Genomic DNA, 72,089 nt, shown 5'->3' on the forward strand with positions numbered 1-72,089 from the left:
CAGTGAATGTTACAAAAGCACCAATTTCTGCCTTTTCTGAACACATTTAAAACAGTCCCAAAATAGCTTAATACAAATAATCATAGTTTATCTTCGTCCTAACCCCCAATTTCCCACTAACTAGAAAAGGGATAACATGTAGACGAGGATGTTTTAATCACAGAAAAAATCCACCACCTCTGTAGGGCTTGTATTTTCTGATTGCACTTCAGGACACTGTACAGCCCTACACCCCACCATGGTTATGGTGCTGTTGCTAGAATTAAACCAAGCTGGATAAAATTTAAGTATTGCCTTGGAAAGTTGAACACTTTGACTTAACCACTTCTACTGAGACAATTATTTGTGGTGCTTTTACCCGACCCTCAGTGCTGGGAACCAAACCCAGGATGCCTTCATGAATGCAGGGAACACCCTACCAAGGAGCTAACCCTCAGGCCTACTGACTTTGTGTGCTACCCTCAAAAGGAAAATCTACTGCTTAGCTTTAAAATCTCTATGAATCTCCAGTGCAGCCATCCTGGGCTTGGTTTTTATGCTAATTTTGGCTAGAAACACTGCATCTGCTACTCCGGCTCCTTCATTCTCACAGCTCACTGTCTATTGGTTAGCTGAATGCCATCACGTGCAGGGACCTGCCCTGTCTTGTCCACTCTTAGGTCTATTAACCCATCAGGTCCTTGGAGCCCCTCACATTAACACGCACGCACGCACGCACGCACGCACGCACGCACGCACGCACCAGGTATAGACTATGTATCTACTTCCCTCCCAACACACCATCTAGCTTCTTGCTCAGTCTCCTCCACGGTTTAATAAACACACACGAACAACTGTACTAGATGACTATTCCAGTGCCTAAGATGAACTGTACCATCAAAAGGCAACACATAGAAATACCATGTATGTAATGATTCTGGAAATTAAAGGAGCAGGGTTGATACAGAAGAAAAGACAGCTACTTTGAGAGAACTCAAACACTTCAATCACTTAAAGCAAGAGGCCACTACACAGTCGAGGCCTGTACTGCCTGTGACCAGGAAACTGGCCCTTACGTAGAGGGATTTCCACAGCAGCCATGGAAACTGGTTGAGCGGATGCAAACAAAGCAATCTTGCCTTGGGTCAAGCATAAGGGAAAAGGGGCTTTAGGAATCTGGAGGAAGAGGCACAAAGGACACCTCAGCCACAAAGAAAGAAGTTTCTGTAGTTCTGTCCCTGTCTTTCCTTTGAACTGGTCAGTAACAGAGGCTTAGAGGGTTACAAGGCAGCCCACAGTAATGGAGTCCTCTTGGAGTCAAATTCCATTCTGCTGACTGCAGGGCAGCAGCTTGTTAGTTTTGACTCATAGTCATATAAAGTTCCTTTAAAAATACACTTCATTTTTAATTATGTGTTTCTGAGGTGGGTATGTGCACATGAGTGCAGATACCCTGAGACCAGAGGTGTTGGATCCCCTGGAGCGTGAGTTACAAGCTGTGAACTACATGATGTGCGTGCTGGGATCTGAACTCGGGTCGTATGGAAGAACAGTTACGAGTACCCACCTATCTTACCTGCTGGAGCCATCCCTCCAGTACCTCATAGAAACTTTTTAAGGAAATGATAGAGCTTTTTAAAACAACAACAAACCCATGGCGGTAAGATCGAATGTTTCACGTTTCCAAAAGAATTATTTAAAAAGTTAAAAAAATAAAGAAAAGAAAAAAGGCCTGGATGTGGCTTGTTGGTAAAGGACAACCTAGCACATATGTTCAAAGCTCTGGACTAAAGGGAAGGGGCAGTTAGACATGCTAGGAGCACTCGACACTCACCTGTGCAGAGCTGTGTCCTCCTCTACCACATTCCTGGCTTCACCTCAGCTAGTCCTCCTGTCCCTTACATTCTGTCAGGCAGACTTCGATGTCTACAAATCTGAGCTCTAGCACTAAGTGACCATGAACTTACATAATGGCTCCTCTTTATACACCTCAATTCTCATCGAAAGACCAGAACTGGCTTTATAAGTTAAATGAGGTACACGAATGTTGCAGGCTGACATAGGATAAGTCAATAAGTATGCTGTTCCTCTTTCAGAACGTGCCAAGATCAAATCTGACAACAAGCGAAGCAGCAAGGGAACCCTGCCACATGGGAGGTGGCTGTGCGGTGACGACCAGGACTGGAGAGACAGCTCAGCAGTTAGGAGCACTGGCTCCCTTCAGAGGACCTGGGTTGGGTTCCCAGCACCCATCATCTGTAATTCCAGTTCCGGGGGGATCTGATGACCTCTTCTGGTCTCCACTGAGCATCAGGCATACACATGGTGAACAAAAAGAAAAGAACGTAAATACGGACACAGGTTAAATAAACTAAACTCCTCTCAGAGGATGTATTATCCAAATTTAAGATTGGAATATCCCGAAAGTCAATGCACCTGAGTACACAAGAAGGGCCAGCGGTCAGTCACAGCTGCTCCCTAGACAGTTGGAAACCAACCCTGTCAAGACCTCCCCTGCTTTAACAGAGAGTACGCTGGATGCACATACTGACTGGGGGATACATCTCTGCCCTGTGAGGAGGCAGACACGGAGCAATTCAGAGCAGTGCTCACACCAGGGGAGACATGAGACGCACTTTGCCGTACAAAACTAGTTTGACAATGGGAAGAAGTATTTTTTTTCTGGTGGCTCTCTACAGACAGAACAATCACTTTTAAGTGAACAAGTTTGACATGCTAGTGGTAATTAAATTTTCAAAAATTATACAAATTTATAATTTTTGAATCTTTAGCAAAAATGACTGAATACTAATCTTCAAGAAATTATTCATATGTAACGATGCCAAGATTTCGGTGTAAATATTTATTTATAAAAACATTTTTTTATTAACATCTTTGGGGTTTCTGTGTCTTACATGCTTTTGAGAGTGTCTTGTCACCCAGGCTAGCCTCAAACTCAGCTGCTGATCTTGAGTTCCTAATCATCCTTCCTCTGCCTCCCAAATTCTAGAATCAAAGCTACATGCCCTACACCTGGATAAAAACATCTTTCAGTTAGTTAAACTTTGCCCTCCACTAATTTACTTCTCTATACTTGTAAAAAACAACTTAAGCTGGGCACAGAAGCACACACCTTTAATCCTAGAACTCAGGAGGAAGAGGCAGGACCTGTCCGTGTGAGGCCAGCCTGATCTACAGAAGTGAGTTCAAGGTTAGCCAGGACTACATGCTGAAACCCTGTCTCAAAAAGCAAAACAGAACATCAAGCAAACAAATATACAATAGTAAGGGACTGTTTTAAGAGTACATCTGTGTAATAGAATATTATACAGTCACCAAAAGTCATGCTGTCAAATTAATTTTTATTAAAATGGAATATTCTCAATACATGAATTGAAAAGAATGGGTTATAACATAGCAATGTGCATTGTAGCCAGCCTTGAAAGAAATTAACTTTGGCAGAATTACAGATGATTTTTCCTTTGTTTCCCAATCTCTTCTATCTTTAGAAATTATTAAATGTTTTAAATTTCCTAAAGTGATTATATAATTAGGAAAACTACTATTAAAATATATGCTTATAGCTAACTCTGACTTTATTGCCTGGATATTAATGTAATCATGATACTCATTACTTTGGTAAAAATCCAAGAAATAATTCAACACATTTGGAAATGGTTTAAATGATATAAAAGTCATCATTTCCCAGAAAACTTAATAAAATTTTAAAGACACTACTTTGTTTAGCAAAAGAATGTATTAGGATCTATTGCAGACCACAACCTGGCTGGTTAGTGTTGTCCCGGCAGACAGTTCTGCAGCTCACACCGCCCGTCTCCAGACTCAGGGCCCCACTGTGCTGATGCCTGTGAACAGTCTGACTGGGTGAACAGTCTGACTGGGTGAACAGTCTGACTGGGTGAACAGTCAGACTGGGTAACCAGTCAGCAGTGCACACCATGGCCATGTAAAGGCAGATTGTGGAGATGTGGTGGTCGTTACCAGAAGAGCAACAAACAAATACAAAACTTTTGGAATGTTAAAATAACGAGTAACTACTACTGGGCCTTTCTACAGCCCGAAACATGGATCAATGTGAACAGCAAGTTGAAGGGCCCGAGGCTCCAAAGGTCAAGTCAATACTGAGTCATGATCAAGAGGAACCTGCAACTCCATAAACTGTGTTAAATTCATATACATGCAAAACTAATGTGAATTTAAGAAAAAAAGAAAAGAAAAAACAAGAATGTAAAAACAATGCTATTTCTTAACGCAAAGCATGCATTTTCTAACTCATTCTTTAAAAGTTTATATTTTAATCCAGTTAGAATATATTCTAGTATTAGAATATATTAGAATAGTTAACATTCAGTAACTATTCTGAAGCACTCTAATCAGTGCCCTACCAGATATGAAACACGCCCATCTGCTAATTTCAAGAATAGTGGAGTTCTCCCAAAGACATAAGACACCTACTTTTTCTTCTAAATTTTAAAACTTGTTTGTGGGGGCTAAACTGTATAAAACAATGTTAAATGTCATTTACTTTCCAGGTGTCAGTGAAAACAATGCAGGGAGAGGACAGGATGCATTAACTCATCAGCACAGAAAGCAATCTGCCACAAAATGTCAGAGGAGCAGAATTTCACACCCCTGTTCGTGGGATCCTCAACTGAGATGAATCTGGTGTGCTACTGGTATCTGAAACTATCTCCAAACTTCCTCTGCCATCAAAATCGAACACAAGCTTTAATTAAAAATACCTGTAAAATATTGCATCAGGAATGCAGAACTGAAGATCAACACTGTCTGGAGATATTTTAGGACTATAATCATAACCTAACAAAGCTTAGTACCTCCCTAGTGCGATCACTAGGGGACCAAGCTCTCAGCACTCTCCTGCCCATCAAAACTCTGCAGAACTGAGAGCCGGGGAGCCTGCACTCAGAGCGACACCCCCGTTAGGGTGAGTGGGAGGACTCACCTGGATCATCACCACGCTACTGGACATCTTTTCAGCTATTTCATGTCCTGAAAACTCTAACTGGGATCAAAGTTTAAAATGGAATTAATTTTTCCTTCTAGATGCCAATGAAAATAGCAGTGCCAGAAGCACTCTGAACTTACCTTTCATAAACACTAACATCTCAATGCTCTAAAAAACAAAAAACAAAAAACAAAACTCTAGTCCCTGATAACCTAACAAACTATCCTGCCTTAAGCTTTCTCTCCTCAGTCAGACACAAGTTATACCACCGGGAATTAATTCTGCAGCATGGCTACCCATCACCAAAGTAACACTGCCTTCACGGTAAGCATTAGGGAAATTCTGAAGTGTGACAAGAACGTCATTAGGACTGGACAGTTGACAACTTGAAGCCAGAGAAGTAGGTCATGTATTCTTAATCCCAGAAAAGAAAGGTCACTACCTAGCAGCAACTCTCCAGCTGACATCAATAACTGACCATCACAGATAGACAGAAGGTATATGAAGAAACATAGTTTTTAAAAAGCTAGCTTTCTCCCAAATTGGTCTTCTAAACTCAACAAAGCTTTGATCTGGCAAAGCTGTAATCTAGCAAATCCAACTGCTATTGTTTTTCTAGGTGGGGAGAGAAGAGCGCAGAAGCCACACACACAGTGGCCAGCTCTGGTGACAGCAGGCGAGGGGCACCTGCAGGCTTGCGGCTAAGTCTCACTTGTGATGATCTGCTTTCTATCTAAGCAATGGACTCAGACATGTGCTTCAAAAATACATTAGGGACCTGTAATTGGTATGTTAATCTATTCATATCAGAAATATTAGTGGCAATACATTGTTTAAATTTCTACAGTTAGATGGGGTCATAAAGATCAGACTTCACTTTTCAGCTTGACAGAATAAATGTATTATACATAGATATATAGATATGTCTTCCCAAACCAGCGCCTCTACAAGTTTCTGATTCACGTACTCCACTTAAAAAGCTGTACATCTTTCAGTATCCACATTAGAACACATTCCTGATAAAAACGCACATTCCATTACACCCTTGATTTTCCCTTGAATTTGTTTTATTGGGGTTGGGGGTTAGATATAGAAGTTGCAGTGCACAGCTATATTTAGAACAAAACATTATATCCTACAATAAAAAAAATAATTTTATCAAAACCAGATTTCGATCACAGTTGCGTACACGTTGAATTGCACTTGGCAGATAATCGACAGTGTCCTTTACAGCGCTCCCCATGTCAGCCTATGTTTTTCTCGGTAGACATGGGTTCTTCCAGAGCTTTCTTCTGGCTCCCCTTCCGTGAGTATTTGTACTTGTCTACATAGGCTTTAACCAGATTTGCCACTTTAGTAGAATTGACTTCTCCACTCTTACTATGGCAAACCTAAAAGAAAGGGGAAATTTTCACACTCAATCCAAATGGACAGCACTGTGAGAACACACGAGAGAGCACCCTATCTCCATGTGCACACCCATGTGACCCTTCAAAGGGAAGGAGCTGAGGAGAACTCTCGGGCTCCAGCATTTATTAACTAGACCTGAGCGTTCTTTACTACAGCAGGAGGTTAACACAGTCCACGCTGCAGCCGCACTTACTTTGTCCACGGCTTTCCGCACGATCTCCTTGTACTCTTCCTTGGTGATGTCTTTATTTTGGTAAAACGGCTTAATAGCCAATTTCACCTCCTGTGCCGCTTTCTCTTGAATTTGCAATTTCTGATGAAAAGAAAATGTGTAATTATTACCTGCCAACTTACTCTGAAAAACTGTCTAGAAATTTATGAAATTGAAAACAGTACATACACTTTAACATTGTAACTTTTCAAATGTAAGTATGACATAAAATACATATTTACTAACATATATGAAACATCTCTAAAAATGACTATGCAGTTATTACCAGTAACCCACCAAGCATCAACATCATCTAGACACATCCTTCAGATAATATAAGAATTTGTAACTCCCAATATAAATCCCCTCCCTCTAATGAAATCATCTTTATTATATACAGAATTGCGTACAGGTTGCTCTCAACCTTGAACTTGCCTTGTCTGTCTTCGAGCTATCTGCGCTGGCTTCCACTGGAACACTTACTTTGCTTTCTGCCAATTTTACAGCAGCATTAGAGGCTTGGACGTGACTTGATGATGAAGTATTACCAGAACTTGGTCCCTGAACTGATCCTGTGTTTCCTGGAGCTGCTGATGGAGCAGGCAAGACTTGTGTAGCCATGTTATTACTTACATGAGAAGCACTGGGAAGGCCCTGTTTTAAAGAGTTAGCATCTGTCAACGGAGTACTGTACTCAAAAGAAATATTTATGCCACATATCAGGAACATTAAAAAACAAAGTAGCTAGGCGTAGTGGCACCCCCCACCCCTCCAATCCCAGCACTCGGGAGGCAGAGGGATCTCTGTGAGTTCAAGGCCAGCCTGGTCTACAGAGTGAGTTCCAAGACAGCCAGAGCTATACAAAGAAACCTTGTCTCGAAGAAACAAAAGCAAAACCTGACAAAGTGATTCAACCTTATTCTTCTTTTTTTTTTGTTTTGTTTTGTTTTGTTTTTCGAGACAGGGCTTCTCTGTGGAGCTTTGCGCTTTTCCTGGATCTCTCTCTGTAGACCAGGCTGGCCTCGAACTCACAAAGATCTGCCTGCCTCTGCCTCCCAAGTGCTGGGATTAAAGGCATGCGCCACCACCGCCCAGCTCAACCTTATTCTTAAGAGAAGTACTTATTTTAGGAAATGTATACATAAAGGGCCAGCTGAAGAAAGTGAATATATTCTTACACAGAGCTTTTATTTAAGCATGTCAAATGTCTTTTAAATGATGTCCGTGGGGATGGCTCAGCAAGTGACAGTGCTTGCCACCCAAATCTGATGACCAGAGTCCAACCCCGGGAGCCCTGGGACAGGATCCTGACACCCACAGACTGCGCTGGCAGGATCCTACCTACACTCACACACACAACAGTAAGATAGAGTCAGTAAGAACAGGGGCAACAAGCACCACGTCTGCATGGATCTGTGCCTTTGTCTCTTAGCGCGGTAACCTCAAAATCAAAGGGAAGCACATAGCAACAGATAACGTCTTGGTCCAAGGTTTACCCAGCAGGACGGCAAGCACAAGCCTTACCACAAGTGTTCACTAGGTCCCAACTACCTTGCTCCCAAAAGTCTTTAAAATTTTAGGGGATTTTTTTTTAAGTGAATTCAAACCTGATCCTAATTTGAATTCACTAATTTGACCAAGTCAAACAACAAAAAGAAATGTTTGGATGTAAATAATGGCATGCATATAGCTTGCACTTTATAATGTATGTTCCTGGCCAAGTTTCCCATCTGGGAATAGGAATGGGAATTAACAAAGGATACTGAAAAGAAATTAGGATGAATAATTAAAAAATAAATTAAAAATATAACCAAATATAGCACTGTTCCTAACTGCCAGGAAGCCTTTCTTACCCGATTTGCTAAGTGTTTGAATGTTGATTTAACTCAAGCTACTAAGAACATACCTGTACTTGTTTTCCATCTGGTTGTGAAGCCACATAGCTGACCTGCTGGGATGGTGGAGGAGGGGGTGGTGGTGGCGGTCCCTGAGGTACACTGGCAGGGGCAGCTACCTGCATGAGAGGCACTCCTGTGTGGAGATGCAGGGGCAGCTGAGGGTGCATGGTGAATGGGTTACGCTGCATATTCATTAAAGGGGCATGAACACCCACTGGGTACGGGAAGATATTCATAGGCTGATGCTGTGCATTCATTGGGGGTGGAATTACGTTCATGTGTGGCTGCATCATATTTACAGGTAGCTGAGAACCATCAACTTGGTTTGTTTGGTCTTTTAAGTTAGCATCTGTCAAAAGAAAAAAGGCTTTGTAAAAAAAAAAAAAATGTTACACTTATAAACACAGAAGCAAACAGGAATAGGCTCGGTACAACAAAACCACAAGGTACGTAATTTATCCTGTCATTTCTAAATAATATACGATCACTTTCTAACAAAAGAAAATGCTCACAATTACTAGTCAAAGTGCACATAACATGTATCAAAGTTAGTAAAGAAAGCCAGGGGTGGTAGCTCACACTTTTCAATGTCAGCATGCAAGCTCTCTGAGTTTTGAGATCACCCTGTGATACTTACCAAATTTTAGCCAGGGATACATAAAAAGACACTATCTTTAAAAAAAGGAATAACTAATTCAAACAAATAGTTTAAAAAAAAAATCACATAAATTATAGAAGTTACAACAACTGAATATCTACTTTTTATTTTTGGAAATAAATGAAATACCAGTTAAATTTTGTATAGTAACATTCCAAACTCCTCTAATGTAGCCAACAACACATACAACATTTCAAAAGAGAAATAAATAAAATATTTCAGCCTTTGGTGAAATTTGGTGCTAAAGAAATACTGATTTAGCCAGGCATGGTGGCACATGGCTTTTTGTTTTGTTTTTTTTTGTTTTGTTTTTCGAGACAGGGTTTCTCTGTGTAGCTTTGCGCCTTTTCCTGGAACTCACTTGGTAGCCCAGGCTGGCCTCGAACTCACAGAGATCCGCCTGCCTCTGCCTCCCGAGTGCTGGGATTAAAGGCGTGCGCCACCACCGCCACCACCACCCGGCTGGCACATGGCTTTAATTCCAGCACAGGAGGCAGAGGCAGGTGGATCTCTGTGAAACCAGCCTGATCTCTTCCAGTCAGTTCCAGGTCAGCCAAGGCTACACAGTGAAACCCTGTCTTTAAAAATAATAATAAAATAAAAAATGTTGATTTGCTATGTATTTATATAATTAAAAGTAACTTATAATAACTTTGGCTTAACAATATAATTTAGTATTTACTGTGTTAAGGATCATTTCAACTCAAGCTAGTATTCTCATAGCCTCTTTCTTCAAGTTAAACATTAAGAACAAGCAGAGAATGTTACCCGGTTCAGGTGTTTCCTCCTCTTGTCTCATCCACCCAGACTGTGGACCTGCAGAATTCCTCCCACGCCGAGAGTAATAGTTCTGTACATCTGCTGGCAGAGTCTTTCTTACTGCCCAACTGGACGCAGATGTCCACCCCGACCTGTCTGCAGGCGTACCAAAAGAGACATCTTGCTCATTTTTCCGCTTAGATGGCTGCTGCTCCACAGACTTGAAGGAGTCACTCCCTGAGAGGGGTGTACGGCTTTGCCACCTGTTCTCATTCTGGTCACTGTAGGCAAAATTACCTCTGTAATTACCTTTCCCTCGGCCACCTCGACCACGGCTGGACATCCAGCCTGGGCCAAAGTTTTTACTCCAAGAATTCCCTGAATTTTCGTTCCTATTTTCTTCCCAGTGGGAATCTTTTAACTTTTCAGGATTTCTGGTCCTTGGATCTGGCCCAGAGTTTATTTTTTCCGTTACCCAACTGGGACAGTCATTTCTATGCTTATCTGTGGAATTTGGATCATTAGCATCTGCAATGATGTCATTTTTTTCTTTTCTTGTGTTTTCACTCTGTTTCTCTGAGTCATTCCTTCGGTAGCGGTCATTTCCTCGAGGACATCTCCAACCATCATTTGTCCATCTTTCCTTCCACCGAGGAGAGTAACTGTCTCTTTCATTTCGTCCAAATGATGAACTCTTACTTTTTGTTCTCAATCTTGATGGTGATCGAGAGCGAGATCTAGACCTTGACCATCTTCTGGCTCTCCTCTCTCTATCTCGATCTCTCCTCTGCCCATCTCTATCACTTTCTCTTTCTCTGCTCCGGGACCTAGATTTTTCTCTTGAGGAAGAATCTTTTGCTCTGGATTGGGATCTCTGGTTCTCTCTAGGAGCATCTCTTCTCGGGGACACTGACTCCGATCTTTTGGCTTCCCGAGCACTCTCTCTCTTTGGAGACCGAGACTGCCCCCGCTCTCTTGTCACGTCCTTTTTTGGTGAGAGAGAACGAGATTTTCTCCGTCCTCTGGCAGACTCTCTCTTGGGTGATGGTGACTGAGAAGTCTTGCTTTCTACTGCAGTCTCTCTTTTTGGAGATGGAGACTGAGCCCGCCTCTTTTCCTGTGCAGTGTCTTTGTTAGGAGACCAAGTTGTAGATGGAGAATGAAATCTAGATCTCCGAGTACGAGGCTTTGGGGCTGTATCCACTAGGCTTTCAGGTGGTTGAGCTACGGTTTCAACCTTCTCAATTGTAGGATCAGAAGACAGCTTATTTTCAGAACTGGGGGTCACAGAATTTTCATTCAATTGTTTAGAATCAGTATTTACAGTTGATTCCATTTCAGACTCATTCTGGTCACTACAAAATGAATCGCACTCCATAGGTACTGTTTCATTATTATCTTCACTAAAATGTTTCTCACTCTGTTCAACTTCTGTGTTAGGTAACTCTATAGGTAGGGGATGTTCAATCAGAGATTCTGTCTTTTCCTCTAAAGATTTGTCCAATTGGGTGTCATCAAGATTATGCTTCAATAAATTATCTTCACAATCTTGAATAGCACCAGAACTTTCATTTTCTGAACTGTCACGTATTGGAATTATTTCTGTATTTTCAGTTTGAACATGCTCAGGCAATTCGGTGTCTGAGCTGGCAACACAGTGTCTGTCCAGTGTGTGTGCAATTTCACCCTCAGAAGATTCCAATTTGGGGCTCTCTACAGATGCTTCTATGTTTACTGAAGGCTCTTTCAAATCGTTGCTTTCTACTACAAGACTCTCCTCTATTTTTTCATCATTAACCACTGACTCTGTATTTTCAGATATTTCACCCAGAGGACTGGACACTGGCTGAGGTCCTTCAATGTCAGAGGCTGGACACGTACAAACACCATCAGGAGGACTCTCTGTACACACAGGTGCCAGGACCTCTGACTCTGAACTTCCAGGCACCTGCTCTTGATGTTCTATCGGATCACTTCCTTGTACAGGAGTATCTGTAGCAATCTCATGGTCTACACACAACTCCTTAGCCTCTACACCTGTATCCTCTCCAACAAGCACAGGAGGATCCTGACTACAAGATTCAGAACATAAAAATTCTACTTCTTCCTCTAGCTCATGATTGGTGGTTTGTTCATTTTCTTCTGTTTCTTCACTGCAGCTTTTCAAGCAATTAACCAAATGATTTTCCCCATCTGTCAGAACAGAAGAAATGCTACTACTTTCTACTCCTGATTGCTGCTCTTTCTCCACCATGGGTGGTGTGTCAGAGTCCACTGTTTCTTCCTCTACAGAATCACTAGATGTTGTTTTTTCAGGGGGAGGGACAGACTTCCGAAGTTTCTTTTTCAATGGAGGTGGCTTTCGTCCTCTCCTTACGGCCTTCCGTTTTGGAGCCTGTCTTGTCTGCGTTTCTGATTCAGCTGGAGGGGAAAGACTTACAGAGGAATTACTGTTCCCTGGAGTATCCCACTCAGAATTATTTGACACTGGGGACTTCTGGGGCTGGCTGACTGTCTCTGCTCTTGTGTTTCGTGTGGACCTCCTTGTAGGAACAGATGTTGCAGGTTTTCGTCTTGATCCTCTGGTACTGGATGTGCCCGAAGTTTGCTTCTTTTCTCCTCCTCCTTGGGTGTGTGCTAATGCGCATCCCTTATGAGAAGTACCTGACAACGTGGAAAAATAAGAGGATTTTAATGTTTCAAGACAGAATTTGACAATAGTTTCAGATAATAATAATAAGTGCCTGTAATACAATAAAAATAGTATGTTTGTGAATCAAACTGTTCAGTGTATCTCTACTAACAAATGAGTAATAGTTGGTTTCATCAGTATTGGGTGAATACTGAGACAGTCTCTTGTATCCCAAGTTAGCCTTAAACTCACTATGTAGTCAAGGATTACCCTGAACTCCTGAATCCTCCAACCTCTAACTCCCAAGAGCTGGCATGTGCCACATCACATCCAGCTGGTCATCAGTACTTTCTTAATGCTACTAAAATAAGGGTACAGCCAGATTTGAGGTAGAAAACTTTATAGAGGAAAGGAAGGTGTGTTCTAGGTACAAACCATTTATGAACTGACTTTCTAGGCAAGGAAATGCTACCCATGAATGAATATGAAGACTACTTGTTCATAATGAATTCACAGATGTTATTTCTAAAGAGCCATGATTTAGACACTAGAACCCTAAACAAAGAGTTTCTCCATGTCTTAAAAATGTAGAACAGATTTTCTAGTTCAAAAATTAAATTAATTCATGTAGCTGTATGTATTTGCCAGTACATGATAAAGTACGTACTGTGAAATGATAAAATCCAGCTAATTAACATAACACACCATCCCCATAGTTATCTTTGTGTGTGTAGTGTGGACATTTCACATTCACTCAGCATTTCCCAAGCTGATAATAGAATCACTGTTTATACACTAGACCCACTGCCCTTATTCCCTATTCAAATTTTATATTCTTTGACCACTGCCAATCCCACTCTCAACCTCAAGCCACTGCACTTCATGCTACTCTCAAATGCACAGGAGTATCATTACGTTTCTGTCATTTTGTGCCTGGATTCTATCACTCAGCATAATGCACTCCACCAGCAGGTTTACCCACTACACTAGATGGGATTCCTTCCTTCTGGATGGCTGCATGACAATCCGTTGTCCACTTGCACTCTCGTAATGATTTCAAACCAGACACTGCCCAAATATTTATCAAAATAGCCAAGAATTACTCTAATCAACTAATTATTCTAAATCATGAACACTCACATGTTTGTGGAGGCAAAAGAAGCTAATAACTACTTTTAAAACAAAAAATAAATTCACAAACTTTACCAAAATTTTCTAATGACATGGTACTTGCTGAGAAAATAGTCCTTGGCAACACAGAGGCAATCAAGGGAAGGACTTCTGTCTCAGGACTCCAAGGTACAAAACCAACTCTGAAAATTTAAGCAAAGACTTCTTTAGTTATGTGGTCTAAACACTGAGTGAGGAATTAAAAACTACTACATTCTTGCCGGGTGGTAGCACACGCCTTTAATCCCAGCACGCGGGAGGCAGAGGCAGGCGGATCTCTGTGAGTTTGAGGCCAGCCTGGTCTTCAAAGTGAGTTCCAGGAAAGGCGCAAAGCTACACAAAGAAACCCTGTCTCAAAAAAAAAAACAAAAAAAAAAAAACCAAACTACTACATTCTCTAAATTAGATTAGTAATAATAAATGCAGCGCTTATTGTTTTACCCAAATAACTAAACATATAAAGATTATTCACTACCCAAATATGGTCACAATTTGCAAAGGAAATACAACAAAAAAATCCAATTTTTAAGGGCATATTTTTGTGTTAAAAACAAACGGCCGGGCGTTGGTGGCGCACGCCTTTAATCCCAGCACTCGGGAGGCAGAGCCAGGCAGATCTCTGTGAGTTCGAGGCCAGCCTGGGCTACCAAGTGAGTCCCAGGAAAGGCGCAAAGCTACACAGAGAAACCCTGTCTTGAAAAACCAAAAAAAAAATAAATAGATAGATAGATAGATAGATACATACATACAAGATGAAGGTAATGTAAAATACAGTTGTTTCTTCTTTTAAGTGATCAGACATTTTACCAAGATGCTGCTTGGGGGTGTGGAGCAATGGCTTAATGGCTAAGAGCACTTGCTGCTCATTCAGGACTCTCATGCATGCTTCGTGGCTCACAAGATAACCTGTGACTCCAGCTCCAGGAGATCCAATCTCTCCCGACCTCCAAAGGCACCCACACAAGTACTCACTTGCTCATGGACAGACACACACACACACACACACACACACACACACACACACACACACACACAGACAGACATAATAATACATCTTCAAAAAGCAAAAGAATTTGGTCTTTAAAAAATATTTTAACTTTTATTCTCTTCTACTACTATAAAAAAATACCAACTATAAGGTGAACTCACATAAAATGCAAGCTCCTTTAAGTATATAAGCTGATGACTTTTAGCCAATATGTATGTTCATACATAAAAAGAACATTTCTATCTTCTCAATAAGCTCCTCCCACTCTTCTGAACCTTTCTCCCTCCCTCAGGTCACCTACTGAAGAAATTTTTATGCTACATTTACATTTTAAAATTCTAAAACTGAGAGTAATATCTTTTCAAAGTTCTCAGGAATGGTATAGACCAGTTAAGAGTCCCCAAGATTTTCTGCATTCAAGCCCAATCCACTTCTCAAGCATTTTCTAAATAAATTTAAGTCTCCTAACAAAAGACCATTTCAGTCAGTATCAGGTGAGATTCTCGAGAAATACATTGGGAAAAGAATATACAACTTGTTTAACTGTAAGGAAATTGTTCGAACTGTAAGTATCTGGACTTCATAATTTTATTTTTATTTATTTCCTATAATTTCTAGACAAGGCATTAGATACAGAACTTTATCATAGTGACAAATAAAATCTTATTACATGGATGTAGGTAGCAGCTTGAGTCAGTAGTGTGCATTTGGCACTGCACCAGCCTTAAGACTATTAAAAAGGACTGGATTTTAGAAAGTCGGAAGGCCAGGACACAAGAGGCACTTGATAAAACCATTATTTAGAAGAGTATGCTTGAAAATGAAAACACAGAAATAATGCTTCAGCAGCTAGCACATACATAATCTTCATTAGGCATTTCTAACACCAAGGTTTAATTCATACTTTTTATTTTATATACTTTTTTTTTTTAAAGATTTATTTATTTATTATGTATACAGCATGTAGGACTGCAGGCCAGAAGAGGATACCGGATCTAAATACAGACGGCTGTGAGCCACCATGTGGTTGCTGGGAATTGAACTCAGGACCTCTGGAAGAACAGCCAGTGCTCTTAACCTCTGAGACATCTCTCCAGCCCCAGATTTTATATACTTTTAATTTATACTAATTTATACCTGTATAAGAAACATCTTAAGAAGATACCTATCAAATATGGAATGTAATACTTAAGAATTTAATGACACTTTTGTATTTATATTAGCATATAAATTTTAGTGAACAATTTTTACCTTCCAATTCCAGGTAATGTATTAGGAAACCATGACAACTCCAATTCCTGTCGTTTTTGCCTAATCAATGCACTGATTTCACTGACTTCTACAGATTCTGTACTAAAAAAAAAAAAAAATTAAACTTTCATTAGAATTCCAACAATTAACAAGTGTAGAGTAAAAACTGAGTTATGAAATAGCAGTATTTTCTACACCCAGCATTATAAACACTTTCAAAATAAGCATCTCCCTACAATAAGCAGACTTTTTACATTACAAAACAAAATTGTATTTAAATGCTTATTACAAAGAATGATTAGAATTCTGTATTAAGTGGCAAGATGTTGTCTGCCTTGTAAAATGGTCTCAAACTTTCTACATAGCCCAAGGTGACCTGCTGCACTGCCAGACTACATCAGTGCTCCATTGTGGACAGTTGATCAAAGAGGTATTCAGATAACTTTCTATTCAGTCATTAACTCCAACTGGTGAGAGAAATTCTTACTCAAAACAATCATATCGGACTTTAGTACAAAATAAGAAAATAAGAAGGGGTGTGGTTATCTTAACCAAAATTAGATTTAGCTTAGCTTTTCTTGAGTACTCTGTCAAGCCCTAAAATATCACCATTCTGTTCTACTTTGTTGGTTCAGTTAAGTCTGTGTGATTTTAAAACCTCAATATGTAAATCACACAAGTATACAGTCAACATCTATCTGTAAATCACTATGTGTCCAAAGAGGAAAGAATCAGTTCTAAAATAGGTCTATTTTAATAGGTACTACTAGGTATTTAATAGGTACTACTCTTACAATTTCACAAATACCTTGTTTCTCCAGCATATATTAAAATTATACTCAGCATTTTACTAGTGATACAAAGCTCACTGCCATAGGCAGGCATTGTAGACCACAGACTGACTCACCAAATAACAAGTTTTCTCTTTGCTGAAACTCGTTTGTTTTCCAACAGAAACAACAACAAAAATTAGTTCTCATCACTAGAATCTCACCAGTAGAAATTTCTACCAAAAGTTTAATTATGATTAAAACACAAGTGTAAGGCTGAAAATACTAACCAGTAAGCTCTATAGGTTTGAGGTCCCGCATGGCTGCCGCATGAAAACAAACTGGACATGCAATGTCCGATACAAGGATCTGTACATTGATTTGATCTTCGAACCTAAAAATATAAAAAGTTGTTAGTGAAAGCAGAAACAAAACTGCTTTCAAGTATGGGTTTGCACTTCAAGCACTAAATAACTAAAAATGTTATTATCTAAGAAAAAAGTATTTCTTTATTTCAACAAACCTTATTTGTCTTTACTGTAGCGTTTTTCTTCTCACCCATTTTATTGTTTGAAAAGATTCCTATAAAATAAGCAAACAAACAAAACAGAACCTGGTTACTTGCCTCAAATTTTATTTCTGAAGTCTATACACCTTTGACATTGATAGAATGTCAGTGTTGCATTTCTAATATTATTTGCATTAAAAAAAAAACTTCCCAAATGTTAACTGCATCTTATCTTACTAAACCACAGATAAAGGGACAATACATAAGGTAAGAACAAACAGGACTGTCATGCTCAGAGCCTTACAGATGTGATTCTAATAGACGTTTTCTATCCCCTGATGCAAATGTTTAACTTGAAAAAAAAAAAGTTACAATCAAGTCTTTAAGCTTTAGGTACAATTTACACATTTAGGGTTTCTTATCCAGCTATGACTGGATAGTTACAAGCACATGTCAAGTAGAAGCTGCCCAAGGCAAAGTGAGAACACTGGCCTGGCTAGCCGTAAGTCCCTGAGCCACCGACCCTTCGGATCCAGGCCCCACTCTTGCTCACAGCTCAGCAGACATGGAGTGCTAAATGGCACTGCTTCTGCCGCAGCAATGCTGCCGCCACGCGCTTACCACTTTCTCTTTCCTGTTCTGTCTCACCTGGAAATTATTTCTGTGTGATTTCAAATAGGCAGTTTAAAGCACATATTCTTGTTTACAGACTTGATTTATTATTTTTAAACACATATGAGTGATGTGTCTGTGTATCAGCATGCACATGTAAGTGCTGGTGCCGAGTCCAGAGATGAATTACAGGCAGTTGTGAACTGAGTGCTGGGAACCAAACCTGGGTCCTCCACAAGAAGAGTACGTGATCTTAACTGCTAAGCCACCTCTTCAGCCCCTTACAATGGATAAACTCCCCTAGAACAATAAAGTCCATTAACACGCTTACTATTCCTAGTTTTCCTTCACTATTAAGCCTCATGTGTGCAAGTGCATGCGTGCATGTGCATGTGTATGTGTGCACACACACGTGGCGCAGAGACACTCCCTTGAGACTTGATTTCTCACCGAACCTGAAGCTCCCCCTCAGCTACGCTGAGTAGCGGTAACTTCCTAGGACCTGCCTATCTCCACCTGACAAAGCCAGGATACAAGCATGCTGCCCCGCCAGGCTCTACCTGAGTGCTGGGGATCCACTCAGGTTCCTACTTTGGCACAGTAAGTACTCTGACCCACTGAGCTCTCTCTCCAGTGCATAAGGCCTACAATATATTTATGGTTTACCATAAACTGTTGCTGATACAATCAGAGGTATTTCCTCAGAGTTCTAGAAAACATCTGCACTGCAAATGGCAACTATAGTTTCAGCTTTGCTTGCTTCACAAAAGGTCTACTGATCACCCCATCACCAAAACACCACAACAAACAAAGCCCACGGAGAAAGTAGGAGACCTCTTTCCTGCTACTCAAAACCATACTTCCTCAGTTTTCTTCTGTTAATACTGATGGTTAAAGCGTATTTTCTACTTAATAGTACAATAATTTCCTTCCTCATTATCATTCATCCTTCACCAACATGCCATACATACTGCTAGTATTGCAAATGTAATATGGATATGGGGGCCAAAGGGTTCAGGGTTCAGGAACTTAATTGCCTTTTTTTTTTTTTTTGAACAGGGTTTCTCTGTGTAGCCCTGGCTGTCCTGGAACTGGTTCTGTAGACCAAGCTGCCCTTGAACTCAGAGATCCACCTGCTTCTCCCTTCTGAATGCTGGTATTAAAGGTGTGCGCCACCACCACTAGGCTGAGACAAAGATTTTGAAGTCCTTTAAAAGCCAACAGTAAAAATACTTAGTGGGTATCCAGCCGCAGCTTACAAATAACCATTTTTGTTCAACCAGATACAGAATTGCTGTTCCGTAGTTACACTGTATCTTTTATGGCCTAAAGGTGCTAAGTTGTTTTGATTCATTTACTGCCTAACGAATATATACAGAATGCTGTTCTCTTGGAAGCCCCTTTGGGAAGCCAGCATCAGAGAGCGGTCTGTGGAAAGAACTGTTGGTTCTCTACCACTGCTGAGTACTGAGAGCTCCAGTGATAAACACTCTCACTAGAGGACTCGGCACTGACTCATTTCTCTAAATTGGGGCTAGAAGAGATGGACCAGTGGTTAAGAGTTGCTCTTGCAACCAGGTTTGGTTCTCAGCACCCACACGACAGTTCACAACCATCTAAAACTTAAGGTTCGGGGATCCAAGGCCCTCTTCTGATTGAACTTCGAGAGCACCAGCCAAAACATATAATACACATAAAATAAAAATAAATCTAAAAAAAATCTGTAAATTGTGATTTTCTAGAAATAATTTCACACATCTGCTATGGGATGTCTTTCTGTATGCTGTGAATATGTTGCTCTGATTGGTTGATAAATACAGCTGTTTGGCCAGGGGCAAGGCAGCTTAAAGGCAGACGGGAAATCCAGGAGAGAGACAGGAAGAAGAAAGGCACAGGTGGAGGAGACCCCATCCCGCCGTCCAGGGAGGAGCATGTAACGGCACACAGGTAAAGCCAGAGAACACATGGCGACATATAGAGTAACAGAAATGGGCTGCGTTCAGCTCTAAGAGCTAGCTAGCGAAAACTGAGCCATAGGCCATGGCCATGCAATCTGTAATGGACATAAGCCTTTTCGTATTTGCCTGGGTCTGAGCAGCTGCAGGACTGGCGCGACACAGGAAAACTTCCAGCTACACACATCCCCTCCCTCATCTTTCTAGAATGTACATACTTAAGAAGACAAACAGCACCATCTACTCTTGATTTCTGCTTACCAAAAGCATTCATGAAACCCTATGGTGTTTCTTGAAATGTTTATTATTTTATGTTGAGACAAGATCTCACACTATATCCCAGGCTGACCCTGAATATAAAGTGTAGTTAGTTCATGATAGCCTAGAATTTGTAGCAATTCTCCTGTGTTTTCGTCTCCCAAGTCCTGGGATTACAGATGTGAACCACCTCATCCAGCTTTGCCTTTCTATTTCTAAACATCTCTCTTGATCTCTCTCTTGATTTCTTTGGTTTCTGATGTTTTTAACCACGTAAGACATATGTATCTTGATTCCTCATGCCCTTGCCCACCCATCTCCTATGCTGCCTTCACTCTATCTTACCTAATATATCAACACTTGACACTGGGGTACAAGTATAAAAGTTACAGCCAAGTCAGGAGCTGACTACAATTCATTACAGAAGCTCTTTGCTTAAGGATGACAATCTTCTTTCTCCTAGTGAAGCACACACATCCTTCAAGAGAACTGAGAAAACAGTGTGTCGAAATTAATGTCTAAGTCCTTTATATATTTGCTATGTCTTTATTTTTATTCCTGCCCAAAAAAGCACTGACAGTTTAACAGAACATAATAAGATTTGCTAGATTACTAAATATTTTCCTCAACAGTTTTCAAGGTATAATTCCATCACTTATTACTGATACCCTGACCCTTAACCTTTTATATGTGACCTGCTTTGCCTTTTTCTCCTTACTCAGACATCTAAGATATTATAAAACACTTGGTGTACACAAGTTCTTTCCAAATCCTAAATGTAGGGTGTGTGTGTGTGTGTGTGTGTGTGTGTGTGTGTGTGTGTGTGTGTGTGTTTGTAAGAAATTTCCTTTTGAATAACTTTTAAAAATAACTTTCTGGGAGGCTAGAGAGATGGCTCAGTGGTTAAGAGCACTGGCTGTTCTTCCAGAGCTCCTGAGTTCGATTCCCAGTACCCACATGGTGTCTGACAACCATCTAGAGTGAGATTTGATTCCCTCTCCTGGAATAAGGGTGTATAGGCAGGTAAAGCATTCATATACATAAAATAAATAAATGAAATCTTTTTAAACAGTAATCTTCTGCCTTTCACTTCTCCAGAGTTCCTCTCTAGAGCTTTACCTAGTGTTTAACCGCCTACATAAATGTCACCTCTTTGATAGTTGGTTCTTTTTTTTTTTAAAGTAGTGTCTTCTATTGAAATCTCAAATTTCTATAAAATTTTTAATTTCTAAAATACAAAAGATTTTTAAAAAACTTTTTTCTTAGGGTTGGGGATTTAAGTCAATGGTAGTTTGCTTACCTTGCAGGTAAAAGACCCTGGCTTTGGTCTCTACTTCTAGAAATCAGAAAAGCAAAAACAAAATTCTTTTTTCTTAAAACACTGATGGCTTCATCTCTCAGAATATTAATCTCTAAAGTTGTACCATCTCCCAATATTGAGTCTGTCTGACTATGTCTGTTCTGTGTATAGTTATTTCCCTTAAATATCTCGTAATCCTCAACTGTTTGTGAGACATTAAAATAAGATGAAAAATAGTGGTTAGGGCACAGGGGCTTAGGGACGAGTGTGTTCCATACAATGAAGAAGAGATTTCATTAGTAGATTCCCAAATATCATCAACCAAGTCACATAAGGGTCAAACTGTGTCAGTGGAAGCTTCCTATCTCCTATTTAAGGTAATATAACACAAGTGTCAACACTTTTGAAAATGATCATAAGAAGACCTGATACCTCACCATTTGATTTAATTTTGCTCTTTACCACTGTTTCCTCTGTCCTCTTTTGGCTAGAATGTCACAGAACTTAATCTCCACTCCAGAGAAATTCTCCAGTCTGAATGGATAATCCTTTTCCTCCACTCTGTTCCGATAAGAATCTACAGGTTGAACTGTACCTTTAAAAACTGTTATTTAACCAAGGCATGGCACATACCGCTGACTCCAACACTTGGAAAGCAGAGGCAACTAAGTCTCTGTGAGCCTCAGACCAGACAGTTCTATAAAAGTGAGCTCAGAACAGCGAGCGCTACCCAGTGAGACCATCTTAAAAAATATTTAAGAAGAAAAATGTTAAACAGCTGTTTCTTGTTAGTACCCCTCATCTATGTCTTTAGATGTAACAGAAGCCTCCTGGCCTGTGAACTGTCTCAATTGTTAACTTCACTCTCCCTGTGAAAGGGCACATTTCCTGCTAAGACACTTTGCCATCCCTTAGAAAACCACTTTCACACTTCTGGTTTCAAGGTCATCTCTTCTGTGCTTCCTCTCTCTAGTTCTCCAAGTGGCTTAAACAGGTGTTCAATCTGCTATGCTAAACTGGTAGCCTGGATTATCTTGAATTTGGTATCTGCCAAACACACTTCAGTAAACACCAATCCTTAAGACATTTTATGAAAACATTCTTCTGTGGGATTTAGTGGTAAAGTTCTACCCAGACTATAGAATTTTCCCAAGCAATTCAGGAAGAGTCTAGAAAAACATCTGTTTGTACAATATTAACTAAAATAATACAAGACTCTGAGACTAAAGCTCAGTGCTAAGCAGGCATTCAAAGACTGACTAATTGATTCCAAAGTTAACAAGAATGTCCTGAAGAAATGCCTGAAAGGAGCTGGGGAGATGGTTCAGGTAGTAAAATGTTTGCTGTGCAAGCATGGAGACCTGAGTTTGGATCCCTGGAAGCCACATAACAAGTGACTATGGGAGTAGATACCTGTAATCCCAGCACTGAGGAGTAGAGACAGGAGGATCCCAAGGGATTAATGGCCAGCCAGTCTAACTGAATTGATGATCCAGCTGCAGGTCTATTCAAAGACTTAGTCTCAAAAACTAAGATTGAGCGGTGGTGGTGCACGCCTTTAATCCCAGCACTCGGGAGGCAGAGGCAGGCGGATCTCTGTGAGTTCGAGGCCAGCCTGGGCTACCACATGAGTTCCAGGAAAGGCACAAAGCTACACAGGGAAACCCTGTCTCAAAAAACAAAAAACAAACAAAAAAACAAAACAAAAAAAAAACCCTAAGATTGAGACTGATTAAAGAGGATAACCAACATCAACCTCTAGCTTCCAAATGCAAGGACACATACACGTACACGTATAGGCATACATGAGCACACAACATACCATATACATACACACACACACACACACACACACACACCCAAAAAAAGGAAAAGGGAACTGCCTGAGAGGCTTTTTCTGTAAGCTGAATTTACTATAAATGATGAACACAAATCAAACCTAATGTTCACCTCAAGGGACAAAATATAGGTAGAATATCCGTAAGGTAATGCTCAACCAATCTACGCAAACACTTGAAAACCCCAAATGTCTAAGATCCACAAACATTTACCAGCCCTTGAAAATGTGGAATAAGACTGCAATACAGGCTACTAAACACTAAGTAATCAGGAAACTTTTTCTCTTGACATACACTTCCTTTCCTTCCATCTCCCTCCAACCTAAACAAAAAGAACAAAAAAGAATAGGGAACAGCATAAATGAACTCCATGAAAGCAAAGCAGCATGGAGTAATTGTGGAGAGAACTAAGAAGTTCTATTATCAACTGTTTTCAAGTTCAAAATATTACTAAGAAATCTGGGGCCAGGTGGGGGTAGCACACGCCTTTAATCCTAGCACTAGGGAGGCAGAGGCAGGAGGATCTCTGCGAGTTTTGAGGCCAGCCTGGTCTACAGAGCGAGTTCCTGACAGCCAGGGATGTTACACAGAGAAACCCTGTCTTGAGGGGGTAAAAAAGAGAGAAGGAAATCTGGCACAAACACTAAGTTACAACACAAACAAAAAGAACACTTAAACAGAGTTACTTACTATTCAACACCTTCAAATCATGAAATCTTTCACATAATACATCTTCTCCAATGGTGTTTCTTTTTCTGTAGATATGAAAGTTTAAAAGGATTTTAAAAAACCTAAAATTTTGTTCTTATTATTTTTTTTAAATGGATTTTCAAGACAGTACTTTTCTATGTACTGTCCTGGAACTCATTCTTAGACCAGGCTGGCCTGGAATTCAGAGATCCGCCTGCCTCTGCCACCCCAGTGCTGGGATTAAAGGTGTGTGCCACCACCAACTAGCTTATTCATTTATTTTTAATTCACTACCCCAAATCTATTATGCATAAATTTTATAATAATCCTGGAAGCCAGTAAATAGTTAAATATTCTCATAAACTCAGATCAAATAGCAATAGGCTAAACTAAATTTTAATATACAATGAGTTGTATTATGTTAGTATTAAAACAGTAATCTTATCGACTTATCATAACTGGCTACTGAGCCATGCAGAATAGAGGCATGAGAGGTTATTAGTTTTTAAAGGAGCAATTGGAAACATCTAGCAAAAAAAATTAAAAAAAATTTAAAAATAAAAAAGCATGCGCTCTCCCCTGGGGGGGGGGAGGGAGCATGCATGAGTGGCACTTACCATTCATTTAAGATTCTCTCCTCTAACAACTTTAACTGGGCTTTATATAGGCAAAAATATTGCTTTACTTAGCAGATGTGGGGATGAATAATAGAAATGAAGGTGAACCTTACCACAATATACTATACATCTGTATGAAGTGCCCAAGTTATTTTTTACTCAATTACTTATGATCATACTGAATCCCACTTGTAAAGTTAATCACTAACCTTTTATCGCTTTTGGAACTTTCATGATAAAAGAGTTGTTTCTTAAAAGACCTTTCGTTTTCCTTGTCTTTTATTTCTCTCAATTGTCTTTTTACTTGAATCTATAAGAAAAGCACAACTATTAGCATACCACACTGCAAACAGATTTTCAATTCTCCCTTATCTTTACAAAGTTCAAGAAACAAAACTGTCTCACTGAAAAGTACAGTCACAGACAGACACTGGTGCACACCATTAATGCCAGCGCTTGGGAGACTCAAGACAAAGCAAGAATTCAAGACCAGTCTGGGCAACATACACATCTCTTTAGCAACGTAATTTCATAAAAATGGTGGAAAATAGTTTGTCTTCCAGAGACTCTATTTTGACTTTTATTATATTTATTATATACATAAAATTATTAAATAATATATATTTAATACATTTATTATATTAACACTTTTCTCCAAGACATATATGATAATTTGCGTATTTGGTAAACAGATAAGCAAGTGTAACAAGCAGATCCTTCTGTTTTGTGTATACGTTTATTTCCAAGTATGAGTAAACTTGTGGAGGCTAAAGGAAAGCTTCAGGTATTTTCCTCAGGCATCACTCACATTTTTGTTTCCAAAGCCAGGTCTCTAGTAGGCCTGGAACTAGTTTCTAAGTAAGCTATACTGCTGGCCAGCGAGACCCAGGGCAAGAATCACAGCACACACTACCACTCCAATTATTTTTCAAATGCAGGCATGGAACTCAAGTATAGCATGAATCTTCAAAGTTCTTATTAATAAAATCAAACCTGAGCCAGGTATTGGGGTGAACACTGGAAGATCAGAGAGACAGAACAGGCCACAGCCACCTCACCTCGCCAGTTCCTCAGCTAATCCTGTTTCCTCAGACTGGAAGCCTCTGAGTCTTCATCCAGAATGAATCTCAGCTGAACTGCTGCTCCAAAGCCTGAAACCTTAACCAGCTAAAAGCTTAACCAGCCAAAAGCTTAACCAGCCAAATGCTTCTAGTTTCTGGTCTTCACGCCTTATATATCTTTCCTTTCCATCATCACTCCCTGGGATTAAAGGCTCGCTTTCTGGGATTAAAGGCGTGTGTCACCATGCTTGGCGGTATCCTTGAACAGATGGATTTCTGCCTCTGGAATGCTAGGATTAAAGGTGTGGGTGCCACCATTTTCTAGCCTCTGTATCTAGTGCCTGTTCCATGTTCTGACCCCAGATAAGTTTATTAGGGTGCACAATGTTTTGGGGAACACAATACCACACTCAAGTACATATGCTTCTATGGCAAGCACTTGACTGGTTGAGCTACCTCCCCAGCACACAAATCTCTTTTTTAACAGGTTTTATTTGCATTGCAATACTGTTTGTACTTTATATCAAGACTCACGAATAAAAATATACCAAAACAAGTTAAAAAATACCTACACTGAAAACTAATGCTAAAAGAGTTGTTTTTCTATGCCCTCCCCTCCAGTAACCAAGCTGTCATGGAGAGCAATTTTTCCCTTCGAGGTATCATATACATTGTGGTTTTTTTCTTAAGCTATTTATCATTTATTTTCACATATTTATTATGTTTCTCATACATCTTACTTACTCACCACTGTCCTGTCCTATCTTCCTCTTTTCCTCATGAACTCAGGAATGTTTCTATTTATTTGCTTCTTTTTACAAGCCAAAAATCAACAATAACTATATTACTCATGTTTAAGAAGAGCCAGAGGAACAGGCTGCTGTGAGACTGAGAGTCCTAGAGATGTCCGAGAGGCTATACCCATTATGTCCCATCAACAAGGATGGTACCAACAGGTATACTAACATGGAGGTGGGAGACCTCAGAGGGCTTCAGCCCTAGACACAGAACTACAGCAGCCTAAGGGGTGCTGAGACAGAGGAAATGGCCTTCCCCAGGAAACAGTCCCTAGTTGGCTATCCAATACCAAGTCATCAGCCCTGAAATCATATACATACAAGGAACACTTCACAGACAGAGTAGGTTGTTTTTATATATTTAGGGATATATAGATATACATATACACAAACATATATATGTAACAACAATTAAAGAAAAAGAGGCCGGAGGCCATAAAATATGAGAGCTATCAAGGCAGGAGGAGTACGTGGGAGGAATCGAAGGGAGGAAAGGGTAAAAAGACATAATTATATTTTAATTTAAAAAACTAAAGAAAAAATTTTAATATAATGACTCATACTAATAACATCAATGGCATTTTAAGAACAAAGATGTTAATTTGTGTTTAATTTTATTTAGCTAGTCTCCAAATTATGTTTTTCATAATGGTTTTATTTGGAGCTTAAGTTTTATGGAAGCTTATCTTTGAATCCAATACTGGAATTAAAATTTTTTGATGAAATAACATATTTACAGTGCTGCCCAATTAAAAACTGTTTCAAAATACAGGAAACAATCATGCTGATGATATTTTGGAAATATAAGTATTCTGTAATTAAATACAAAACTTCTTTTAAAGCATCTAATCTACCACATCTGTACAATATAAGGTGACCACTGTGGTATGCCCACTCTAGAAGGCAAAGGAAAAAAGGTCCAGTATTTCAGTAACCAGCATTGAAAGCTGTGAGCTTGCCAGGCTAAAGAGAAATACGTATTAAACTTAAAGATGAATAATTTTTAGAAAAACATTAACTAGAAATCTATCAAAGCAAAGTAACTCCAGTTAACACTATGAATTTTCTAAACTCAAAATGAAATCTAAGCTTACCTTAGCACAATCTTCAAATACACTGAGTTGAAAAACAGCCTGAAAAGGTTTCCGGTCAATTGGACAAGAAGCCAGTATCTGAGAAGTGATAAAAAATTATATATTTACAAATGGGTCTTTAGAAGAAATCACAATTAGACTACACTAAATAGTTATAATTTTCCACTATCACAGAAATATACTTTTCCAATTTCAAAATGTAGAGAAAATACTCCAACTATACCATACCACAAAACCACAAGAATCAGCTAAAATTTGCTTCACTCATTCAAAGTAGACATGAGAAGTAAAACACCCACTAAGACACCATTAGGACGTGCTGCTCCAGCGAAAACTACTGGTAAAAATCAAGGCTGTATTTCAAATCTACTGCTCTGCCTTGTAAAGCTGGCTATAATGCTAAGCTTGTGTAATTCTAAATCAGCTATAAAAAGAATGCCTTAAGGAAGCCATTTATATTAATAGCCTATAATTTAACATTTCTGCCAAATTATTTTGACTAAATAGTTACATTAGCAATCAGAACATGACTAAAATATGGAAGAATGAAGTTTCCTCTGGTCTCCTTGGACCTAAATAATCCCTCCAAAAGTAAGTTCTTATGTACTTTTGCAGTTACCCAATATTCATAAATCTTTTTAATGTTACAATTCATATGAGAAATTGCAATTTTTTCTTCTAAATTAATGATCACACATTGGTTCACAGTAATTTTTCTTAACAGTATGGTGTGTCACAAACTTTGGGTTTTTTTTTTTTAAAGACATATAAAGCTGAGCATTATTTCTTATTTTTAAGAGCATATTCAAATGTTTCTTTAAATAAAAAATCTATCCATACTCTTTACCTAATTTTCAAATTAGGTTTCTAAGTCTTCTAATTTTTAATTATGTGTTCTTTATTTTGTAAGGAAATTTGTCTTTCAATTATTTTAGAATTAGAAATCAACCTAATTTTGATATATATTCCTGTGCTTTAAAAAATTTGTATGTATCAACTATAATTCTCTATTATTAAATGTATATAGAAGAATGTATTTATATTATGAAAGTAATTTAAGATGGACTGTTTTGTACTAGGACAGGAGGAAAAACTACAGTCTAATGATGTACTAATTATAGTACATTACTAGTACCTATAGTTACACAAGTGAAAAAGAATCCTAGCAATTTAATGCAATCATCTAAAAGATCAAAGAGAGCTGTGGAATTGAGGTAATTCACTTTATACTATTCTTTACAGGAAAATGTAATTTTTGTTTATATCTAGATAAATGTACATGAGTACAAGTAGAACAAAGAACGTGTGGCCCCTGATCATATAATAACACATTTCCACAAAACTCATGGAGTGATTTAAAAGCGGCTAAAACATAAACTGAGTTACTTTCAATAAAATGTGACTTTTCTATTACTAGTAAGCAGGCTCCAACATGACAATGTTTCGCCACCCGGAAAGAGAAAATGTGGCCTTACTACAACAAACCAGTTCTGACAAGAGACCTTAAGGCACTTCAAATTCTCAGAATTTAGGATGTTATTAATTTGCTACCAAAAAATGTATTTTAAAAGTAGCAACAAAGTACTCTGCATCTTACTAACAATGCATTTGAAATACAGTTTCAATTCAATGAACTGATGTCCTAAGAACAGAACTGCTTGTCAGTCAGCATTACCTATGAAATTTTTAGAGGTTACATTCTTAACATTTATATTGAAACTATATAAAGTACAATCTATGCAGTGCTTTTCATTTTTCTAAAGTTTCCAAGTATTTTTATTTACATTTTAAAGATAATTTTGAAAGATTAACCAGTTAATAAATGAAAATATTTATTTCATTTAAATAAAACACGCTTCTTTCAGTGTTTGTTGAAAATTAAGCTGCATAGAAGCTTTGTATTTACTTTCTTTCCTATTTTCTCTTTTGTTCAAACTCGGGCCCTGTTACATAGATTGTTTGTGCTTCAACTACCTAACTTGTGAAAATGGGAATAAAGAAACTTTAAGCTTTCTATGGTAATTGTTTGCAATTCTTAAGAGAAATGTGTGGTATACACTAGTTCCTACATAAGATCCAGTTTAACTACATTAACAAAAATCTAGGATAACTAACAAAAGGAAAATCTGCAATGTGCTACATATAAAAATGAGAAACGAGTTCTTAAATGATTTATTTTGTTGGTCTACCTGCAATAAATTTATGACCCAATCAGTCAGTGGCTGAAATTGTACCGTCTCATTGTTCTCCTTGTTAAATTTCCTCTCCACACCAGCTAGCCACCATTCTTTCCCACTCTGCTTTGACCTGTTCCAAATGTGGAGGTTCTGGGCAGGATCTCCATCCTTTTTTCCCACTATGACTAGCTGCTTTGGGTCTGACTGGACTCATCTGAATAAGGATCTCCACTGCTATACAAAAACACTCACCAAATGAAAACAGGGAAAAGCAGCAGTAATGAGAAACATCAACTATGTGTTACAATCTGGACACACTTAACTTTCCTAAAGCTGATTTAATTAACACTAGAATCTTAAAATTGCATTATCTTCTCCAGGTAGGAAAAGTTTATTAACACTAGAATCTTAAAATTGCATTATCTTTTCCAGGTAGGAAAAGTTTAAGAAATAAGACCAGAAAAGTAGATAAAAATGCTTTTGCTGGGAAACAATACTGCCCATGTCATCCGTAAAAATATATATTGTAGAAGAACATTTGAAGAAGGAAACAGCAATCTAGTATTTATTCTCCATTTAATAAAATAATTACAGAAGTCAATGGAAAAATCAAAACGTTTAAAAAATTAATGACTATTTTTCTTAATGTACCCTTTACACATCAAAGTTCATTATATGTACAAGTATCACATCACACATCATGTGATAATTGCACGGCTTTAATAGAAAAAAATTACATCAGGGTTTATTTTGTTTTTAAATGGCTTAGAGTGGCTACTTCAAGGCATTCCCAAGGGATTCTTATCCCTACATTTGAGAGAAAATCCCAAGACACTTTGGTCATCAAAGTATAGTTTTCAAAGTAGTTTGTTTGGCTAGAAATACTAACTGAATTTTTAAGCTTCAAAGTTTTAAAAGCCCCTATTTAAAACTAATATAGATAAAAATTAATGTTTTAAATGTTTAACTTTAAAGACTATTAAACTTTTTATATGCAAAATTTTTATGTTCACCATTTTGATTCCTCATCATACAACAAAAATACCATTATTTACCTATTTAACATGTGACTTTAAGTAATTTTCAAAGAATCTAATTAGTCCCATAATCAAAGTATCTAAGAACACCAATCAACTTTATGATACAACTACAAAGTTAATAGAACTTGCTCACTGTTTTACAGTGTAATGTATATTAAAAACAGAGCACATATCTTACAGCAAATGCTCTGTACTGTTATATAAGGAGGCAATTTTGATAGAAAAAAAATTATCTTTCCTAATGATTTCAGTATAACATACCCTAGTATTCTGAAGCGTTGTAAATTCCCAGCTCAGACAAACCCATATTTAAATGTAAGAACAGGAAGCCTTCCTTATTTGGGAATTCAGGGTTGTTGGTTTCTAATATTTCTTGCTTCCTGATGCTGCTCTATCCTCAATCACATAGGCTGCCTATAGATAGCCCTCCTAGAGAGAGAGAAGCAAGTGTTAAGGAAGTGTTGAAAGACTAAGTCTCAACACCTGTGCTTACAGGTAGGTTTTCCTATTCACGGGTATCTACAACACCTATGTCTGCCACTAAGAAATAAAACATGTTATGTACAAAATTACAGTTCAAAATCAAAGATGATTTAGGGATGCATACCATTAGAGAGGTTAGTGCTTATTTTAGAACTGTTGACCATCACCCCTTCCTCAGTGACAGTTCCAACATAGCTAAAGTGCTCACCTATAGTCCCTATCATATCTAAACATTCATTCAAAACAGCTTCTGCCAATGTGCATTTGGCTGTTTGTTTTGGGTTGGTTTGTTTGTTTTTTGAGATAGCGTTTCCTCTGTGGAGCCCTAGCTGTCCTGGGACTTGCTCTGTAGACCAGGCTGGCCTTGAACTCAGAGATCCACCTACCTCTCTTGCCTTCTGAGTGCTGGGATTAAAGGCATGCGCCAGGACCTCCAGCACACATCCGGTTCTTTACACCAGCTTTCAGAAACACATTCATAAAATTAATGGCTGTCAGTGATAAAATTAACACTAAGAATGCATTCAGTATTGCATTGAAAAGGAATGTTTGCACATTCACCAAGATACACTGTTAACACTAGGGTAGTATTATACTTTCTCTAATGTTGTCTGACATCTAATGATTAAGGTTCTTTTCCTAGTATACAAACAGAAAATTCAGTCAATTGCCTATACAGATCATTTTAAATATTCTGACATTTACAACTAGCCTATATAGAAATATATATCGACATATTGATTTACTTGACTGATGAAAGACTGTTAGATGAAGATTCTCACACATATTCTTATATTGTTTAGGTAACAAGTGTCAGCTGCTCTCAGATCTTGACCTTTGCTGTGTAATCCATCTGAACACACACTTGCACCTGTCTGTCCTCAACACTGCCCTTTAGGAGCTCTGTGTCACCTTCAGAGTATCTTCATTTCTATTTTCAAGACTGCCTTTGCTAACTGTCCAGTTTGACTTCATTAACCTTTCATTCTCAGACGAAAGCTGTCAGCATTCCACAGGAATAGAGGACTGAGTTAAATAAGTTCAACAATTTACCTATGTAGGGAAACTAATTACATTTTTTAAATCCTTAAAAAAAAAAATACATAAAAAGAGAAGAACCTCAGTAGTTATCAAGACTATACTAGTCACACACATTATAAATACATGTCCTTGTAATGCAGCACATCTAGCTCAGTGCAGAACATGTGCTTAGCATGCTCAACATTGAGTTCTCAGATCAGTACTCAGCACCAAAAATAAATATAGTATAAACCTGTAAATATGCACTGCCTCTAAGTTCTCAAGCCTTAACTCTCCAAATACCCAAACCCAGAGTAAAATCCAATCTTCTTATTCAGTACATGTAGGCAAGCACATATCTGGTCTGTAGAGGATGGCAATTACGACAGCTGCCACTACTCCCTTCGATGCTTCAGACTTTTCTAGCCCTCCCCTTTGTATTTTAAATGTGCAAGCTCAGATCGTTGAAATTAAACTTCGGTGTGCTCAAAGCTCTATTAAAAATATATTCATGTGATGATGTATGGTATTTTGCTTGTGTTCTGACAAACAAAGCTTGCCTGGAGAAATGTAGACAGGAGCCTACATTTCAGTCTGAGGATTTGTAGAGACAGGATGCCCTATTAGGTCTGAGATTTCGTACAAGTAAAAAGTCTAGTGGCCGCTGCTCTGCTTCTCTGATCTCCAGGCAAGCTTTATTTGTCAGAACACAAAGTATCATACAACATCGTGTGTGTGTGTGTGTGTGTGTGTGTGTGTGTGTGTGTGTGTGTGTGTGTAGGTGTGTGTAGGTGTGTGTGTGCGCGCGCGCACGCATGCACCTTAAGAGTATGTGTGTGCACTATGTGAATGTAAAAACCCACAGAAGACAGAAAATGGGGTAAAATCCCCTGTAACTGGAGTTAGAGACTATTGTAAGCCATCACGTGGGTGCTGGGAATTGAACCAGGTCCTCTGAAACAATGGCCAATGCTCATAATTGCTGATGAGAAATGCAGTGTGTGAGAATAAGAAACCTTTTAGGTGGAAGGGTAAACTTTAGCACACTGGCTCTAGCATACATATCAGTACAAAGGCCTTTTCTAAATTTGGGGATTCTTAGCCCCAACAGTGATGGTTTACTAAAACTGTCAACAGGGCATTTCTCTTTCTTCTACTCCCCCTTCCTCTTATTTAAGACAGAGTCTTGCTGTACAGCCCTAGCTGGCCTGGTACTTGCTATGTATCCCAAGCTGCCTGCCCTCTTAACTTGTGACAATCCTCCTGCCTCAGCTTCCCAAGTACTGGGATTGCACGTGTACAGCACCATAATGGCTTTTCAGAACTCTATGCATCCTGGTTACACTTTTAAGCTAAGAGGCTTGCCATCTAACAAGTCTCTTAACTAAACATAGTTCTAAGAGGTTCGATCTGTTCTAGTGTACCTACAGCAGGCCACTAGGTTCGGGGGCCCTCAACACTGGCATAGTGGAATTAAGCTGAAGCATTTTTCCTAAGTAAAGTAAATTCCATGATATATGCAGAGATCACAGACAGTCAATTACTTTACCACTTCAATTTTGTTAGTTTCTTTGTTTAATTACAGAAACAAGACTTTAGAACACAGAGAAATTCAAACTAATTTTTATTTGAGGAATATTTGAGGTACTTTAGAGATATAATAAATTTCAGAAGTGTGTACAAAATAAAAAATACTACACTAAAATACATTCAAACTTTTCTAAATACCAGTTTCTTATGATAAGAATTTCTTCAATGCTTAAAATAAGGTGGAAAGGGGAGGGTGTGCTTGATATTCTTTCTTTCTTTCTTTTTTTTTAAAAGATTTCTTTATTTATTATGTATACAGCATGTATGACTACAGGCCATAAGAGGGCACCAGATCTCATTACAGATGGTTGTGAGCTACCATGTGGTTGCTGGGAATTGAACTCAGGACCTCTGGAAGAGTAACCAATGTTCTTAACCTCTGAGCCATCTCTCCAGCCCTTGATATTCTTTCTTAATCATACTTCAGTGAACCTCAACTACAAACTGCCGCATAGCTGAATCTCTGAGAAACACAAAAATCTAGAAAAATGATCCAGAATGCATTCTATGCTTTTTCTTATATATTTTCAAGTTGCACAATTTTACTTTGATATCTATATCTCTCTTAGAAATGGACATTAGTAAAAATTTAGATTCTTAAAAATTATTTTAACTTTAGGCTCCTCTTGAGATGTCTGCAAATTACTGCTGGAGTCTAGAGCCCAGACTTTGTACTTAAAATAATGAATTGTCATCACAATAAAAGACTGAATGAAAACTTAGAAGCCTAAGTCAGTCTGTAAACATGCATTATTCGTGATTTATAATGAACAATATTTTAATATGATTGTCCTATTGTTACTGGTCAATTTATTGGCTTACTGATGGCTGTTATCTCCACTAGGGACAATGAAATAGTTCAGAATGTTCTCTCTTCTCTCCTTCCAAGGTTACTTACTTTGTTAAACAGTACTACAACTCCACACTACCCTGTAATCACAACTTAAGACAGCAGTACAATAGTACACATTTTGAAAAAGCAATTTCACTTCAATATTTCACTGTTTATTTTCAAAAGAGTATTAGGGCTGGAGAGATGGCTAAGTAATTAGGAACATGTATTGCTCTCTTGTAGAAGACTCTTTCAGCACCCACGCTGGCAAGTTCACAATTAGCTTTAACTCTAACTCCAAGGGCTCAGATATCCTCTTCTGGCCTTTGTAGGCACACACACACACACACTCACTCACACACACTAAATTTTTTACAAAGTAACAAAAAGCAAGGAATATATTATATGTAAAAAAAGGCATTGACCTTTACATATATTGCCAAGTATTTTCAAGTTTAAAATATATGAATTAAAATATAGTCAAGTTTACCACTGTTTAGTGCCATTAAATACGTGCAGTCTACTACCTAGCCATTACGACTTCTCAATACGTACCCCAGAGAAACCTGTAACTTGTACACCATGATAAAGCTTATGTTGAAAGCTGCACTTGAGGTGGGAAAGGAAGGAGAATCATGCACATTCTAATTGTCTTAAAGAAAAACACAGTATTTTTGAAGTTCATAATTATGTACCCACTGAACACAATCAGGAAAAAGACTGAAACCTTCAACTCAACTCATGCAGTAACAGGGTTTCTCAACTCCCACCCAGTCAGATTCATATACATCACAGATGCACTAAATCCAATAAAATTTACATCTGTAGTTGAGTGGTAGAGAAAAGGCATTATTTCAGTAATCAGTACTGCAGTTACATATGGACATTTAACAACAATATTCTCCCAAAACTCTATTATTTTTCCCAAAAATATATTTTCACCTATCTGTAGTCTCTTCTTGTCAAAGACTAGTTAGGTTTTTAATCTAAATTAAAAGTTTCTTCATATATTCATTAATTCAACTAGTATAACGAACCTCTTGCAGAGGTAAGCAGAAAGACAGCATTCTCATACATGAAGTTAGTTTTTCAATGAGATTAAGGAACATCCAAGTACAAGAAAAAACAATTTTGAGATACACCTAACTTTTACTAATTTACTAATTTTTATACACTCACAAAATATAAATCAGAAAGCATGATATAAACAGTGAATTTAAATTTATAAATTGTTATAAATTTATAATTTATAACAACAGGGCTTAAGATTAACATATACTTCAATTTATTTGGCCCAAACTGATTTAATATATTCAAAGTCCAAAATATCTTGTTTCTTAATTATTTTTTAAAAGATTCTAAAGTAAAATCTGTAACTCAGACTCTGAAATTAATTTATAATTAATTAAAAATAACAACTATAAAATATAATTCTGAATTGACAATATCCTCCCAAGCTGTGAGATCTAGGCCAAATTACAGAACATAATAAGCAAGATCTGTAAGCTTTAAAGTGAAAAGACACCATAACATCTATTCCAGTTATTCCATCCGTTAATATAAAGAACTCAAATAAACCTCTAAAAATTCTCTGAAAAACATTTTTTAAAAAAAAGCAAACAGGGATGTTATTAGTAGCCAGCAGGTAATAGCCTCAAAGAGTCAGAAAGATGTTTGGCCTGCTCTTTCTGTAAGGTTTTCTTCAAAGTATAAATTAAAATCCTTTAATTATAAAAGTATGAAAAGGCTGAGTAAAAAAAAAAGGAAATATGCAGACAGAATGCGAACAAACAGGGAAATATGCCTAAAGTAGCGGGGAAATTATCTTTATACAAAATAATTTATGAAAGGCAGTAGCACTCTTGAAGCGAACTAAGACTGTATAGGAAATGAAATGCAGTAACCTCTTCCCCACACTTACTCTCAGACTCACCTCCGCCCACTTAAGAATACAGGTCATACAGAAGACATGATTACAGCTTTCTGGAAAACCAACTTCCTTTCCTAAGAGGCAACTAAGACATATTGGACATCTGTCTGCTTCACTGTACAATAGGCCAGAGGTACCAGCATTATTTCTGTTTTCTTCACCTGTAAAAAAAAGAAAACAGTCATGTTTTCTAAAGCCCACAAACCAAAGACTTACGCTCATAAGCAATATCCTCGAGCCACACCTCCTACTCTGCAATTAGATCTTAGATAAATGACAAACATACTCTAAGTTCAATAACACCAACGTTTCCTTGTGTGTAGTGTGTGTGTGTGTGTGTGTGTGTGTGTGTGTGTGTGTGTGTGTGTGTTTATGGAAAGAATAGGAAGATTCTAGGAAATTTAACTCAGACCTTGTATATGCTAAGCACATGCCCTACCTACCACTTAGATACATTCTCAATCAACTTTCATATTTCAGTGGGGGAATGGGGACATAAATAAACCATAATTTAATTTTAAAGTATTATTTACCTGGTTCAAATGTTGTAACTAAAAATAACTATAGTGACAAACCTACTCATACACTCAACCACTTCCACCAAATCCAACAATAGCTCTTAAGTTTTTTTTGTTACTCCAATATTTTTTTTAATGCACAGAAAACAATTCCATCCTCACCCTCCCTCAGTTAAAAGCATAGTTTCTCAGTCAGGCAGTGGTAGCACACGCCTTTAATCCCAGTACTCCGGAGATAAAGGCATGCAGATTTCTGAGTTCAAAGCCAGCCTGGCTCTACAGAGCACATTCCAGGACAGCCAGGACTACAAAGAGAAACCTTGCCTCAAAAAAAAAAAATTTTTTTTTTTTTTAGAAAAGTGTTTCTAAATAGGTAGGCTGGCTCCAAACTCAGGATATTCCTCTCTCAGGCTCCCAGGCACTAGGATCACAGGGGTGAGGCAACAAACCAGGGTTAACCCTAATATACACTCTTCCATATTTCTTTTCTCTCTTCACATAAACACCAGAATACTATACATACTAACGTGCTTTTTCAAAATAATTCATTAATGGACATTTCATTTGTTTTCAACCACTGGCTATGACAAACAATGTTGATCATGGAACCCAGAACTCCACGCATTAGGCAAGTACTCTACTAAAGAGCTTACATCGTAACGCAATCATCTCACATTTCAAAAAGTGTATCTATAGATCAATTCTTAAAAAATGGAATAGATGTCCAAATCTGTCTCTGTGAGACCTGTACCGATTTAAACTCCTAACAGTAATCAACTTACACAAAAGCATGTATACTGGGTCATAAGCAAGCAACAGAAACTGTACAATTCAATACAACCTGGAGCCTTCCCAGACAGGGGAACACACTAGTCTGAAAGATAGATCAGAATTAAACCAAGACAATCAAATGGAGCTCACATGGTTCCAGTATGAGTCTAGGATAAAGGAAATACAAATTCTATAAAGAATATCTGAACTGGGCATTTAGGATTTCAGATCAAGCTTATCAAATAAAAACTCTATTAGGCACACACATAATAACAGACATACAACACAGACAAAATACCCATACACTTAAAGTAAACAAACAAACAAAAAGATTAACTATACAGGATAAGAAAATATTAATGCTAACTATTAAAACTTTAAAAATAAAGATGGTCAAATAGCTCAGTGAGTAACATGCTTGCCAATTCCCAGAAAACACATTTTAAAAGCTGGCCAGTAACACATGCTTATAATTCCAGTGCTAAGGAGGCAGAGTCAGGCCAATTGCTGGGGCTTGCTGGCCAACCAACTTGAAAAGTCCCAGGCCAATGAGAGACCCTGTCTCCAAAAGAAAAGAGAGAAAATGGTACCTGAGGAACAACACTCCAAACACCCAAGGTTGTCCTCTGGCCTCCACACACACGTACATGTACACATGTACATGCACAGGAACACACACACACACACACACACACACACACACACACACATACACACACCCTAACCCAGAAACTCCTAAACCAGTAGAGAGAAGAGGAAGAGGAGGGGGAGGAGGAGGAGGAAGAAGAGGAGGAGGAGGAAGAGGAGGAGGAGGAGGAGACCAGCAGTTTAACTAAAAATGCTCAATCAATGAAAACACGAGAAGGAAAAGTGTGCAATTCTTGATACTATAAAAATGACAGAGTGTAAAACTTCAGAAATCTTAATTTTAAAGTCTAGTGACACTGTTTGACTTTCAACACACGGGCTTTATAAAAAACAAAGTTACCTTCCATATCTTCACACTCCTGATCACCCACATTCTGATTATACACAGATTTCTTCTTCATCTCTCCTTGTGAAGGAGTTTCCTATAGGATAAATCATGAGAATGTTTGTTTGCCATTTACCAACCATAAAAATCTTAAAAGTTTCTGAACTGAAAGAAATCACTTTACACATAGAAAGAACAAACCCTATCAGTCTGTGGACAACCCAGTGCTCTTATTAAAATGATTTATCTATTGTTATTGGGGGAACGGGGTGCGTCATGTCACAGTTCACGTGCAGACGTCCGAGGATAACTGCGCAGAGCTGTTGTCCTCTACTGTCTACCTGTGAAGTGGGTTCTCGGGACTGAACTCAGACTGACAGGTTGTGCTGCAAGTGCCGTTACTCAATTAAGCCATCTCACCTACTCAAAAACCCAGTATCTTTCCACAGTACTTAGATCAAGAAACAAAGAGTTGCTTAATTGACAGGACCTAGAATCACCTTGGAAACAAATCTCTAGACATGACATAAAATGGGAAGATCACCCTAAATAACTGTGAATGAAGCATGCCCCAGATACATAAAAAAGAGAAAGCTGGCTAACAAGCAGAATGCACTGATCTCTGCTTCCTGCTCAGACTGGACAATCTGGTCAATGTGCCCAGCCAGCATCCTGCTCCTGCCACTTAACTTTCCCCCACCAAGTTGGTATTTATCCCCTTGAATTCTAAGACAAAATAAAGCCTTTCTTCAATTATTTCTAGTGAGGTATTTTGTCACAAAAACTAGAAAAGCAAGTAACTAACCTAAGTTTTATATAACTATTAATTAGCAAGGGTTAAATGATAAATTTCATTACACAGACATAAGTAAACCCAGACCTAAGGAAAAAGTGATCAACTTAAAATAGGATTATCTGGTAAACTGAGGTTTTATGTGGAACTTATGATATTCAAGCAACAACAGAATATGGAGAGATAAAATAGGTTCACAGAAAATCTATACAAAAAATCTCCACAAGGCATCTATAATTACATACAACTTCCCCTACTATTCACGCCCCACACCAGAGTACGTTATTTGTTAAAAATCAATGAACCGCCGGGCGGTGGTGGCGCACGCCTTTAATCCCAGCACTCGGGAGGCAGAGCCAGGCGGATTTCTGTGAGTTCGAGGCCAGCCTGGGCTACCAAGTGAGCTCCAGGAAAGGCGCAAAGCTACGCAGAGAAACCCTGTCTCGAAAAACCGGAAAAAAAAAAAAAAAAAAAAAATCAATGAACCTTATGTGATACAGTATTATCACTCAAAATACAGTTTCTAGAGTATTACACTCTTGGTGTTGTACACCCTATAGGTTTTGACAAATGTAAGACATCTATTAACCACTCACAGCGGTGGTGTCTCAAGAGGTTCACTGCCAACAATCCATCTGTGTTCTGCCTACTTACTCCTTCCTACTCCAAATCCCTGACTACTACTGACCTTTCTAACTGTCCCCATAGTTCTGCCCTCGTTAGAATATTATCTGCTTAGAATCATAGCTTATATCCTTTTCAAACTGTTTCTCTTAGTAATATGCATTGAGGTTCCCTCTTTATTTTCCTCACCATATATTAATTGCATGAAACAATGAGTGCCATTGTGGAATTTTCCCATCTATGCCTATTTCATACCATGATCATGACCATACTCATCCCTCTCCATTCTGCCCCTTTTCTTCCCACTAATCCTTCCCTCTTCCCTAATAGTTCCTTCTGGTTTTATATCTCCCCTCACCTTTTCTAAATCCCCATGACTGAAAACATGTGATACCTGCCTGAATCTGGCTTTTCTCACATAATTTCCAGTTCCATTGTTTTTCCTGAAAATGCTGTAATTTCATTTTTCTTATAATTACTAACTTAAATGACAAAAACCAAACCTAAAGCCCTTAAGGTTTTTTTAATCACTAATTCCATAATGCATGTTATGTCTCCTGAAGAGAAACACTGTATGTATAGAAAAGAATTTACACTTAGTAATGAAACTTATGTCTATTAGAGAAAAAAAAAAGATCACTGAGATATTTCAGACTTATTTTATAACCAAACATTACCACAAAACTATAGGAACACTCACCAAGAGCAGTATACCCTTACACCTAGCAAGCAAAAGAACCAAGAGAGGAAGGTATTGTGGGTGGCAGGATAGAAAGGGAAGATTTGGCGACTTTTGTTGTTAAATCCTTCTAACCAAAACAGAACAATGGTCAACTAAATGGTAATTCCTCCCCAATTTACCAACCTTACGAGAGAGAGAGAGAGAGAGAGAGAGAGAGAGAGAGAGAGAGAACACAGATAACTACACAGGGCACAAAAAGTAAGTCTGTCTTATTTCATTTGTACTGCAAAATACTTAACATTGTGTTCTCCATAAATAACTGGAACTTATTTCTCACAGTGCTGTACTGTCAGATTTGTATTTGGTAAAGGACCAGTTCCTGCTTCCAAGATGGTGCCTTACTGTAGTGGCCTCACATGGCATAACGGACAGATGGGTAAAATGGCCAGGCTGGTCACCTCTCCAGCCCTTGAAGTGACTAATTCCGTCCCAGAGGGCAGAGCACACATGGCCTAACCACCCCTCAAAGCTCCACCTGTTCACACTACTAGTACTCTAGGAATTAAAGATTCAACATGAAAATTGAAGGGGATACACATGCTCAAACTATGACAAAACTCCAAGAGTTCAAGATTAAAATAAATCAAAACAAATGATCAAATAGACTGATTATTATAAGGAATGAGAACAGACTTCAACTACAATAAGGGGGAAATGAAAATGTTCAAAATGTTGTTTGTGAATTGATAGTACTTTATTTCTTTTTAAACAAAACTTTTAAATCTTTATGAGTTTTAACTCCAGAACTAGTCTCTCATTTTAAAGAAATACTGTAATTTTTTAAAGGTTTCTTGACACATGATCACCTTATTTGTAGCAATCTGTTACATATTGATATACATTGCTACAATGAATAAACTCTAGAAAAAGTTATTATACATTGTAAATAACACTTCCACCTCTTTATTCTAGTAGTGCTTACTATGTAAATTCCTTTAACTCCTCTTCCTAGTTATCAAAAAATAAATGTATTTTATTATGTTCATTAAATAAATGTATCCTTAAATCAGTATTTCACATTTCTTAAATAAGCATTTGACAATTGTACTCCTATGAAATACAATTAGTCTAACCCAGATATTCATTATATCACATACTACATAAACTTAAAAAAAAAACCACTTAATACATTATCAGATACTGAATTTTTCTACTCAGTATATTCTTCTAAAAGAAAGTTACACTTAAGTGTCTGTGATTTGGATTTCTATATACAATTTTCCGATTACTTTTAGCTCCTACTTTCTAACAAGTGATAACTATCTCACCGATCCCCCTCAGCACCCTGTCAAGAAGGCAGCTCCATTTGACGTGACAGAAGCAACTAGCAGAGCAGAGCACATGCTGGTCCCACATCTCTGAACATCCAGAGCTGTGGGCTAAATACATTTCTTGTGATAGTTAAGTACCCAACTCAGGTTTTTCATTATAGTAGCAGAAAACAAACTAATCAACATCTAACAATTCAGAATAACAGCTTCTATAGCATTTAAGTAGCTGTATTAAACCAGTATTTTGCATAAGCACCTTATATTAATAAAATGATGATAATAGCCGGGCGGTGGTGGCGCACGCCTTTAATCCCAGCACTTGGGAGGTAGAGCCAGGCGGATCTCTGTGAGTTCGAGGCCAGCCTGGGCTACCAAGTGAGTCCCATGAAAGGCGCAAAGCTACACAGAGAAACCCTGTCTCGAAAAACCCAAAAAAAAAAAAAAAAAAAAAAAATGATGATAATAGCTAACTGTCTCTTGTCCCATTCCCTTAGTTTTGTTGTTGACTTTCAAACCCTTTTAGTACAAAAATACTTTGAAAATACAGTAACGGAATCAAAATATTCCTGTTCCACCAAATTCCAGCATACCACAATTCTTTTCTTTTCTTGCCCCCCCCCCCCCCCCCCCCGAGACAGGGTTTCTCTGTGTAGTTTTTCACCTTTCCTGGAACTCACTCTGTAGACCAGGCTGGCTTCAAACTCCCGAGTGCTGGGATTAAAGGCGTGCGCCACCACCGCCCAGCCACAATTATTTTCATTCCTCAACACACAAGAGGAGAACTGGTCAGATACCAGCTCCTGGGCTAGTATATAGGTAGGGGTAAGAGTACTTGCTTGGCATGGGGAGAAAGCAAGAGGGAGGAAAATGAGAAAGAAAACAGTTTGAAGTAGCTTTGATGTAGAAAAAAGTTTTAATTTAAAGAAGCCAAGTTTGGTGAACATGTCTATGATCCCAGCACTGGGGGCTGAACTGGGAGGGCACCAGTTCAAGGCCAATGAAGACTGGAGAAGGAGGGAAGGATGGTAATGGGGTTGTCTTATGTTCTGATTTGGGAGGCGTGCTGTGGGTCTAATGTGGTCTGGCATGCATTAAGTCTCTCCCCTAGTCCTGGCTCAGTGATTTACAAATTAACAGGATGAATAAATAGTTCAAGAACATATACTGGACTAAGGATACAGCTCTGTCAGTAGCGTGCTTGCCTAGCATGCATGAAGCCCTGGGTTCCATCCCAGAACAGCATAAACCATGCACAGTAGTACATGCCTGTAATCTTAGCACTTAGGAGGTGAAAGCAGGAAGATCTAAGTTCCAGGTCATCCTCAGTTACATAGCAAGTTCAAGACCAACCTGGGTAAACCTGTCTTAGGAAAAAAAAATGATTTTTTGAAAAGACCAACATAGATCATAAAGTTTTTAGAGATCAAGAAATATTGACATTCTCTACCAAATGTAATCTTACTATCAATCTTACAAATTGTGAAGTGGGTTCTCAAATGAAATCTCTAACTGGTCAGTCTTTCTGCTGTGTTATGACTTTGATAGCCTTCAGTAAAAACTGACATGGCTTATTTAACATAAAGTATATCAATAAAATACATTAATAGCAAAGGGAACAGGAGAGAAAAGTGAAAGCTGAATGAATTCATTCCTAAAACAAAATATTCTAAATGAAGGGATAATTCAGACAACACTCTACAAATCTATATCAAAGTGATAACCAACATATTAATTCAAGTTCCTTAAAGGTGTATCAAAGCAAGCCCTAAACAACAGCCCCTTAAAGCTCAGAAATCCACCCCCACCAAAGTATCATTCTTTCTTTTTTATTTGTTTTGAGATTGGGGCCCTGCTGTGTAGAAAAGATACCCTTTTCAACAAGTGAAACTGAAAAAAACTAGACTTCCAAATATAAAAGAAATTAGATCCATCTTTTATCCTGCACAAATCATCTCAAATGGATCAAAGAATCAAAGCAGATCTTAATGTGAGATTTCAAAGTGCTAGAGAAGTGGTTCTCAACCTTCCTAATGCTGTGACCTTTTAATACAGTTCTTCATGCTGTGCTGACCTCCAACCATGAAATTGTTTTTGTAGCTACTTCACAACGGTAATTTTGCTACTGTTATGAATTGTAATGTAAATATCTGATACGCAGGATATCTGATATGTGACCCCTGTGAAAGGGTCATTTGACAATGCCAAGGGGGTCACAACCCACAGGCTGAGAATCACTGTGCTAGAAGAAAACATAGGCAAAACCCTTCAAGACATAGGCTTGTTCAAGACAAGGACTGTTCTGAAAGGATCTCCAAAGTACCTGGTAAAATCCCAAAATGTGATAAACAGGATCACACGAAAATAGGAAGTGTCTGCACAGCAAAGGAAACAATCCCTGAAATGAAAACACCTCCAGAACGTGGGGAGGGGGTCCATGCCAACTACATGGTGGATTATATCCAGGATACATTAAGAACTACAAAGTTTAAACACCAAATCATCCAATTATCTAAGGGACTACTGACCTAAATAGACAGTTCTCCAAAAAAAAAAAAAAAAACCCAAGTGACCAACAAATGCTTGAGAAAAAGTGTTTGCCATCCTTGACAATCAAGAAAATGTCATTCAGGAAACAAAGGACAACAAACACTAGCCAAGGTTTAGAAAAGCAAAACTCTTATTTATTGATGCTACATGTGGACCTCTATATGGAGAATCATCAAAAATAAAACCACCCACGCAAAAAAAATTATTGAAAAGATCAGAGCTACCACTACTCCCTACCCCATTAATACCACCCTCAAGTACACACCCAAAGAACTCCTAGTCAACATGCAAAGAAGCACTTCCTGATCCATGTTACAGCTCCACTGGTCTCATGAGTGAAGACGGGACAAGCACTGATGTCCATCAACAAGACGACTGAAGAAATAGAGTACATATACACAGTGGAATGTTACAGAGCCAGTCAGTAAGAAAAATGAAATGACATTTGAAGGAAAATGGATGCAACTGAAAATCATTACATTAAGTGATACAAATTAGTCTTAGACAAATAGCATGTTTTCTCCCATATATGGAACATAAATTTGAGTGTGTGTGCGTGTGGTGTCATCAAACTAGAAAGGGAATCAAGAGATGGAAAGAAGAGATCTCAAGGAAGCAGAAAATAAGGTACTGGAATAGATGAAATGAGAAAACGAGAACGAGAAGGAAACCAGCGGAAGGAAAGATAAATGGGGAGGTAGTGAGGAAGAGGAACGAGTGGAAAGACAACACACCACAATAAAACTTCACATTCTGTATGCAACCTTAAAAAACAAAAAAATTTCCAAGCCCAATAATACATAAAATAAAAGGGAATATACTAATTAACTTTAAAAACATTCTATCATCCTAAAGAGGAACTACTCCCTCTCAAGATATCCTTTAGCTCAACAGGTACCCTGTGTCTTCTTTCCTAGCCACACCCCCTGAAGATGTCAGCACTGTGTTTCTTTCTCATCTCCCCACTCGCCCATCTGTCTAAACAAGGGAACAGGCGAGAACCAAATCTGAGATTGTCTTCTAACTTCTATATGCAACTGCAGCATATATACGACCATCACTCTCACACTCACACTCACTCACTCACTGGGGGGGGCGGGGGGAGCAGCAACAGACACAAGCAGAGACAGAAACAGAATTGAAACCTACCTCCCTAAGAAACTCACTTTCTGTGCAAAGACATAGAAAGCATAAGCGTCTTTTTCCATAAAATAGGGGAAAACATGCCACACAAACAATAATTAAGAAAGCTGAAGTAGCCGGGCGGTGGTGGCGCACGCCTTTAATCCCAGCACTTGGGAGGCAGAGCCAGGTGGATCTCTGTGAGTTCAAGGCCAGCCTGGGCTACCAAGTGAGTTCCAGGAAAAGGTGCAAAGCTACACAGAGAAACCCTGTCTCGAAAAACCAAAAAAAAAAAAAAAAAAAGAAAGCTGAAGTAGTATGTTAATATGAAATGCATTTTAAAACTTATTTTTAAAACTTAATTACATTGGCTTCCCAATACTTTAATTTTATTACTTCTGTGGCAGTTTTAAGATTTTTTTTTTAATTTGTATGGGCATTCTGAGTCTGTGTATTACTCATGTGCCTGGTACCCACAAAGACCAAAAGGCAGCACCCCTGGAACTGGAGTTAGAGCTGGTTGTGAGCCACCATGTGGGTGCTGGGGAGTAAATCCAAGTCCTCTGAAAAAGCAAGCTATCTGAAGTTCCTGCCCTCTGTTATTAGTTTTGAAGCAATAAAGACAACTACTGTTTCATGTATCTCATTCATATTACTTATGTTATATCTAAGTAACTGTTCCTATAGAAATATAGTGCACTGCACTGAAGTCACCCTGCATGAAAAGTTCTTTCACAATAAGGGTTCAAGTGAATGATAGCTTAAAATTTTTCTTGAAGTTATTAACATTTATACTCCACTAGAACACAAGCTTTATAGAGACATCTTACAGACTATCAGCCATATGTAACAGTACCACAACTGTGTTTACAATAAAATACCACATATGACTTGTAAATGTCATTGCTCTGGGAATTTTCAAAACATCATGTTGTCTTGATTACTTTTTTCTTTTAATTATTTTCTACAATACATGAGAATACAAGGATAATGTAGATTAAGATACTGTACCCTCTCCTGACATGGAGTTAAGAGAAACAGAATACAAAAAAAAAAGAACAAAGCTGCACATACAAACACCCTTTCCTATATTGTCAGTCCTTACGTTTTATTTGCTCACAGCTGAAAGTTCAGAACATATACAACAAAGCACTTTCTAGATAAACGACAATAAAGTCCAACCTCGCTGTTGGAAGGAAAAAAAAAACAAGTATGGAGCCAGTTCCTGGTATGCAAGATCCCACCTTCCCTTCCAAGCTCACTCACACCCACCCGTGACCCCTCAACATACAGCAACTGTAAAGAAAGGCCGACAGGAACTGCACTGAAGGAATTTTACTGACCAAATCTGGACAACTGCAGTCAAAGTCTGATAACAAACAGCCTTTAGACTCAGAATCCCTTCCTACAAAGTATCTATTAGTTACTAAAAAGAGTTGAAGATCTTTCTAGGTTAAGAGTTTAAAGAGAGCCAGGCAGTGGTGGTGCACACTTTTAATCCCAGCACTTGGGAGGTACAGGCAGGTGGATCTCTGTGAGTTGGAAGCCAGCCTGGTCTACAGAGTGAGTGAGTTCCAGGATAGCAGGAACTACACACAGAAACACTGTCTGGAAAAATCAAAGGAAAAAGAAACTCTAAAGAGACATTAGAATGAAATGCAAACCAGAATGCTGAACACAATTCTTTTGTTACAAAATAAATAAGGAAACTGGCAAAACTGAATGCAGTCTGAGGTTGGATGGCAGCAATATATCAAGATTAATTATTTGACCTGTATGTTTATATCATAATTACATAACAGAACTGGATGCCTTTTAATCCCAGCACTCAGGAGGCAGAGGCAGAGGGATCTCTGTAAATTGGAGGCCAGCCTGGGCTATACAGTGAGTTCCAGTATAGCCAGAGCTACATAGCAAGACTCTGTCTCCAAACAATAATAACAACAACAGAACAGAAAGTCCTTGTTCTTGTATTCATTTGAACGATTAATAAAATGCATCTGCAACTGACTCTCAAGTGGTTCAGAGAGGGGAAAAAATGCTTAAACTAGACTTACAACTCTTCTGAAAGTTTGCATTTTAATTTACTTAACTTTATTTTGTGTGCATTGGTGTGAAGGTCCCCCAGAACTGGAGTTACAGTTTTGAGCTGCCATGTAGGTGCTGAGAATTGAACCCGGGTCCTCTGAAGAACAGTCAGTGCTATTAACCACTGAGCCATCTCTCCAACCCCAAAAGTTTTCAATTTTTAAGTAACCTACAAAACTTACAGCATCTAAAAGTCTTATGTAATCATAGTACTTTTGAACAATGTTTCTCAAACTGGGGGGTCATGACCCCTCTGGGAGGTAGAACAACCCTTTCACAGGGTTGAATATCAGATATCCTGCCTATCAGATATTTTCATTACAATTCGTAACAGTAGCAAAATTACAGTTTTATGTTGGGGATCACCACAACATGAGGAACTGTATTAAAGGGTTGTAGCATTAGAAAGTTTGAGAACCACTGCTTCAGAGTGCACATTTTCACTTATTTTTTCTTCTGGCAATAGAGATAAAACCCTAATACCTGTTAAGCAAGTGCTCTACCACTGAACTAAATCACCAACCCTATTCTCGATGACCTCTAATCTCTAACTGCCATGGTTACCTTACCAATTACACTGGCCAGATTTCTTGTTGCTATCAGCTACTACAGTAGGCAATGGAGACACATGGTATTTACATCACAGAAATGTCTACTGGACAGCAATGATCTACAGGTGGGAAGGAAAACTGATAATAATAACTATCTATAAGCCAACAGTAGATGATATACGTATAGATATGAAGCAGATACTCCAATACATTTAATCTTTCTAGAAACTCAAAAGTAAAATAGACTAATACATCTAATATTAGAAAGCTACTGAATGGAATTTATATAATATCTACAACTAAAAGGTAAAATATCTGCAGCAGATTGGCTAACAGTAATTATTTGATTAACACTAGATGTCTTCTATATTGTGGGTAAATAATTTCTTAAACTGATTTCAATACTGTTAGTCAAGCAAAATACACAAACACCAAATTTGAAAATAAACTTAAAGTCCTACTTGCTCAATAAGCCATTGAGTTTTGTACTGTTATTTCCAACAAAAAAAGTGATTCTTATCCAACTCCCATGCACATTTGACCCTACTGACTACACTCCCCTTGAGATACTCTCTGTGGCTTCTGTCACAACACACTGACTCCTGCTTCTCTGACCTTCAGTGTTTTTGGGAGATCACATCCTTCCGGTAAACTTGTTAAGGCCACTGTGTTTCCATCCTAGGGCATCTCTCTTTTCTTCCAAGTTATATTCCCTCCCCTGGGCGATTTCACCCCTATCTACTGTTTCAAATATCTACTCAGGTTTTTTCATTTCCCCAGAATACTGCTAAAAGCCTCCAGATTTATCTTCTCACTTCCACTACTGCTGCCTCTCCTTCCTTTCAAGACATATCACCAGCACGCCAGTTCTACCTATCCTACTGAACTACCAAAAATACAGCCAATACAGCTTCTAAAGGAACATTTTATTTTTAAATAAAAAGACAGTTACAACACTTTGCTTTTAGCTAAATACTCAAGGGTTTCTATATTGACAAATGACAGATTCAAGGTCACAAACTGCCACTTTTAAAAGGACTCCTGGGCTAGAAAGATGGCTTAGCAGCAAAAAACACTTGTTCCATAATGAGGACCCGAGTTCGGATCCCAGCACCTATGTCAAGCGGCTCACAAGCACCTGTAACAGGAGTTCTGGGCTATGCAGGCACCCATGTGAACAGACACTCAAGAGACAAATGTATGTGTGCACACATAAAAAAACATGGACTCTTCATCTGAACATGGTTTACATGCACAAATGTAAATAACTTGGCAAATTATTCAAATGGGACTTACTAAGCTTTAAAAATCGTATTACTAGCTTTAACAGCTACAACAGAAAGCATATGAATCCACTAAATATCATTTACCTACTATAATGCTAGGCACTGTTCAAATTTTTAGGAGTACAACAGTGACAAAATGACAACCCCTGGCCAGTGAGATGACTCAGCAGGTGAAGGCACTTGATGTAAAGCCTGGTGATTTGAGTTTGAACCTTAAGGTCCAAGATAAGAGAGAACCCAAGTTGTCCTCTGAACTCCATTCATGAGCTGTGTGTGCACACACATGCAATACGAAAAAGATTAAGACAAAGTCTGTTCTCGTGGAAGTTGCATTAGACTGAAAAACACAAGTCTTGTTAGTAAATTAACAGCACGTGAGAAAGAGATAAAATGCCACGGGGGAATGACCTAAGACAGAATGGGAACCATGGAGAAGGGTATGCTGTTTCATTTGGAGGCGTCAGAACACCACAGCAGCACTGGAGACGTGGTTGGAGAAAAGGTAACCAGATGAAGTCAGACAAGAGACTCGAACTTCAGCGTTATGTAAAGGCCACAGTGAGAACGAAGAAGGAAAGCCATTTGAGAAGCTACCTAACACAATCTAATACAAAAGGCTCATCTGGCTGCTGAGTACCAAAGACTGTGGGCTAACAAACCTAAGTGGTGCTGCTGTCATTTTAGGAAATTATTTTCCAAGAGATGATGGTGCTTTTAAATTCTTACACTGAAATTTTATTGTGCCATAACTTAAAAAAAAAGAGAGAAAAGACACAATCCAAAGGTAATTCTTAGGAATAAAATTCAGGTGATACTGGATTTATTTTTTATTTATTACTATAGTGTTGGGGGAGGGGCACAACACAACACACATCCTGACACCAGAGAACAACTTCATGGCTATTTTAACTCTCAGCTCTAGGGCTTACTACATTCACCTCTGCTCAGATTCCAAATAAAGTTCAAGGCCAGAAAGAGAATATTAAGAATTTTAGCCGGTTAGTGGTGGCGCACGCCTTTAATCCCAGCACTCGGGAGGCAGAGCCAGGTGGATCTTTGTGAGTTCGAGGCCAGCCTGGGCTACAGAGTGAGTTCCAGGAAAGGCGCAAAGCTACACAGAGAAACCCTGTCTCGAAAAGAAAAGAAAAAAAAAAAAAAAAAAAAAAAGAATTTGGGTTTGGGGGCTAGAAAGATAGCTCAGTAGTTAAGACTACTTGCTGTTCTTCCAGGGGACCAGAATTCTGTTCCCATACCCACATCTAGTGGTTCACAACTGACTTTAGCTCCAGGAGATCCCACAACTTCTTCTGGCTTCCATGGATATACATAAACAAATAATGAAGTAAATGTTTCTTTTTTTTTAAAAAATAATCTAGGTTTTAAAGCTAATAAAACTAATTTCAGCACCTGGGAGGCAGAGGCAGGAAGATCAGGAGTTCAAGGCCAGCATGGGCTCTATATAAACCTTTATCTGATTTTCAGTAGGCAAGGTAAGGCAAGATACAACTTACATTACTGAAGGACAGGAGCAGATGCTGGGGTGTACGGTATACATGGTTTTATAACTTTAACACACATTAGCCCCTAGAATTGTGCTTTTACAGCTAGCTCTTGCTCTAAATACCCAAAAAGCAAAGTACACCAGGCTGATGGGTTGGTCACCATTGTACTTCATTACTAAAGGTATTTTGCTGAATCAGGAGCAGCACATTAGGTGTGCTTTACCTCATTTCCCTGGCTAACAGAACAAGGTTCATGAAAACTGCCTGTCAACTGATTAGTGCTCCAAGGATGAGGGGGGAAACTGAGTACCCGATAGGAGACCCAATAACCACAGGAAGGAATTCCAGGAAGAACATTCTTCTTAAAATTTTCTCTATAACACATTTTTTTTTTTTTTTTTTTTTTTTTTTTTTTTTTTTTTGGTTTTTTGAGACAGGGTTTCTCTGTGTAGCTTTGCGCCTTTCCTGGGACTCACTTGGTAGCCCAGGCTGGCCTCGAACTCACAGAGATCCGCCTGGCTCTGCCTCCCGAGTGCTGGGATTAAAGGCGTGCGCCACCACCGCCCGGCCTCTATAACACATTTTTAAGTAACATAATAATTTTACATTTTCTTCTTTTGTATTTTTCTCCTTTGTCATATTGAAGAATGTCTTTTCAGCATGAGTGTATTTACAGAAGGGCAGCATTCAAGTTTTACCCAAATGAAAACTTAAAATGTACTTCAATTTGGAAGACAAAGTCCACTACAGTGAAATTGAATGATTGCTTACTTATTTACAAGCACCGACAAACAAACAAAAAAACTATGGCTAAAGTGAAGCTACATTTAAGAACTGCTCATCTGCGGGATGGCAGGCTGTGGCACATACCTTTAATCCCAGCACTCAGGAGGCAGAACCAGGAGGATCTCTGGGAGTTCAAGGCCAGCCTGGGCTACAGAGTGAGATCCGGGACAGGCATCAAAACTATACAGAGAAACCCTGTCTTCAAAAAACAAAACAAAACAAAAAACAAACAGGACAAAAAAAAAAAAAAAAGGACTGCTAATCTTTGAAAACTTGACTGCAGCCAGGCGGTGGTGGCGCACGCCTTGAATCCCAGCACTCGGGAGGCAGAGCCAGGCGGATCCCTGTGAGTTCGAGGCCAGCCTGGGCTACCAAGTGAGTTCCAGGAAAGCCGCAAAGCTACACAGAGAAACCCTGTCTCGAAAAACCAAAAAAAAAAAAAAAAAAAAATTGACTGCATAAACAAAAGGCAAATTAGTTCAAATTATCTTTAACGATCTAATATACAACAAATACTGAGATATTTTCAAAATTTTGCTTCTCCTAGTTAGGTGAAACAATAACAAACGGCCTACCAACTTTTTCCTTCAGGTTTTAAAGAACAGCAAAACAGTAAAGTGGTTAAGCAAGTGCCAAAGCAGGAAAGACTAGGCATGGTCTGGAGAGACAGGATTACACATTAAAATCTGACTAAAATTACCACCGGTAAAATACAAAGGCCAAGAATCTACTGCCTTCAATGTTCTGCTGATGTGGCATATAGTCAGTCATTCATGTGCTACCTTTTCCTTGAAAATGAGAAAATACATGTATTAATATGCTTTTCCCAAAATCCAGAGAAAACTGCCCAAAGTGGGGGAAATTTAGTATTAGTCAAGGCACCCTAAAACTTCATCAGGTTTGCCTACATATCGTAGTACACTGCTAATATAAGGACGGATATCAAAATGTAATCTAAAATCAATGAAAAAAAAAGCTGTGATCGGGCATTACAAGATGGCATTCTTACATAGTACAACTAGTGTGTAAAACTTACATTATGCGTTGTTTACTATATCACACATGAAGAGGGCCAACTATATACTAATGTAACACGGTATTTATTATACATGTTGATACCCTGGGCATTTTAATTGGCCATTTTCAATCGGGCAATGTTTTCATCAACCACAACCAGGTGTCTTTTAGATCCATTTTTCAAGATACGTGCGGGCGGCAGGACGAACATGTTCTCTCTAGAGCCACCTCTGAAAATGGCAACAAAATCCCTAAGTCTGAAGCGGGCTGGGTGATCACTTCAGTTTCGATCTCTCGGCCGGTTAAGGCGGTCCGCAGCCCAGGCAGCAGGTTTTTTAAAAAAAAATAAAATAAAATAAAACGAGGCGGGGGTGGGGAAGGCAGCAGCTGAGGGCAAGGCCGGGCCGGCTCTTCCTCATCCAGGCGCCGGAGAGGGAGAGGTCACGGCGCAGTGAAGTTTGGTTTCACTAGCGGGCTGGGAGGCTCGGCGATCGACGCGAACTCCGGGGGAAAGCGGCCAGCCTGGGAGCGCCCGGAAGCCCGGCCGACACGTTTCCACTGGGGGTGGGGGAGCGGCTGCGGCCCTGGCCTGGAGCCCCTTCCTGCCTCCCGCGCCGCCCCGCGCCGGCCCCGCGCCTAGGCCCCGGTGCAGACCCGGGACCTCCAACCCCCGCGCGGCCGCCCGCGCTGCCCGGGGCCGCGGCTCCAACTTTGCTCGCAGCGCAAGACGCCGCCCGAGCCGAGCCGCGCCGAGCCGCGCGAGCCCCAAACTTTGCCCGGCCTCCCGCCGCCCCGCGCCCGCCCGCGCCCACCCGCGCCCGCGCCCGCGCCGCCGCCGCCGCCGCCGCCGAGCTTCTTCCCCGGGCCGGCCCGTGTTTACCTCAGGCCGAGGTCCAGGCGTCGCTCCGGCGGCCGCGCCAGCGCAGGAGGCCAGGTCTTCTTCCTCCCCCTCCGCGCCCGTCAGTCCGCCGCCAAGTTCCGCACCATGGACTCCTCCTCCGGCCGCTCGGGAAGCGCGCGGGGGCCCCCGCGGGCTCGGCCGGCCCGCTCGGTCGGTCGGTCGGGAGCACGCAGCCGCCACGCAGCCGTGGACCCGGGCAGCGCTGCTCCGCGCGGCTTGCGCCACCGCCGCTCCCCTCCCCCGCCGTGTCGGGCGGCCTCCCCCCCCCACCCCCCGCCCCGCCAGTCTCCCTCCCTCCCTCCTTCCCTCCGCCCGCCGGGCTCAGCCGCGCCGCCACAGGTCGGCGCGCGGTGGTGACGACGCGGGCGGCCGCCGGACCTCGCCGCACGCTGGCTGGCTCGCGGGCGCCGCAGCGCTCGCCCGGGCCTCCAGGGGGCGCCGGTGTCTGGGAAGGCGGCGGCCCGGCGTGGTGGGCGGGGCGCGCCGCGCGGCCCGAAGAGAGCGGGAGGCTCTCTTCGGGCCGCGCGGCGAGTGGCCGAGGCTTCTGGGAAATGTTCGCCTCGCCCCGCCCCTCCGGGCCGCGCGGAGCGCCGGGCGCATGCGCCGCCCGGGGAGCCGCCTTCTCGGCCGCGCTCTGTGTCTCTCTCCTGGCGGGGTCCCGTCGTGGGGACAATAAAGATGTTTTTGAGCCCACGGCGGTCCTGGCGGCGGTCGTAGAGCCCGGGGAGAGTGGTTCGCGCGCTCACGCGTTGTCGTTGGCGCGGAGGCAGCGTTCGGCCAGCTGCCGGGCGCACCTGCCGAGCACGTGCGCGGCGGCGGCGGCGGCGGCCCGCCAGCCCGGGGCATCCTCCCTCCCACGTCCCTAGCTGGCGTCACCGAGGCTGGGCGAGCACGGCTTGGCTTTAAGCGCCTCCGCTCTAGGGTGGTGGCTTTCAGTCCCTGGGCGACGTCCTGCCCTGCCTGGCGCTTCCTCGGATCTTTTGTTTGACCTCGCAGGTTGTTGTTTTTTTGTTTGTTTTTTTACAGCCTTTTCGTCCGTCGCTGGCGCTTTCACCTCCATCCCCACCCCTGCCCCACGCTCTGGCCTGTCCCCGTTGTGCTCCTGCTGTCCACGCGCGCTGCTCTCTCTCTCTCTCCAGGTCACCCCCGGTGTGGGGGGTGGCGAGCTGTTGGTTTCCGCCCCTCTTCGAGCCCGCGTTCTCCCGGACTGCTGGCTGCCACGTCCCCCTGCTCTCTCTGATCTTGTCGCTTCCCTGGCACCGTCATCCTGTGCTGCTTGGCTGCTCAGTGCCTAGGAATGGTGTCTCTCCAGGCTCTTGACAGAGCCGAGCACCTACCAGGGACTGGGTAAATAACTGCTTCGGGAATGCATGGATGGCAACCTGGTCCCTCCCCGAAGAAGTCTGCCGCTTTGCAATGCCTTGTCTTCACAGGAGGGCAGGGGATTTGATGCTGTTGCTGTATGGCAGTATTTGAGGGAGCAATGCTCTCTAGGGGTGTTAGAATACTTGATTCTGATAAAACAAAACCTTCCTGGAGGACCTTGCCCCTGTAATGAAGAGAAGGCTGGTGATGAGGAGAACCTGAAAGTCTGTTGAAAAGGTTATGTGATGAAATCAAATCCAAGGCACTGTTCACCATCCGACGGATGCAGTTTAGCTTTCCTGTGGGCAGGCCGTTCCCGGAATTCACCCTAGAGAATCTAAGCGGTAGATTAGCTCCTCGTGAAGATGTGCAATGCACTATTCTCTTGTGTGTATCTTTTATTGATGAGTTTTTTTACAGCAGACTCACTATGCAAGCAATTCTACTACCCTCAAACCCCTGCTCTCCTGCTTGTACTTCACTGTTGTGCGTGTGTCCTAAGAACACTTAAAATCCATCCTATAACCACCGTGTTGTATAACAGCACCAAAAAAAAAAAAAAAAAAAAAATTCCTCCTCCCTAACTAAAACTGTATCCTTTGCCCACCTTCTCCCCATCCACCTCCCGTCCATGAAATACACTTAAAAGAGGGTGCACTGTAAGAGGCAGCCTCTTGCTCCCCAGGAAAGAGACCATGTCCCATTCTATATATGGTATTCTCTTTACTGTGTTTACATGATAAATATGTATTGCTTTTTACATTTATACATTAATAAATTTATTTATTATAATTAATAAAATTTTTTACATTAATAAAGAGGGTCAGAGTTTTAAATATCGGATGAACTGTAAGGTGGACAAATAAAGTAGATGTAGTTTGGCATACTTGTTGATATTTTAGATTTAATTGTAACCGTAAGAAATGAAGGCTGAGGAGATGGCTCCCTAAGCAGAGCACTTACCACACAAGAATGAGAACCTGAATCCCCAGAACCCATGGAAAGCCGGACACCATGGCAGGGGTTGCCAGTGCTCCCACAGTGAGATGAGGGCCACAGGAGGGCCCTCAGACACTGGCATGTTAACCAGCCTGTTCCCAATGGCACCCACATGTGCACTGTGGGACACGTACCTCCACTCACACACAGATATGTATACACACACAAACACAATTAGTTTGTGTCTGGGTGTTGTGCCTGCGTGTATGTCTACGCACCACATTCTTGTAGTGCCTATGGAGGCCAAGAGAGGGTGTCATATACCCTGTGGCTAGAGTTGCTGATGGTTATGAGCCACTGTGTGGGTGCTGGGACTCAAACCCAGGTCCTCGGGAAGAGCAATGCTAATAATTGGCCTGAGCTATATCTGCAGCTCCTAAAAAAGAAATGTACTAAAAAAACTTCAAAATGGTGCACATAAAAATACCTTCATCAAAATGCACAATTGTTGTATTGCACTTTCCAGGCAACTCACTTTCCACAGAATAACAAAAACCTATACTGGCATTTTTGAAAATGAAGGATGGTAATGGATAGATCTTGACAGTTTTACCAGAAATAATTGCTCTAATTTGTCTTTTATAAACAGACTGCTCTTCCAGAGGACCTGAGTTCAGTTCCCAGCACCTACATGACAGCTCATAACTGTCTGTAACTCCATTCCCAGGGGATCTGACACCTTCACACCAATACACATAAAACAAATTTAAAATAAATTATTAAAATACAAAATAAAATTCGCATTAAGAGACAAAACTCACAGCATAAGTGAGAAAAAACACAATTCTAATACCTGTCACTTAACACCTTTACAGTTTTGAACAAATAACCTCATGTTTTTCCTCTTGAGTTTTTATATCACAGAGGAAGTTTTAAATTTAATCTTTATAGCATGTTTATATCAGTAAAATTTATAAACTCAAAAGGTATGCAGTTAAGATTCATGAACAAAATGTGGTCAAATAGGTAATGTCCATATAAGGAATGAAACATAGATGCTACAAGGAAAAGTTATTTTATAAGAATTGTCACAAAATAAGGCCGGGCGGTGGCGGCGCACGCCTTTAATCCCAGCACTCGGGAGGCAGAGCCAGGCGGATCTCTGTGAGTTCGAGGCCAGCCTGGTCTCCAAAGCGAGTTCCAGGAAAGGCACAAAGCACAAAGCTACACCGAGAAACCCTGTCTTGAAAAACCAAAAAAAAAAAAAAAAAAAAAAAAAGAATTGTCACAAAATAATACAACTTTATTAAAACCAATCTTCCACTCAAGAAAGATGAACCACAAATACAGTCTCCTATACTGATCAACATAGCTAAATACAGATGGAGTCGGTGGTGTCTCCCATTAGCATTCTGCCTTGTAGGTCAATAAAACAAGCCCTCCTAGCTCCAGCCCTGGCCACTGGTGTATACACTGTGTGATACCCTAGCTGTGAACTTTGGATCATGTGGTAAATTGCCATAGAGGTTACACCCAATCCTGCAGCCCTAGCACCCAAAATCCATGGTGGTCGCTCCTGGCATCAGCTCCCTGAACACAACCGAGTGACTATTACGGCCAGGCATGCTAGTAATAAAGAGCAAACCCATGTCACTTTGCCTGTGTTTCCTTTCATCCAAAATGCTTCACCTGCCAGAAAACTGCACTCTCTTTGATGTCCTACACTCGGGCAGAGGCCAACAATGACTGGGTTCTGTGTGCATTAGTCCATGATGTGAAGGTAATGATTGTCAGTGGGGCAAAGACATCTTCAAAGGCAAGCAAGGCCAGTTTGCTCTGCCAAGTGCCTTGATTGCCCTGAGAATGGAACAACCAAAGCCCCACTGGTATTGACCAACTACTGAACTACAGACAATGCATTTGCCATCAGAATGAAATCTTGGCTGCCGTCAGGTCCTTCTGTCCTCAGAGGCAATGTCTTCCAGCACTGGTAGTTGATTTCTTTCTTAACTGAACAAACTGTAATCATATTTTCCACACTTCAGGAGCTGTATTCACCAGCTGTGCAAGAGAGACTGGACAACACCCCAACCAAACTGCCTTGGTCACCCAGTCCATGTGCAAGGTTCGCATAGTCACTCACCTAGATAACCAGTGGATCACTGGAACTCATGTTAAACACCGCCTCCCATCCCCATGTGTCTCTGGAAGTGCGGGGTCCTTCCCAAAACTCCGTCCTCTGCAGGCCACAGTGTCGTCCAAGGTTGCCTAACATAAGCTTCTGCTCATGGGATTTCACAGCCTTTCAAGTGTGGGTCTAGATGCCAAAAATAAGCTCCCCTGTGCTTACATCTCAGGGTCTTGTAGACAAGTCACCTGACCCTCTACAGAGAAGTCTACCTTCCTATCAAAGTGTCTCCTCTGTCCTTGTGTCCAGTTAATGATAAGATCTCAAGGGCTTCATATGCTCCAGTCACTTCATTCTCAACATAGCCTTCAGACAAACCTCTTCCAGTGCAGAATGTCCTGAACAAAATCTTCTGTCATCAGAATTTCTACATGCCGTCCACCACGCCCCCAGTACAGACACTCATCACCAGCTTCCATTGCTTGGAGACAAGGCAGCTTGTGAGTGTAATCTGAGGACCAAGAAATTTTAACAACTGAAACTGAACCCTGAGGAAAGGAGTCTGAGGGGGTCCCATTTGAGAAGAGTATCTGTGCTACTGGAGAGATGACTGCACTGATTGACACCTCTCAGCGAAGTCAGGTGATACAGAGTTCATTTTACTGCAAATCTACTTGGGAAAGAATGCAACAGAAACAACATCAAGTCATGGCGCAAAGTCCTTTATTTCCATAGCTTCTGAAAATATAAGTGACTTAACTGTGAGTTCAAGGCCAGCCTGGTCTACAGAGCAAGATCCAGGACAGGTACCAAAACTACATGGAGAAACCCTGTCTCAAAAAAACAAAAAAAACAAAAAAAAAAAGAAGAAGAAAAGAAAATGTAAGTGACTTACTTCACTCCTGGTCATACTATCTGGACCTGCAGACACAACTCCTGATCCACAGCCTCACAGGAACAACAAGGATGTTTGTGTGTGTGATTTTTTTAAATTTATTCAACAGTTTCATACATGTATATAATACATCCTGGTCACACTGGTCACTCTCACGCCCACCATCTGCTGCCAAGCCCCAATCCCACTTTCAGGCCTTTTTGTTCTGTTTTTATTTATTTATTTATTTATTTATTTATTTATTTATTTATTTATTTATTTTTACTTTGTGACCCACTGGGTTTAACCAGAGTCATTTGCATGGGCATGAGTTTAATGCTGTCCACTGGAGCATGGGTATCTCACTAGTGGTTCCATCACCAAAGACAACGACTTCCTCTTCTCCAGCAGCCCGCCACTGCCATTAGCTGCCTGGGGCTCAGTCTAGTGCAGGAACTATGCAAGCAACCATAGCTGTTGAGAATTCACGCACGTCACAGCCACAACGTGCACATAAGTGAGCATTTCACAGCTGGCTCTCACATGCTTTCTGCCCCTGCATCCACAATGTTCACTAAGCCATGGAGAGGGTGATATGAGCATCCTGTTTAAAGCTGAGCACTAGACAGCCACTTATTCTCAGTACCATGACCACCCGTGTGTCACCGCTGTAGAGGCGGTAGGACCTAGGAGAATGGAGCCTATAAACGAGGCAGACTAAAGTCTCATGCACTAGCCAACTTTATTGAGAGCATCAGACAATTTATATTCTGATGTTTAACCAAGGCCACATGAGCAAAGTTCCCATGAGTTCAAGCTGTATACAATCACAAGGACAGGCCTTGCCTGGGTTATCTAGTTAACAATAGTAAGATAACGGGTAATCTGCAATAAACCCACTCCTGTTTACTACACCTGAGAGGGCCTCAAAAGCACATTCCAAGAACAAACCCGGGTTTAGAAGGAACAGAGGTCACAAGACTCTTGTCCTCTTTTTTCTTGGAGTTTTCTCACAAGCACTCAAAATTCTCCTCACGCAGTTTCACTTATGGACCATGTTCCTACACCCACGAGTCTGTGTTAACTGTAATTTGCTACAAAGAGAAGTTTCTTGGGTCAACTCTGAAAACTGCACTAGACTGTAGGTATACACATAAATATTTAGGAGGCAGTTTGATGACATGTCCAGGTAGCAAAATAAAAGTGATAAGTTCGTTCCTAGTTCCCATGACCTCCCCAGTCAATTAATAGGTCTTTGATCAGGTCCACAGAACGAGGTTCAAACTCCACCCAACTGAGTGGGCCTCTGATCCCTTGGGTTACACCCATAATAGTCCTGCCACCAGTAACCAGTAACTGCCTTTTGCCTAGCAAGCTGGTGCTTGTGGATTGCAAGGTCAAAAGCTAGGAAAGACCATTGCTGACTTTGCTCCCCTGGTTGCCTGGATAGCAACCTCCAGTAATGTGAAAGCTAGCCAGCATTCTTGCTTTGTTCCAGCATGGTCTCTGTATTCTGCCACCAAGGTGTGCACTGTCTTCAGCCACAGGGTCTTACCATCCAGTTATAGCAGACAAATAAAGCCAACGACTGTAACCTGTATAGATTTGGGGGAGGGGGGGTTGTCTCTGGGATTTCCTGACCAACAACACGTGAGAGGTATACCACACCCAGCACTAGGATTTTCAATTAATAACCCATAGGTTCTGAGATTGACATTATCCAGCCATGCACAGTACCTTTGTTCAAAGTAATTTTAAAATTGTTTTTAGATTCATTTTATAAAGTAATGTGTTTGCATATGACTTATTTGTACACCCTTAGTTTGGGTTAATACTCTCCTTGTATTCCATCTCCTCCCCTTCCCTACCCTATCTCTGTTTAGAGTTTGCCAACCCCAGTATTCCCTCCCTCTATTTTGATGGTACATGTTCTACTAATGTTCCACTCCTCTCTAAGACCTCTCCTCCCTCTTCCATTGCCTTTTTGTTATTTCCAGGTTTCTATAGACATTCCAACTTAAATCAAAGGCCCAAAGTTGTGATACACAAGAAAACATGCAGTCTTTGACTTTTTGGCCTTGATTACTTCATTAAATATTTTTATAGCTCCCTCCGTTTTTCTGCAAATTTCCTAATTTTTTCTTTACAGCTGAAGAAAATCTCATTATGTGCATGCACCATATTCTCCTTGTCCACTCATCACTTGATGGACATTTAAGCTCATTCCATTCCTAGCTAGTGTGAACAGAGCAGCAATGAACATGGTTGTGCAAATATTTCTGTGGTAGGATAGAATCTTCTGGATATGCGCCAAAGGGGGATTTATTACCATGGCTTACAGTGTGGTCTGGCTATTCCAACAATGACTGTTTTCTGATGGAAAGAACAAGAATGCAGGGTTGTTCAATCCACAAGGCTGGATGTCTCAGGTGTTCTTCAGTCTTTGCTGGAATCGTGAAGAATTAGGTTCTAACAACAGCAAAGCAGGGCCTCAGCAACAGGGTAGATGAACTTGCCAGTAAGAGTGAAAGTAAGCAGGCAAACAGCAAAAGGTTCCTTCTTCCATGTCCTTTTAAGTAAGCCACCAGAAGATACAATCAGATTTATGGTGGCTCTTTCTACCTTAAATGAGCCAATCAAGAAAAATCCCTCACATACGTGCCCAGTTAGTTGGGTTTCAGTTGACTCTAGACATAGTCACATTGACAACCAAGATTAGCCATCACAGAAAGCTACTGATCTTCATCGTCTAGGGTTTTTATAGGGCTGTGGCAGAAGCTGGACAAAGCTGAGGTCATTGCTTTGAGACTGGTCAATTCTCTTGGCTCACGGGAAAAGCCAATAGAGGGACCACACCTTTTGTGTGTTCTCCAGGCCCAAGCAAGGAGATGATCATGCCTTGTTCATGTGTTGCTCACCCAGTTAGGGTTGGTTGAGGCCCCCTAGATCTCTGACTTGGACTCGGTTAGCTGCTGACCTTGACTAACTGCTGTTAACTATTGGCTGGTGTTGCTAGCCTTGAACTTGGAGCTGTCTCAGCTGCTGCTAATTACACTAATTTCTGTTCTCCCAGCAACAAAGAAGAAGCTGTACTTATTCTAAGTTAACTCCTCATCTATGGGATGGTCTAGGGTCTCTTTCCTGAAACAGATGGAGGCTTCTTTGTCGGAGTCATCCTTACTGACAATTTAGTCTGTTGCAATTAGCTGCATTGGAAGCAAAAATACATGAAAAGACCATAGAGCCTTACGTATGTTCATCAAGGGCTGGGTGAGGACAGCCAGCCCACTGTCACTGGCCCAGAGCCTTGTCCCTTGTATTACATGTCTAACTTGGTTATCTCAGACCCAACAACAAGCGCTCTTATAAATACCTGTCCTTCATTGTTTGCTGTTTTAATCCTTACTCGTCCCTTTGACCTGAGTCTCTGTTCTCACTGCAACATAGACATCAAGAAGAGAAAGATACGAGGCCTGGCTTAGGCTTTTAAAGCCCAACCCCAGTTATACACTTCCTCCAATAAGGCCACACCTCCTAATACTTCTCAAGTAGTGCCACTCCCTAATGACTAAACATTCAAATATATGAGCCTATAGGGCCTATTCTTACTCAAACAACCACGTGTTGTTCTTGTTTTCCAAAACCTTAAGTTGCATCATTAAGTTATTGGGGATCTCTCTGTGAGGCTATGCAATATTATGAAAATATCTCTTATATTCTAATTGACTAGAGCCTATGCTAGACCTCACATCCAGAGTTAGTAATATACATTGAGGTCACTTAAAACTTAAGACTGAGCCAGGCGGTGGTGGCACATGCCTTGAATCCCACCCAGCACTCGGGAGGCAGAGACACACGGATCTCTGTGAGTTTGAGGCCAGCCTGGTCTACAGAGTGAGTTCCAGGAAAGGCGCAAAGCTACACAGAGAAACCCTGTCTCGAAAAACCAAAAAAAAAAGAAAAAAGAAAAAAAAAAGACTTAAGACTGCTATCCTACTGTGTACTCAGCCTGTTGGTTTAATTTGCATATAAGAGAACAAAGTAATAATCAACCTTCCTTGTCCTGGATTTCCCATGTCATCAACTTTTAAAATCTAAGATAATGCGTATCTGTTATCTTAAGTTATATACTCTTCCATGCCCATGTCCCAGAACAATGCTTGTATATCATTGGCTGAAGGCAGCAAATACAGAAGTTAAAAGCAATTTTCTAAAATGAATATCTATAATAAATGTTGAACACAACATTTACGGATATTGCTCAATAAACTATGATGTTTGTGATTTGTGCCAGTTGGAGCCCGTGACTTAAGACCTTGTAAAACGCCATTAAATTTTTCTATAAAGTACCCCATTTCTTCCCCACATAGCGCTTTCTTTACTATTCCATAAAGACAAAGAAAAGCCCTTTGTTAGGAACAGAGTCACAAGATGTCCTTCAGTCAGGCACAGACTCATGCAAAGGACAAATGGTGGACAGGGGACACAGGGGACATGAAGAGAATTCAGATCTGGCCTCGCTCTTAGTTAAATGACGTTATCTTTGGGTTTCTACTCTTCCCCTGCTGAACTCACTGCTGCATCCATGCAATCTCTCCTCATGAGAAGACACTGTTATGGAAAATGACTTCCACTCAGAAGAGGAAGAAATAATGACATCATTTAGGCAGGCATGATACTGTGGTGCCTAGACATTCAGTTGGATGGCTCAGGAGTTAACTCTTGCTATTTGTTTGGGTCTTCTCGTTTTTTTTGCGACTAAATGTATCACACTAGATGACCTCTAAAATGAATCCTACAGTGCACACTCCAACCTAAATGTGGAATGATGCCCATTTCCTTACACCATTGCCAAGACTAGCACAAAAATGTTATATTTTTGTTGATTTGGTGGGCTTTGCATGTCACCTAATCTATTTTAAAGGTTTTCTTAAAATTATGTATATGGATGAGTTCTCTGTCTGTGAGCATATACACATGAGTGCTGATGTCCACAGAGACTGGAAGAGGTCATTGCCTCCCCTGGAGGTGGAGTTACTGATAGCTGCGAACAGTGAGATGTGAGTGCTGGGAACCAAATCCAGGTCCCATACAAGATACATGTTCTTAAAAACGGGGCCATCTCTCCTGCCCCCTACCATTGTTTTAATTAGCATCTTCAAGACAATTCCTGGGGTTGAGTTCTTTTCATATAACTTTGGAACATCCACAGCCTTCCCATATGCTTACACTGAGTTATTGTCATACTTTTCTAATTCTCCTGTGTGATCCCTTTTCTGTTAGAGTTGCTGAGTTCTGGCATTACCTGTGTATAAGCACTATTTACTTTCAACAACATCTTTTTACTTTGATCATGGCGGCCATTGTCATAAAAACATATTAAAGGACTTCCAGGTAAAACGGCAGACTAGAAGTTGCCTGCATAAGATTCACTGAAGGGGCTGGAGAGATGGCTCAGAGGTTAAGAGCACCGACTGCTCTTCCAGAGGTCCTGAGTTCAATTCCCAGCACCCACATGGTGGCTCATAACCATCTGTAATGAGATCTGGTGCCTTCTTCTGTATACATAATAAATAAATAAATCTTAAAAAAAAAAAAAAAAAGATTCACTGAAGGAGAAAGATTAAGACCAAAATCAAAACTATACTCCTAAGAGTTAGAATGGATGTGCTTTGGAAATTCACAAGGTAGTGATAAGCTACCTAAAAATGCAGAGCCAAGAGCAGGGTGAGACACCAGGAAGAAGCCAACCTGGGCACAGCTCCAGACACATGGCTGGCACTGGGCACTGAGGCAGCAGAAGCTCCATCTAAAAAGTAAATCAGGAAGCTGGAGAGAAGAGACTGGCCATTCCTATCCCCAGAAAAATATACATCTCCACAGCCTCATATCCAGTTGCAGGTTTTGACAGGATTGTGATTTCTTTGGTGAACAGGTAGGTCAGCGTCAGGGAAGAATCTCATTTTGTCACTTGGTGTAGAGAGAAGGAAGGAGTCAGGCAGGTTCCATCTTCAAGGGAACACATTCTTTAAAGCCGAGCTCGTCTGGGAGCCCTAGAACAGGGGACAACCACAGGTTAGGGAGCCAGAGTCTAGTCTGTTCCTGGGGAGAGACAACTCAAGAAGGCAGTTATAGAGAGCAGAAGGGCCACATGCTGACGGACTGAAGGGCACAGGTGACAACAGGTTCTTTGGGCAAAGAAATACAGAAGGAAAGGTGCTCATGGTGACTGAGAGGACATCTAATACATACATACATACATACATACATACATACATACATACATACATGTGTGTGTGTGTGTGCGTGTATCATCCAGATAACCCTAATACACACACACACACACACACACACACACACACACACACACACACATATTTGGATTTCTACTACTAATTCAGTCAGCACTGCGGGTAAATGAATTTCTGTTGTGTAGGCGTCCCGTTCACCGCTGCTCGGTTACAACAGCACTAGCAAACTACAGCGTTGTTTCCACACCATCCCTTCCACTCTCCCCCCTGAGCAGCATCCAGATGACTTTGGAGGGCTAAAGGTAAAATGGATCACCACTGAATGAATAAACCTTGTTTCCAAATCAAAGTAATTCTACGAAGCGATCTGGGACCTTTCCTTGTTCTAAAAATCTTACTCTCTTTCTGTTTGAATGATGAGGGCCAGGGCAAAACCCTGGAAGAACCACAGCTACTCCGCTATCCTTTGGAATAGCACTGCCTTTGTGTAACCTAGCAGGGAGGCAGAGAAGAGCTGGGTCCCTACTGGCATCACAAAGCCACTGAATCAAAGGGAGGGATGAAAGGAGCCGAGCAGCTGAGGGAGGGGCCTCGAGGGTCCTGGGAGTTACTCCTGTGTATGTCACCAATTTAGTAAACCTGACTTTCCCTCCATGAGCAAACAACCTACCCAGGAGACAGTACACACCTACGGTTGTTTTCTCGCCCTGTTAATCAGCCTTCTTCTCAGTAGGAACTGTTGCTTCCTGCCTCTTATACTTTTCTTCATTTGAAGGTTTCTAGTACAGCGCTGTATAACACTATTCCTTGGGGAGACATGAACAAATGTCTACGCATCCAACATAGAAGACTCACCATGACAGACCAAAGCACGGAGACCACCAAAGTCCAGCTTGGTGAACCAGTGAGTTTACTGGGGTTCCTCATAGGAATGGGTGACGGGTCACTTACAGGAGCAGGAATGACTCATAGACAGCTGCATCACCAATACCCCCTGCAGCATGGGTGACAGCCTATGAGACCTAGAAACCAGAGCATGAAGCACAGTGGAGACCGTCTCTTTCAGGCAGATCTGAGCTTCTCTAGGAAGGCCTACCTTTAGCTATTCAGCTGGTCTCTGCTTCTTCTAGAGGGCTTGCTTGGCTGGTCTCTGTTTCTTCCGGGTGGTTTGACCAGTCTTCTAGGCAGTGCTGCTTGTCTGAGACCGTCCCTCAGCAACCCTTCCTGTTTATAGGATTGGGGAGGGTGAGGCCTAGGGAATCTGGTCGGTTTCAGGGATTTCCTAAAGCCTCTGAGTTGTTTATTTCCTGGGTTTAATGAGCTCCTCTACAAGACTTGTATTTTAACTCCTCAGACTATTGTGTTTTTTAACCAGCTTCCCTCCAGGATGGAATGTTTTATCAAAGAGGAAATGGATACACAGCCTGTAGCCAGCCCATCCAACTTACGGTTACAATTTTCACAATTTTTTTTTTATTTTCAACTCTTTATTCATATTTCAAGTATCTCTTTTAGATAGCACTGGTGGTTAGATCTTCGTCTTAAAATAATCTGTTCTAAAAGTTTTTTTTAATTTTATTTTATTTTACAATACTATTCAGTTCTACATAATAGCCACAGATTCCCTTGTTCTCTCCCTTCCTGCCCCCCTCCCCTCCCCCCCAGCCCACCCCCCATTCTCACCTCCTCCAGATCAAGGTCTCCCCCAGGACTGGGATATTTTAAAGTTTTATCCTAACCATCTTTGCTTATTTTTTCTCCAGCAGTGCCGGGGATCAAACTGTATTCTTAGCCTCAGCTTTGCATTTCAACTAGATTTTTTTTTTACTCCATTTGCAGTTAATATAATCCTTGATATATTATTTTATTACTTGTTCACTGTGTATCTGGTATATTTGGTTCCATTTTCATTCCTCTTGACCTTCTCTTTGATTACTTGAACTTTTTTAGAATTGCATTTATTATTTTTCTTTAAAGTTATCGTTGGTATTTCTTTTACTTTGGGGATGACGACAGGAACTTGGCATTCTGCAGTCTATTTCAGTAAATATTGTATACCTTTACATACAGTGAAGAGACTTTACAGTAGTACAGGCCATTCCCTTTTCCTACTGTTATTTTAGCTATACTGGTCCTGAGTATTATATTGACATATGTTAACAGCACTACAAGAAAATCTTACAGGCCATTGTGAACTGACCAGTATGGGTGCTGGGAACCAAACTTGAGTCTTAGGAAAGAACAGTACACGGCTCTTAACTGCTGAGCCATCTCTCCAGTCCCTTATATCACTATAGAGTGTATCTTGGATATTGTAAAGATTTGGGACTCTATTACAATCTTCCTAAGACTGTTATTTTGTTGAGCATGCAGTTAACTCAATCCTGGTTTTGTCTTTCATGAGAGGCTTGTGATTACTCATCTACTGTGCATATTAGTTACATGTTGGCTCACATGTTCTGTTTCCTTATGATTTGGGCCTGGTGGGCTAAATGTTTCTGGAAGTTTACCTACTTCTTAAAGGGTAGACAATGTAGTAGCATACAATTGTTTATAATAAGTTGTCTCTTCTTTTTATTGTTGTGGAACTAACGTCAATGTCCTCTCTTTCACTAATACTTTTATTTATTTCAGCAATCTTTTTGAAAGCCTACCTATTTTTTCCCCAAAAGACCCAACTTCTAGTTTTTCTGTTCTTCATTTTATTTATATTCAGAAACATTAAATCCACAGCTGCCTTGTCTGCCACTGAAGCTAGAGGTCTTGCAGACCAGAGTGTTAATTCCAAACAAGTGAGTGTTTACAGGGTAAAGAGCTGAAAATCACCTGGGCAGACCCCAAATGGACCCATGGTAAGAGTGGGATAAGATGGTATTACCTCAGTTACTGTAGTTATTTTCAAATCTTTGCATTTTATGAAGTGGCAGGTACTGGGTTATTTAACAGAGGTACCTGAAGACATAAATTTCCAAGAGGCCCAAATAAGTCAATTAGCGGGAAGCAGCCTTGACCTCCAGTTGGTTCAAGGGTAAAAAATTCAATTGTGTCTTGTACAGAAAGGTAGCTCTGGACATCTACAACAAGCAGGCATAATCAACAGAAGCAAAGAGCAGCAGTTAAATGGTCAGACAGTTAACCTTTAGCTCAGGGTCACGTTGTATAGGAATTCAGGGCTGGTCTAGGGACCAGTTTTACTCAAGATAGTTTTAGCACTTCAAGGCATCCTTAGAAATACTTTAAGATGTCCCACTGATCGTTCAGTAGCCCACTACACTACTGGTTGTTTGACGAAGTTTAACAATTAACTAAGCAAAATCATTAAAGGCTGAATCATACATAGACCTAGGAGGAGAAGGGTGAGAGGACCCAAGGGGCTTTATCATTTATAAGGACCAAGTGTTATTTGGGTATAGTCAGGCAAAGCTCATTAAAGTAATCAGACAATTTTTTAAACAAATCTATTCTTTTTAGATACAGCAGAGTTAGTTAAATTTTGTGTCAGAGTCCAGTCCTGGGGATCCATGGGGGCTGATTGTAGCTAGAGTTTTCCTGCCTTGCCCACAGTCAGGACAAATCTTTGTCACCCGCCAGTCCCACAGCCGCTCAGACCCAACCAAGTAAACACAGAGACTTATATTGACTACAAACTGTATGGCCGTGGCAGGCTTCTTGCTAACTGTTCTTATAGCTTAAATTAATCCATTTCCATAAATCTATACCTTGCCACGTGGCTCATGGCTTACCGGCATCTTCACATGGGGCTTGTCATGGCAGCAGCTGGCAGTGTCTCCTCCCACCTTCCTGTTCTCTCAGTTCTCCTGTTAGTCCCGCCTATACTTCCTGCCTGGCCACGGGCCAATCAGTATTTTATTTATTGACCAATCAGAACATTTGACATACAGACCACCCCACAGCAGCTGATACTGCTGTGATTGCGAAGGGAGAAAGCGACATCATGACCCTATCTCCAAATGTCCCTTGTGGAGTTCCTTAGTCTTCCGCCATGTGTAGGTCCACTGGCTTCCATGTTAGTAATGGGAGCAGGGCTGGAGGGCTGGTGTCTGGAAGGTGTGGCTTTCACAGTCCAAGTTTCCTCCTCCTCAGGCAGTGTTTTCTTGACACAGGCATGGTGGATCCACAGCATGACACCAGAACTTAGTTTTAAATGAGTGCCCATAGTTTAACCAGCCATGCAATTTGTCCTGGTGGCAAAATCTTATGTTATTTACAACTCTCCCGAGAACTTCCAATAGAATCAGGTATTTACTGCTCAGCCCTGGAATTAGCTTTTGCTAAGCGGAGAGTTGAAAGCCAGGAATAGAAAGAAGGCATGGCCAACTGAACTAGTCTGCAGGTCCCATACCGGTTGGGTGGCCAGCTTAGGTACAAGGTTCCCTGTTTATAGTGGGTGTCAGTTTAGGAGACATGGAGGTCAGAGTAATTGCTATTTGCTTCTCTGTTGTTTAGACATTTAGGATGTGGGTGCAGACTGAGATTCTCCACGGGGTGAGGAATCCTTCCCCTGACACGTGAGACATGAGGAATGATTCATCACCCCTATAGATGAGGAGGCGGTTTTCCTGGTCTGCTCTGCACAGCAGGAGATAGGAGCAGAAGACTTTGTGTAAATCTTATTTTCCCCTGCCTCCTGAATGCTGGGATTAAAGTCAGAATTTTGCGGGTTTAACTTTCCCTTACCCCCATATCTTACAAATCCATGATGGGAGGGTGCAGATGACATTTCATCAGGGGCTCCAGAGAGGTCAGTGATCTTCAGTGGGGGACGTTTTGGAGGGGATATACTCTGAGAGCTAGAGCATCTGTAAGTACATAGACATCTTTTTATTTCTTAGCTGTTTTTAAGCACACAATGCTGTGGGATGGTCTGTATGTCAAATGTGTTGCTCTGATTGGTTAATAAATAAAACACTGATTGGCCAGCAGCCAGGCAGGAAGTATAGGCAGGACAAGGAGAGAAAAGAATTCTGGGAAGTGGAAGGCTGAGACAGAGAGACACTGTCAGCCGCCACTATGACAAGCGAGATGTAAGGTACCGGTAAGCCACGAGCCACGTGGCAACTTATAGACTAATAGAAATGGGTTAATTTAAGCTATAAGAACAGCTGTCTAGAAGCCTGCCATGGGCCATACAGTTTATAAGCAATATAAGTCTCTGTGTTTATTTGGTTGGGTCAGAGCGGCTTCGGGACTGGTGGGTAAGAGAGATTTGTCCTGACTGTGGGCCAGGCAGGAAAACTCCAGCTACAACACAATCCACTTTTCTTTTTTCTGGGTTGTTTGTTGTGTGTGTCCAGTGACCAAGAGCAGGCTATGGCCTCAGCAAAAAGCTTGGCAGCGAAGTTCAGGGGTACAGTATTTATAAAGTCAAGAACCACGAAACCACAATGTCAGGTGTAGGTAAGGCGAGCCTGGTGACATTTGCTTTGACTGCACATTCAGCAGATATTTTGGTTATGCATCTGGTCAGGGTCATGAAAAGTCCTGAATGTGTTGCCAAGGTGGATATGACTGTCCAGGGGGGTTAGGGGGCTGAAAAGCACCCAAGCAGACACAAATGGAATCAGGGTGAGATCAGCACAAAATAATATAACAAATGGAGTCAGGGTGAGATCAGCACAAAATAATATATTCCCAGTCACTTCAGCACCCATTCTCCTTAGAAATAAGTGTATTTTAAAGTTATTCACTTTCCAGATCCATCAATTTTCCTGAAAATTGCACGGTTTCATTTTTCTTTACAACGAAGTAAAATGTCATTCTGCATGTCACTGGTGACACTAACATGGAATGCAACAGACTGACATGTGATGATTCTCGTCGCAGACATTATCGTTAGGTTGAAATCCCACATCTTCAGTTATTCTATTTGTAAAGCATGTGCGCATTTGGAAGTCTTTGTGAATTAATTTTAGGGCAGTTAGAACTCAGCCATGAGAGGGGATTATAAGAGGCTTGGGTAATAGTTTTACAAATCAAGCATGTAGCTGACTCAATTTTTGGAATGGCAATTATATATAGGAACTAGGACCCATGATCCACAGGGACAGTGCCAATAATGCCACGTTTTCCACCATTGTTTAGAGTAGAAGGCCTCTTAAATGTGCTGCCCTTTCTTAAGTCTTTAACAAATCCTTCTGTCGAGTTTCATCAGCTAGTTCATCCTTAGTTCTCTTTCTCAAACACATTTAATTAATTTTTCTTAGTTTAGAATTGACCGTGTTTGGTAGCTGCACTCTTCTGATGTGTCTGGAAAAGATAATGTTCAAGAAATAGAACAAAGACATAAAACAAAACAAAACAAAAAACCCTGCCCAAAACTGGGAAAGCAAACAAAATAGGAGGATTTTCCTTTTTTGAGACTAATTCTGAAGCTTCAGGGACCCAGCCAATGCGCTACAGGTGAAAGAATAGACACATTCATAGGGGGAGGACAGGAAGATGAGAGGGCCCAACACAAATGTGGCAAATTGAGTTTTGACAGAGATTCAAAGTCAATTCAATGGA

At 40.4% G+C, this 72,089-nt stretch overlaps 1 protein-coding gene across 4 annotated transcripts; it reads right to left on the reverse strand.

Annotated features, from left to right (window-relative positions):
• Positions 1-3,324: 3,324 nt before the first annotated feature.
• On the reverse strand, positions 3,325-54,235 carry Scaf11 (SR-related CTD associated factor 11). Of its 4 annotated transcripts, none has more exons than XM_076556674.1 (15): positions 53,987-54,235; positions 38,793-38,874; positions 36,519-36,676; positions 27,444-27,521; positions 24,701-24,801; positions 23,875-23,939; positions 17,237-17,295; positions 17,004-17,107; positions 15,944-16,045; positions 13,741-13,847; positions 9,912-12,566; positions 8,494-8,834; positions 7,023-7,241; positions 6,570-6,689; positions 3,325-6,357 (listed from the first exon to the last, which is right to left on the reverse strand). In XM_076556674.1, the coding sequence occupies exons 2-15, from the start codon at positions 38,851-38,853 to the stop codon at positions 6,211-6,213; spliced, it is 4,317 nt and encodes a 1,438-aa protein (XP_076412789.1). In that variant the 5' UTR covers positions 38,854-38,874; positions 53,987-54,235; the 3' UTR covers positions 3,325-6,210. The 4 variants fall into 4 exon arrangements, with proteins under 4 accessions (XP_076412789.1, XP_076412788.1, XP_076412790.1 ...); XM_076556673.1 differs by having other exon boundaries at positions 7,071-7,241; positions 53,987-54,234; XM_076556675.1 differs by lacking the exons at positions 36,519-36,676; positions 38,793-38,874; positions 53,987-54,235 and adding an exon at positions 30,922-31,089.
• Between the last annotated feature and the right edge of the window lie 17,854 nt (positions 54,236-72,089).

Source organism: Peromyscus maniculatus, chromosome 20 (assembly GCF_049852395.1).
Source record: "Peromyscus maniculatus bairdii isolate BWxNUB_F1_BW_parent chromosome 20, HU_Pman_BW_mat_3.1, whole genome shotgun sequence".
NCBI classification, from domain to species: Eukaryota; Metazoa; Chordata; class Mammalia; order Rodentia; family Cricetidae; genus Peromyscus; species Peromyscus maniculatus.

Excerpts from the sequence above, each read along its gene's own strand:
- Scaf11 (XM_076556674.1), bottom strand. The coding sequence starts at position 38,853 with ATGAAGAAGAAATCTGTGTATAATCAGAATGTGGGTGATCAGGAGTGT. Across the intron at positions 23,940-24,700 it reads AGTTCCAAAAGCGATAAAAG|AAAAAGAAACACCATTGGAG; the intron begins GTTAGTGATTAA and ends TCATATCTACAG. Across the intron at positions 6,358-6,569 it reads TGCGGAAAGCCGTGGACAAA|GTTTGCCATAGTAAGAGTGG; the intron begins GTAAGTGCGGCT and ends CCTTTCTTTTAG.